This window comes from Bidens hawaiensis, unplaced genomic scaffold (assembly GCF_021521415.1).
Source record: "Bidens hawaiensis isolate Kalapana, Puna unplaced genomic scaffold, B.hawaiensis_p1.1 tig00002236_1, whole genome shotgun sequence".
NCBI lineage: Eukaryota > Viridiplantae > Streptophyta > Magnoliopsida > Asterales > Asteraceae > Bidens > Bidens hawaiensis.
The window spans coordinates 98,749-170,837 of NW_027491119.1; the positions used below are offsets into that span (position 1 = coordinate 98,749).

General features: G+C 39.0%; 3 protein-coding genes and 3 pseudogenes across 3 annotated transcripts; 2 read left to right on the forward strand and 4 right to left on the reverse strand.

Annotated features, from left to right (window-relative positions):
• Positions 1 to 2,411, forward strand: part of LOC143610643 (glycosyltransferase BC10-like) — a 7,679-nt pseudogene extending 5,268 nt beyond the window's left edge.
• Positions 2,412 to 2,901: 490 nt separating this feature from the next.
• On the reverse strand, positions 2,902 to 8,031 carry LOC143610654 (uncharacterized; annotated as a pseudogene).
• Positions 8,032 to 9,184: 1,153 nt separating this feature from the next.
• Positions 9,185 to 14,279, reverse strand: LOC143611479 (uncharacterized). The gene is made up of 4 exons (XM_077085678.1): positions 13,799 to 14,279; positions 13,561 to 13,710; positions 9,921 to 10,480; positions 9,185 to 9,832 (listed from the first exon to the last, which is right to left on the reverse strand). Exons 1-4 carry the CDS (start codon positions 14,277 to 14,279, stop codon positions 9,185 to 9,187), a joined length of 1,839 nt encoding a protein of 612 aa, XP_076941793.1.
• A 23,247-nt stretch (positions 14,280 to 37,526) lies between these two features.
• Positions 37,527 to 45,222, forward strand: LOC143610665 (glycosyltransferase BC10-like). Its single transcript, XM_077085078.1, has 9 exons — positions 37,527 to 37,649; positions 37,767 to 37,867; positions 37,992 to 38,063; positions 38,427 to 38,508; positions 38,585 to 38,665; positions 38,764 to 38,805; positions 44,682 to 44,741; positions 44,815 to 44,961; positions 45,040 to 45,222. Exons 1-9 carry the CDS (start codon positions 37,527 to 37,529, stop codon positions 45,208 to 45,210), a joined length of 879 nt encoding a protein of 292 aa, XP_076941193.1. The 3' UTR covers positions 45,211 to 45,222.
• Positions 45,223 to 45,700: 478 nt separating this feature from the next.
• On the reverse strand, positions 45,701 to 50,866 carry LOC143610674 (uncharacterized; annotated as a pseudogene).
• Positions 50,867 to 52,019: 1,153 nt separating this feature from the next.
• LOC143611482 (uncharacterized) lies at positions 52,020 to 57,145 on the reverse strand. The gene is made up of 4 exons (XM_077085691.1): positions 56,665 to 57,145; positions 56,427 to 56,576; positions 52,756 to 53,315; positions 52,020 to 52,667 (listed from the first exon to the last, which is right to left on the reverse strand). The coding sequence occupies exons 1-4, from the start codon at positions 57,143 to 57,145 to the stop codon at positions 52,020 to 52,022; spliced, it is 1,839 nt and encodes a 612-aa protein (XP_076941806.1).
• Between the last annotated feature and the right edge of the window lie 14,944 nt (positions 57,146 to 72,089).

Sequence of the window (72,089 nt, forward strand, 5' to 3'; positions counted from 1 at the left end):
GGATCGTGGCAGAACAATCGAAGACTATTCAAAGCCTAGTGGAAGCAAATCAACTACAGGCATCCCTCCTGGTTGAGCATGGGAAAATCATAGATGCCTTGAAGGAGTTCTTGGCATCTCAGGGGGAGATGAGTTGTAAGGGCGACGAGCTCAGAACGAAGAAGAGAAATGACCGAGACGATGATCCCAATGCATCGGAAGATGCAGGTGGTGAGCTGCCAAGAACTTCTGAAGCTCTTGGTACTTCCACAGCTGAGGGGGAGTCTACTGACGTGGCTGGTGGTTCTGGTGATGATGTGGTGTTAGTTGAGGATGACGTGATCGATGCGCTGAAAGAGCTTGATGATGACATGTTTAGTGATGAGGTACTGTTTGATGAAGATGTGCTGCCGAGTGATATGATTGAGAAGATCGGTGAGCAGATTGTGATTGAAGATGGGATAGAAGAGGGGGAGATAGTAGAAGAAAACGTTAAACACGAGATCCCTGATGTTGAGAAAGCCGACGTGGGTGTTGAGATGGATGAGACTGAGTGGGAGGAGCAGCCTAGGTGGAAGGAAGGCTGTGCTCATTGGTTCATTAAGACCAAGAAGCCTGCTGTTCCAGCCATGTTCAAGAAAAGTTATAACATCAAAGGCTATGCTGAGTCGAAGAAGGGAATTATCTGTTGGATTTATGATGAACAGATCAAGTTGTTTGTGGTGAAGCGTTATGATGGTAGTCAATACTTCAAACGAATGCTGAGATCTCTCAATACGTTGCCGGAATGCGAGGTGAAAGATTTCGCCAGGTTGGGCCTGATAAACAGAAGTGACAACAATATGGCGAGAATGATTGAGAAGATTGTGTGGAAAGAAAGCATAAAAGAAAAGAAGTTTGAACTATTAAAGCCACAAAAGGGAAAGCTCGTGGAGGATACAGAAAGGGGATTGAGAGCAGATGGCAAGCCATGGATGGTGATGAAGTACAAACCGATCCGATGCATCAAGGAGGTTCCAATGAAGACTATGCCTCTAGATGTGTTGAAGAATCTAAAATGGTGGTACGTTGATTGCCAGACTGCTGAAGCCGTGATGGAAGACGAAGATGAACAAGAAGTGCTGAGGGTGTATGACCCGATGCATCTTGTTAACTTATCGAAAGCTGATTTGCAAGCGTTGAACGAAAAGAAGATATTCTACATTCCTGCTTGGAAGGATGAAGCAAGGAAATATCAGCGAGTAGTCACGGTGTGTGTTAGAGAAGGAGTGCACGCATGAAGATACAAGATTACGAGACAAGAGCTGAAAGATCAAGATATGAAGCTGCTGCCAAGGGGGAGTCTGTTGGTGCATAGATGTCAGTAGTTCATATGTCAAATGTCTGTAATCGAGTCTGTAATGGTGTTTGTGTATTTGTTTGTAAAAGCGAAGTTGTTGACAAGTTCGCTTAGGCAAACTTGTTAACCAAGCGAAGTTGTTGACAAGTTCGCCTAGGCGAACTTGTTGAACGAGCGAAGTTATAGACAACTTCGCCTGAGGCGAAGTTGTCGTGTATTTATACTGTTTACGGGTTTACTGTTTAAGGTTAATCAGTGGTTAGAGTTTTGGTTGATCGATTTGGTTATTTTACGTGTAATTCATTGAGTCGAGTGACGTGAGGTCGAGAGGCTGTAAGTAACACAGTTCGAGTTATTAATATAACGTGGTTTTGTTCGTATTGTGTTCGTGTGTTCGTAAGCTTATATTCTACGTCCGTAACGATCTACACAGGGATTCCGCACCTGTGTATATCGGGATATCTCGTGAGATCCGTCCGGGGAACCTACATTATTACATTTTCTTGAAATCATTTTAAGGTCAGCCTAAAACTCAATTGTGATTTTTTTTTTCAAAATATGCAGAAACTTCAGAAGCAGCGTAATTGCATTCCTGATGAGCATTATGTGCAGACATTACTTGCAGTAAGAAACATTTTTAAATTTCTTATGAAATCTTATTTCCCTTTATAATAAGGTTTAAATTGTGTGTCCTAAGATGAATGATCTCGAGGGAGAGCTTGAAAGGCGAACTGTGACATACACTTCATGGATCCAGTCCGCCACAAACATGGAAACGAGAAGCTGGCATCCTGTAACCTATAACTATGCAAGTGCCAACCCTCAACAAATCCAAAGAATCAAGGTTATATATTGTATGTTTTTCTATCATTATTCATTTTGCTTAAAATGGCGAAACCACTTATATATATTGCAATTGCAGGATATAAACCATGTGTATTATGAGACTTAACACCGAACAGAATGGTGTAAGACTGATGGAATATTGGTCCCCTGTTTTCTGTTTGCTCGCAAGTTCTCTAGAGACGGGGCCATGCGGCTTCTGGCTGAAGGGAATTTTGATGCATCTGCTCTGCAACATACGACTCCATGACTGGTAGGAAATATCTAGATTGAATAGCACTTTGTCATCATAGATACAGTGTATACACAGTAACTGTCTAAAAATAGATGTCATTAAAATGACTTGTTCTCCCATCTTCAGGCATGTTTCTTTGAAAACGAACACGTTGTTGTAAAATGAATAATAAGTGACTAAGCCCAAAAAAACGGGCTGGTGTTGCCATTGTGCAAAACCAACCAAGTTTTGTAAGTGGATGGTATCTTATGAAGTGTTTGTATTATTTCTTTCTTTTTACTGGATTCGGTTGGTAATCACCTCATCCGTGCATAGCGTTAACTGTTATAATAATAATTCCTAGGCTCTCATTTGGAAAAAGAACATGTCGGCATCAAAATAATTAACGAATAGAACAAAAAAAATACTGCAATTTTATTCTAGTTTCTTCAATGATAGATTAAAAGCTTAAAGTACATACAACAATGCATTTATTCAAAAGCTTTTCATAAATTAATCAGATGAATTACAAGATTGAACTAGTACTTGTAAAATCTGCTTGAGGTGGTGCAACGTCAACACGAGGAAATAAGGCTTCCTTAGCCATCCAAACTTTTTCATAGAAGGCGTTAATGAGTCATTTGTAAAGATGCACGTAGGAGTACGCGTATACGGTAACCGGGAAGAATGATATTATGTATAAGAAAACATTTGTCCAGCTCTGGCCACTACTAATGGTTAGTATAAGAGTGGCTGCAAATGCTACCATCATCATTGACACCGAGAGTATCAACAAAGTGATGCCTAGCAGCAGTTTATTATGAAGAGAGTACCGAAAGTCATTTAAACGAAATGAAGATGCGAGGATGGAAAGGAACACGATAACCGATGTCAAAGAGAATGTGAGCGAAAGGGCGCCTGCAAGAGCAAAGACAATAAAAAAAGGTTTGCTCTTGAGAAGTGGATATCCTGTATTTTGATTCGGGCCTCCGGGCACAGTGTACGCTGCAGCAAAGGCAACCGTGGCTATAAGAACAGCAACAATGGAGCAATTCTCTGCTGTGTTCTTCATCCATTCTTTGGCATTAACGCGTAGTTGTGTTGTTTTCTCAAGAAGCATTTGTTCAGCAGTCTCCCCATTAGAATTCACCTGCAATCTAGTTAATGTTGTGCATTTGCTTTTCATTTTCTGCACACAGAAACTTACTATATTATGGATGCATGACATAAATTAAATAAATTGACATCAACTAAATGCATAGTACCTCAAACAAGATTAAATCGTCTCTCAGTAGTAAAGCTGGGTTTCTGACGTCTTCCTTGGCTTTAGTATCTTTAGCTGATATGCTAAACATGTGCAGTAGCGAGTGTCCTTCTTTGTCTATCTTTCCACTTAGCCTCCTGATAGAATGTGCCATATTGATTACAATATCGATAATATCCGCTCTTCGGTATTTAATAGCGACGTGCAGAATGTTGCGCCCATCCCCATCAATGTGTTCTATCGCTTGTAGGTAGACATTTAGTATTTCCTTAACAATCTCACTACAACCACTTTTTGTTGCTAGCAACAACGGATAGGTCCAAGGTCTTTTGGTAGACTAGCGTTCCCTGTGTATTTGTGGAACCTAGGCTTACTCAGATCAAGTCTGGACACCGTCTCCTTCCATGACTTGTCCATTTCAACCAATATCTTTACAAGTTTTTTTGCCGATTCACATTTGTGCTTTCTTATTCGAATTTCTTCGATCAGTGGAATCCTACTGCGTTTTTTTGTGTCTTTTGAAGTACAGTCAATGTCTGATCATCCACAAATTAATAAAAGTCAACAAATTATTGATTATACACACACACCCCATATATACATATACGAGAAGATATTTTAACCAATCAAATGATTTCCTTTTATTTTCTGGTTATTTAATTATAAGGGTATGTTAGTAAAATATAAGATGTTTTGTTTTGTAACTAATTCTCACTAATAGTTTAATTAATGATAGGTTATTAACTAATGATAAGTTACAAACTGTTATATTTTTTTTATTTCATCTAAAATTTAGACCATTAAAATCTATTTGATAAAAATCATTTGATCTAAAATGTTATTTGTTCTCAAATGTGAAGTATTTTTCTTTCTATGGTTTTCAATCAACTAATATAATGTAGACATAGCTACGTAATGTTGTGTAGACATACTTTAAGATATTTGTATAGTAATAACTGATATAGTATAGGTACACTTTCAAATGTTGTATAGTCATAAGACTATTGCCATTTACAAACTAATCCAACCCAATCTAACATTAAAAAATTAGTTTCTCTTTCTTCCATCTACACAACCCAACCAAATCTAATATTCCACTTTCATTCACAACCCAACCTAATTCAACCAAACTCATTATTAAATATTAAGTAAATATAGTTTATAATTATTTAAACAATATATATAAAAATAAAATTTAATGATAATAAGTTTGTGAACCAACAATTTTATATCGTAATTATATTATGAAAAATACCTATTTTATAAAGAACTCCGTGTTTCATAAAATTTGTATCGAGATGTTCGTAAAAAAATAACAAACAAGACTATATTTTTAGTTTCTTTAAAAAAATAAAATAACTTAACTTATTAAACAAAAATTAATATGCACGTTAAATTAATTGTTGGAATAAAGCAATAAATATAAACCAATGGCATAAAAAGTGATTGCAAACTAGTTCACTGTAGAGAATCGTTTGCCATAATATGTCAAACCAAATGTGATTTTTCAATTTTTTTATGTTACACCTGGCAAACCAACCCAAGCTAAGTTTGCTGATGGGAATGGCTAAATAACGTAGTGTAGGCAAAACTAGTTTACTGTATGCACAATTTCAAATGTTGTGCAAGCATAGCTAATGTAGTATAGGTAAAACTAATATAATGTAGGTACAACTAATGTAGTGTAGACACGCTTAAATATTGTGTAGTCATAACTAATAATGCATTTTTTGTAAAACTAATGTTGTGTATATTACGATAGCATAGAATCCACAAAAGTACTATTTTTTTTTTTCAAATCATGTTAAAGCACGTTAAAAAAAACAAATATTGTATCCATTTCCAAAATGAAAAAAATATTAAATGTAGCTAATTATAAATCGTTTATGTTTTGATAATTATAAATGTTTTCAGCTTAATTTTAAGAGTAAGAAATGGGGATTTCATTATTGAGATTATTAATAATTACCAGTTTGTCATTATCAATATGTACCATTGATTTCTCGCAATTGATTAATGCAATCAATTACCCAGATTGATTTCTCACTATAACTTGACTTATCGCATGAATCATCCCCCGGCTTAAGTTCATGCGAAAAGTCATCTTATCGCGAGGATTGCAAGAAATTATCCAACAAATCACAAATTTTCTTTTCCTTTTTCTTTTAATTAAATCAAAGGACATGTTGGTAAAAGTTGAATTATTTTATTTTGTTAACTATTAATTTGTTTGGTGGTTTTAATTAATATATGTATTTAATGTTTAAATTTAAAAAACGCTACAACAAATAGACAAATCGCTAAACATATTGACGATATGTGATCACACGCACCCCAAATATTTGAAACTAGATTATTCATATTTAAATTTAAAAACAAATTAATCGTTTAACATTAATATAACTTAATGAGATCCTTTTATTTGATTCCAAATATGTATTTTTTAGTTAAATTAAAAATTATAAGATCATGTTGACTTCAAAATGAATGATTGATAATATTAGCCAACCTTTTATTTTCTTTTAATTTCTTTATGTTTCAGTTAAGTTTAAAAACACAAAGTTTCCATGCTAATATCCATCTACACATACGACTAAAAAGTTGTTAGTTCCCTTTTATTTTAACCAACACGTAACTAATATTCACCTACATATAACTCATATTTGTCTACATATAAGTCATATTTTCCCTACACAATGAAATAATAATTACTCTCTAACATGTAATTCACTGAGTTGAAATATTCCTACACAATCCAATATTGGTATTAATATTACTTATAGTGAAATAATCTCTACACAAAAAACAAACACAAGATAATGCTTATAATATATCCTTACACAAAATGATTCTTTTTAAAATCTAAAATCCATTTCAAAAGTATATCCATTTCAAAAACCTTTGCCTTTCTCCATTAAATCGATTTAAACAATTTTTCTTGTTTTGAAAACCCAACTTGAAGATTGATTTTTTTTGGAGTGAGAGAATTAGCTAAAAAAATAGGAGACTATTTAATGAGATTTTAGAAATTGCATTTTAATTTTCAAAATGATTAATGTAAAAAACAAAGTCCACAATGCCCTTCCATAGTTTTTTTTTATATTTATTACAAGTTTGCCATGGCAATTATAGACCATTGATTAGACAAATCAACGACGTCACGCAATTATGTATGTATGTATGCATGATATTTTCATGTTTATAGGGGTAGAGTTAGATTCAAATGGGAACTTCAAAAAAAAAGTGGGGAATTGAAGAACTAAAATGTCTAGCTATAGCATCTCTCGATGGGGGTGGGGTGTTAGTCATTTTTAGTCGGGGGGTGGGGGTGGGTGAGTTTAGGTTTTGCAGGGTTCTTTTTTGGTTTGATAAGGTTATTCGAGATGTAGATAATCAAATAACACATAAGGTGCACCATAAGATTAGATGGATGGTCTAAGATAGAGTTCCCCAGTTCTCCAATAATCTCATCCCTGTAAAGGGTATATATGAAATTGTTAAAAGAAAAAAATTGTTTATTGGTGATCAATAGTTTTTTTTTTTCCTAAGGAAAAGAGATGTGGTTAAAGAGATGTTGTGGTTGAGTTAACCTTGTTTGTGCCAATCAAGAATTAAAACTGGATGCATTTTTGCATGCATGCATGCATATTAGATGGATCGATCCTTACATTCATATATTAGCTTCTTCAAATAGTTGTCTCCGACTCCATAATCGAACGCGGAAGGGTTCAATGATAGAAGTTGAAGAGCTGTCAACCCATCTCCATCTTCCTCCGAAATCAATTTTGGATATATTCCAGTTATAGAAATGGCCAGATCTGTCCGTCCGTCGATATATATGTCGTAAGAGTAATTAAGAGATCATCATCGATTGAATTTAACAACTTAAAACAAACAAACGTACCAAAGTTGTGGCTAAGGATGGCTTCATGTAGTATGGTCGATTTATCACTTCCCCGAAGAAACAGCTCCACGCCTTCTCCTCTCTCCCGCACTTGATCACTGAGGAAATGGAAAATGCGGGACTTGCCATAGCGCACTGCACGGCAAAGTAGGAGCCCTAAGCAGCATCTCCTTAGCGGCCTCCAGCGTCCGGTTGTTGGTGGCTGTCGAGTGAAGCATGGTGTTCCCCCTGCTGTTTACCCATGCCAGCTTCTCGAATTGGCTTTCATGTAAGGAACGGAGCAGGGCGACGACGAGGTTGTTACGCTTATTGAAACCCGCCATATGAAGAATGGTGTCGCCATGTATGGTTACTACATGAAGCGGCCCATTCGGCAGCCCCTTGCATATCTCAAATACTTTCTTATCTTCTCCATCTATCAGAGCCTTATATAGCTCCATGTTAGTCGTCTTGTCAACATCATCTTCCGATACAATATTCACATTCATTGAATTATTAAACATAGAGATCAGAAGGAGATGGAATTAATTAAGCTCACAACATATATAATGGGATTGGCCGGGTACGTTAATCAATTTATAGGTGCTTAAGAATTTAGAGAATAGGGAATCAAGCAAGGCACATATCCTTTAGTTTGCATACAGCTCCTCATATCACATAGCAGCAGAAATTATGCATTTCCCTTTGCGTGTAATTACTAGAAAGAGATCACCCATGAATATGATTATAACACGAAAAAGAAAAATGTATTACCGCATAAATAAATAAAATACAATATGTAAAATAAATATTATTCCTCTTGTTTGACTCAGAGACCGTGGGTTTGTTGTGGGTCAGGCTGAGTTGAAGGCCGAATCGGACAAAGTAGTTAAACACGAGAAAGCTTGTTTAGGGAATCAATATGTGCTTCTCTCATTTGCTTTTAACACATTCGGTTTTCTGGCCCCGGAGGCTGTGAATTTTCTGAGCATGGTTCAGCGTGTCGTGCATGGTACATTTTCCGCTCCTAAGTCCCAAAGTTTCGCTTTTAGTAGGATAGACTTTGCTATTTAAAAGGGGGTTGCGGTGCAACTTGTTCCCCGTTAGCCTATCACTTTATGTAATTGTTTTGAGTGTAATGAGATGAAAAGAATGAGTTATATAAAAAATTTTCATCATATATTAGAAAAAAGAATAATCTTCTTACTATTATATTAAAAAAGAAACATATGTGAACAAATGATACCATGATACCATTCTAGAGTGTTCACGTAACATAAAATCTTACCATTATGAAGGATATTTCAAATATATTTTCCAACTCAAGTTATTTTGGAAATAACATTAATTATATTATTTAATTGTAAAGTACTCATATAGGGAAAATCTGAGATAGCTAATTCTTTATCAGTATTCATATACTTACACTAATAATTACTATATTTTCTCTTACATAATAATGTATTTTATATCTTGAATGAAAATAAACATGTCAACAACAAAATAATTAACAAAAAGAACAAAACTAACAATCACGGTTGTATTCCAGTTTCTTCATTGATAGAGTAAAAGCTAAAGTACACACAACAATGTATTTATTCAGGAGCTTTCCATAAAATAATTAGTGGCACTGAATTACAAGATTGAACTAGTGCTGAGCAATCATGTAAAATCCGCTTGAGGTGGTTCAACGTTAACACAAGGAGGAAATAAGGCTTCCTTAAGCATCCACACTTTTTCGCAAAAGGCGTGAATGAGTAATTTGTAAAGATGCACATAGGAGAACGCGTATACTGTAACCGGGAAGAATGATATTATGTATAAGAAAACATTTGTCCAGCTCTGGCCACTGCTAATGGTTAGTATAAGGGTGGCTGCAAATGCTGCCATCATCATTGACACCGAGAGTATCAACAAAGTGATGCCTAGCAGCAGTTTATTATGAAGAGAGTACCGAAAGTCATTTAAACGAAATGAAGATGTGAGGATGGAAAGGAACACGATAACCGATGTCAAAGAGAATGTGAGCGAAAGGGCGTCTGCAAGAGCAAAGACAATAAAAAAAGGTTTGCTCTTGAGAAGTGGATATCCTGTATTTTGATTCGGGCCTCCGGGCACAGTGTATGCTGCAGCAAAGGCAACCGTGGCTATAAGAACAGCAACAATGGAGCAACTCTCTGCTGTGTCCTTCATCCATTCTTTGGCATTAACCCGTAGTTGTGTTGTTTTCTCAAGAAGCATTTGTTCAGCAGTCTCCCCGTTAAAATTCTGTTGCAGTGTGCTTAACAATGGGCATATGTTTCTCATTTTCTGCACGCGTCAACAAGAACAAGCAGAAACTTAATATATTATGTATGCAAGACATAAATTGACATTAACTAACTACGTACGTACGTACTTCAAACAAGATTAAATCATCTCTGAGAATTATAGCTGGATTTCTGTTGTCTTCCTCGGCTTTGCTATCTTTAGCCTCCACGCTAAACATGTGTAATAGCGAATATCCTTTTATGTCTATCTTTCCTCTTAGCCTTCTGACAGAATGTGCCATATTGATTACAATATCGATGATATCCGTTCTTCGGTATCTAATAGCGACGTGCAGAATGTTGCGCCCTTCCCCATCAATGTGTTCTACCGCCTGTGGGTAGACATCTAGTATTTCCTTGACAATCTCTGTACAACCACCTTTTGTTGCTAACAACAATGGAGTGTCGAGGATAGGGCCAAACTCTTTTTTTTCCGGTTGGCTAACGTTCCCTTCGTATTTGTGGAACCTGGGCCTACTCAGATCATGTCTGGACACCGTGTTCTTCCATGACTTGTCTTTTTTAACCAATATCTTTACAAGTTTTTTAGCCGATTCACATTTATGCTTTCTCTTTCGAATTTCTTCAATCAATGGTATCTTACTACGCTTTTTTGTGTATATTACTTTTTCTGGACTACAATCAATGTCTGATCATCCACAAATTAATAAAAGTTAGCAAATTAATGATTATACATAAACACATATATACTTACATACATACATAAATACATACATGTGTACATATATAAGGAAATACGGGAAAGAAAACCCATGTGAGTTTAGAAAAATATAGTAACCCACTATGTGGGAGGGATCCTAATTTTGTCTTTTGACTTGATCCCCTCACACATGATATCACCCTCTCTCCTATGTCATTCTTTTTATATCTATCTTCTCGAAAAAAAACTAGAGCTAAAAAATGCACCGCATCTCCTTCAACCAATGTTTTCAGACTCGGCCCGGACGTCGACCCGGACTCCTTACCGGGTCAAAGGTCTGACCGACCCGGGAGGACGGACCAGTGTTTGACTCGGATGACGTCATAAATAATTTAAATATATATTTACATATATATATAATTCATATACATATAAAAAATAATAATAACAAAAAATAATAATAATAACAAACTTTAATGTTTATTTATGTTTTATACATTGTTTTTTAAATATATGTGATTTATGTTTGATCAGTAGAGACATCAATGAAGCTTGGTTGATTGGCTTATGAGGTAATTATTAAAGCTTCTATCTCTGAAATGACTCAAGTTCGAATCCTGGCATGCACATTTCATTTTGGATTTTATAAAAAATGGGTTTTACCGGTCTACCCGCCGGGTCAACCGGTCCGGGCCGACCGCCACCCGTGAAACCCGGCCGGGTTTTTAGAAACGTCCAAAATACGTTAACCCGGCCCGGTATAGGGACCGGGTCCCGGTCCGATCGGCCGGGCCGGGCCGGGTTTCAAAACACTGCCTTCAACCAAATTGAAGAACCTTTCAGTGGTGTATGTGTGAGCTTTTAATTGTTGCTTATTTGATGTTTGAAAAACAAAAGCTATTTGACATAGCTCCTTCAAAGGCTAGCTTTAACATGGACCTTTTCAAAAAACAAATAAGCAAGGTTCAAAAGCTTATACAAACACCTTTTTCATCTCTGTTCACCATGTGGATCGTTCTGTCTCTGCTCCTTGCCACACTGAGGGTCGGACATTATGAGTAACGCTTCGGGCGGTACGAGCAATGAGTAAAAATGCACCAGCAACAAGCCGTGTTAGAGTTATCTGGTTTTTTTGCTAAGATTTATTGTATTTAATTTTGGGGTTTTTAATTGATTGTCAATTTTGGAGAAACTTTCCCCACAAACCACAAATGTGGCCAAAGCGTATCACCAACATATATCAAGGGCTATTCAATCTCAAATATATCATCAACTATTACCCACACATATAGCAAAATTTGTATGTTGTAAATTCCTCGATTTCTTGTAGCGAAAGGTTTAGGGTATGGCTATTTCCTTGAAGAACTTTAGGATTAATTTCATATATAGCTTTACAAACATCTAAAATATTATATATTCCTAATTTTTAACTATTTTTAAAAGGGCATATATGAGATTTTAAGTTTTTGCATGGTTGTATACACACACACACACACACACACACACACACACACATATATATATATATATATATATATATATATATATCTATATAGGTGGGTTAGGTTCAAATAAGAAGTTTGATTTTCCTAAGAAGGGTACGAAGAAGGGTTTTTTAGTCTAACACTTTAATCTCAAAACCCACTTACATTCATTTCAAAAACCTATTTACATAAAACCCACTTACATCTTTACTAATCTCCTACAACCACCACCACCTCACCGCTCACTGCCACCACAACCGTCACCCACCGCCGCCACCTTGCTGGAAAAGTCCGAAAAAACACAATGGAAAACACTATGAAAAACACAATGTAAAAAACACAATGGAAAAAAACACTATGAAAAAAAACATAATAATAAAAACACAATAAAAAACACAATTGTATGACACAATGTAAAAAATACAATGAAAAAAAACACAATGAAAAATTCTATTGTATAAGACAATTTTGTAAAACACAATTTGTAAAAAACCCACTAAATATTTTTTAATTTTTATATTACAATATGGTACTCATATAAAAGATAAAAAGACACTCGTTATTATGGTGAACTTGTTTTTCAATAAAAACGTCGTAAAAAAAGTCATGGACGTTTTAAAATGATGGAGGAATTTGGCATGTGCCTTATATGTGGAGAGAGAAAGTCAACAAATGTGTTATTCCTTTTATGTCATTTCCCTTATGTTCACACTTGATTTCCATACAAAACTAATCTCAACCCTTCATATTCAAAATCAATGGACAAGATTACTTCTCATCCTTCCTATAAAAACTATACTTCCTATTATAACATAACCCTATATATATATATATATATATAGGGGAATTTCTTTTGAGATTTGAGAATCACTTTGAGTTTTAAGAACTCGAAAGAACTCAACGTAACATAAAAAATTTTGAATTTTTTTTACATATATGTAGGTTACATGCACGTAAAAAAATTACATAATTTTTTACACACCGAGTCGACATTTTACATATGTGTAACGGACGTTTAAATTAGTGTAATTATCACTGTACATATTTATTCTTTCTTGTACTTTAATTTTTTAATCAAATTTAATCTCAGCCACATAATCTAATCTATTTACTCACTATGTCCCGGTCAAAGTTTCTTAGTTTGAAAAACACAAAGTTTAAGGTGGATTGAATGATTACTTATTTGCTAAACCAAATAACAATAATGCCCTTGGAAAATGGGTCCACCATATTGTTTATTAATGCTAGTTGTGTGTGCATAAGGGTAAAATTGGAAATTGGCTAATAAATTTTGAAATTGAACATTTGTAATGGGACAAATAAAAAATGAAATATGAACACTTTTAATGGGACGGAGGGATTAATTAAATATGCAGTTAAGAATGTAGTTCTTATGTTTTTAAAACAAAACAAGGTTCTCAAAATATCTCTCCCTTATATACATATATATATATGTGTGTGTGAAGTGTATATATGAAATTGCTGGTTTTTTCCAAAAAGAAAAGTGTTGTAGTTGGAGTGAAGTGCATGTGTTAATAAATTAAGAGTTGAAATTAAATGCATGCAAGTAGTATCGATCCTTACAATCGTATATTAGCTTCTTAAAGAAGTTGTCTCCAACTTCATTATCGAATGGGGAAGGGTTCAATGATAGAAGTTGAAGAGCCGTCAACCCATGTCCATCTTCCACCGCAATCAGTTTTGGATATGTTCTAGTTATGGAAATGGCCAGATCTGTCCGTCCAGATACATACATATATATATGTAAGAGATCATGATCATCGATCGACTTTAACAAATTAAAACGAACGTATGAACGTACCAAAGTTGTGGCTGAGGATGGCTTGATGTAGTATGGTAGACTTATCACTAGATCTCCGAAGAAACAGCTCCACATCTTCTCCTTTCTCCCGTACTTGATCATCGAGCAAGTGGAAAATGCGGGACTTGCCATAGCGGACTGCACGAAAGAGAGGGGTCTCTCCCCGCGAGTTGCGCTTGGAGAGCAAACAAGGGGCCCTAAGCAACATCTCCCTAGCGGCCTCCACCGTCCCGTTGTTGGTGGCTGTCTCGTGAAGTATGGTGTTCCCACTGCTATTCACCCATGTCAGCCTCTCGAATTGGCTTTCAGGCAAGGAACGGAGTAGGGCGACGACGAGGTTGTTGCGCTTATTGAAACTTGCAACATGAAGAATGGTGTCATCATGTATGGTTAGTATGTGAAACGGACCATTGGGCAACTCCTTGCACGTCTCGAATACCTTGATATCTTCTCCTAGTGATAGAGCGTTATATAGCTCCATGTTAGTCTGGTCAACATCATCTACTTTAGATACAATATTGATATTCATTGATGATGATGATGATGATGATGATGATGAATAATTAAGCATCATATATATATATAGTGAAGTGGGCAACATGTACACTGAGACTGACCCGGGTACGCTAATATATATGATCGAAAAGGGAATCCTCGCTCGCTCGACTGATAAGCAAGGCAGGTACTCTAATTTGCTTTTGCTTTTCCTATATTATATGCATACAACGACTACTCATGTCATAAAGCAGAAATTAAGCATTTCCCTTTGCGTGTAGCTATTATTAGAAAGACCATCCATGAATTGAAATTTACACTTCACAAAAGAAAAAAGAAAAAACGAAGAGATGGATGAATATCATTATACTTCAGTAAAAATATGACTAAAATTAAAAAGAAAAGCAAAGCTGTCGGTGGATGAAGCAACAAACACAACAATTTTAGCAAAACAAATAAGAGGTTTAACAAAATTATAGACATCTTTTTTTAGCATATATAAGGCATCCCTCGTTTCAGCCAAATCATATAGCTTCATTTGAGCTTACCGGCTATACAGGCTAAAAGCTTCATCGACGCCTTCATCTCTGATTTCCATGCGTGAAACACTAGAAGCTTGTGAAGCTACAGACTAATTTAGCCAGTAAATCCAACTCAGCTTGCATCGGCCGTTTCACCCAAGATACATGAATATCAGGTGCCTCAATAAGTTAATTTTTTCCTTCCCTGAAGGCTAACTTGGAGATAAAGGCCGATTTGGAGATAAAGCAGTAAAGCGTGCTGAATCATTATTTTGGTACATCGATGCTTACCCATTAGTTGTACTAAATCCTTTTCGTTTGCATCAACCCGTATTTTATTTTGGCCCAAAATGTTTCCTAAATTATTTTATTTACAGGCAATTAAGTTTCATTAATCAGATTTAATCATAAAATTAAGTTCTATATAATCAGAGAACTTACAAAGTTTTTCAGTTTGTAACATTCAATATTTTAGGTGGGTTTTATTTAGATATAAATAGGATGCATAAAACTATAGTTATTAGGGTTAGCTTATAATAGAAAGTATAGTTTTTGTAGAAATGATAGAAAGTAATCTTGTACATTAATTTTGAACATGGAGGGTTGAGATTAGTTTAGTGGGAAATCAAGTGTGAACATAAGAGGAAGGGTATAAAAGGAATAACACATTTGTTGACTTTCTCTCTCTACATGCAAGGCACATGCCAAATTCCCCATCATTTTTAAACGTCCATAACTTTTTTTAGGACGTTTTTTATTGAAAAACAAATTCACCAAAATAAGGAGTGTTTTTTTATCTTTTATATGAGTACCATATTGTTATATAAAAATTGAAAAAAAAAATAATGGGTTTTTTACAAATTGTGTTTTACCAAAATTGTGTTTTACAAAATTGTGTTATACAATAGTATTTTTCATTGTATTTTTTTTCATTGTGTTTTTTCCATTGTGTCATATAATTGTGTTTTTTATTGTGTTTTTAACATTGTGATTTTTACATTGTGTTTTTCGTAGTGTTTTCCATTGTGTTTTTTCGACGACCGTTTTCCGTTGACTTTTTTCGGCTACTTTTCGGTGAATTTTTCTGAGATTTTTCCGGCGAAATTTCTCGGGGATTGTTTTCCAGTGACTTTCCGACGACTTTTCCGGTGAAATTTTCCGGCAAAATTTCCATAGACTTTTCCGGCGAGGTGGTGGCGGTTGTGATGGCGGTGGAGTGGTGGTGGTTGTAGGAGATTAGTGAAGACGTAATTGGGTTTTATTTAAGTGGCTTTTTTAAATTAATGTAAGTGAGTTTTGAGATTAAAGTATGTGAGTTTTGATATTAAAGTGTTAGACTAAAATACCTTCATTCCTAGCCTTTTTAGAAAAATCAAACTTTTTCTTTGAACCTAATCCATAGTTATTAAATAAATATAATGATTGAACAAATTAACTAGCACTTTATAAATGTATAAGTCATAAATAAAAGTCTGGATTTCACGATTGTAGAATATAACTTTATTATCTATATATATATTTTTGTATTTGAAATCTCAAATTGCTCGATCGGTACTCATATTGTGTTTTATTTTTGAATCAGTTTAAATAACATGCAGTTTCACGCTATAACTAAACGTGGTCAATTGTTTAATTAAAAATTAAAACGGTGATCAAAATATATAATAGAAACTCAGTGCTCCTCTAACTATATATATTTCTAGGCAATTTGGAATTCTTGTGGCCGGTTGTCTATGTGAGAAAATTCTTTGGTCTAGTTATGGAATCCGTGTTTTCATTAAGAAAACAAAATCATTTAATTGCCACGTCATTTAAATATATTTTCCACAAAAGAGGGTTACACGATTTTAAATAAATAAAATTAAATGGGAGAAATTTCATATGAAAAATGATAAAGAAGTTTAGAATGTTGATATTTCTTTGTCTCCTAGCTAGTTTCTAATGCAAGGCATATATAACACAACTCATGTCATTGTCACACAAACACATATATAGTACGTAAGTAAAAAAAGGCGTTTATTCAATGCACAGGATCATATCATGCTCTACAAATATATGTTAGAAATTTTATACAGAAAGATCACATTTAAAAACGAAATTTATAACAATTATTTAATGGCCCAAAATATAGCTATACGTTAATGAAACTATTTAAAAGTTGACCAGATTAAACAATATTCGCATATATCAATATGAACTTGAAAACCAAAGATACGTGTGCCTCGAAAACCATCCAAGGCTGGTACGTGTGCCTCGAAAATGCATACACTGCCTTATTTTTTGTGTTGAATTAATGTACATAGTTGAAATTCACTGCGTAACTTGGCTTCACAAATAGTACCATTCTTATAACATCGATCAAACGAAGATTATGCTAAAGTAAATAGTAATTATCCTCCGTTGTATATATTAATGTCCCTTTTTGTTTAGTTGGCAATGGGATCCTATCAAATTTTCGATCTTACTGATTAATAATAAGAGTATGAATTAAACTTAATGAAATGCATGCATCCACTAAACAAAATATGCTTATTTTACTCCTACATTGAAAAGGGAAACTACCATCGAAAGTCAAAACTGACTATTGTAGTGGAGCATACAAAATACCATCCAAAAACCTAACTTTATTCAACCCTAGACTTCCATGGTCACAAATATCAAACTCAGTTACGATGTTTCCCCCTATAAGTACATGATTTCAAATATCAGACCTTTCTATATTAATTCCACAATACATCTCACTATCCTTTTCTTTCTAAAACATCATGACCACCAGCATAAAGAAAATCTTGATCACACTAATAATTCTAATGGCTTTGGCCGTTAATCTTTCCGCAACGCCTATTGAAGACGATGAGGAAGATATTTTTTCTACCTCTGGTTCCCTTAGAGGACGAGTCGGTTCCTTGCCCAACACTCAATTAGGGGATTGTTGAAATGCAATAAGAACCCAAGGTTGTGCCGGGCAAAAGGAAGCCCGGGGCCAGATTGTTGCAAAACAAAATGTGTAAATGTTAAGATTGATAAACAAAATTGTGGGCTTTGTGGGAAAAAATGCAAGCACCCAAGAGATTTGTTGCAAGGGAAAATGCGTTAACTTGATGGAAGACAAACATCATTGCGGAGGGTGCAACAATAGATGCAAGAGAGGGAATTCTTGCGTTTATGGAATGTGTAGTTATGCATAAGAGAGAAAACAAATGTGTGTTTTAATTGCAAATAGCAATTCATTTTATTTAATTTAATGTGACAGAGTCGATATGTAACTAATTAAGCTCGTTGATAGCTCAATTGGTTACATTATAAATTCATTAAAGTCATTTATCTTGAATAATACTTTATCTCAAGTAAGTTTAATCATATAGCGTTATTGTTTTAGTCACTAGAAATGTGTAACGGTATACAATTTTAAATTTACAATTATTTGACGTAGTGGTACATATTGACTAGAATATTATAAATCATTTCCAATACAAGGAGAATGTGATATTTAGAATGAATATTTAATAATATTATACGTTTACAACAAGGTTCACTATATTGAAGTGTTAGAACATATTAGATCACTGATCGATCCATCAGGCCTTGTAATAATATGATAAAATATAAATACAATGCCTAAGAAAGGTTCTAACGAATTCATAAACCTTTCATTCAGATTTAATTCTGAGGTAGCTCACCTAATTAACCAATTAAACCATCAATCCTTCTACCACCGGGGTAGGTAAATAGCCTTAATTTACAACACATAATCACTAACCTAAAGATGGTTCTATCAACGTGTTATTTACAAAACCACAAGGATTAAACATATAATAAGTTAAATATAGATAATCATACAAATCATAAGAGTAAAAAATAAGACTTTACTAAAATCAACAAAGGTTCACAATCAAGTCAAACAATATCAAAAATCATTTAAACCCAGATGATACGAACAAGTTTAGCTTCACATAATGTATGAAAAGAAAACAAACAGTAGAAAAGACATAAGCATCATAAAATCAAAAGGAATAAATTGTATATGGCAGCGAATCCGCTAATCTTCACTTCCAAACCAAATGCGTCATTCCTAGAACAAAGTTAAAATCGCTTTCAATAGTATATTAGAGGCTTAATTAGACATCGAACACATGAATAATGGACGTCATTTGTGTTTAAATACTTGATTTTTAGGGTTTCGCGAGCGCGGGATACACCTGTATGATATCACATGGCCCCTGCCGGGAGATTATATATCAGTTAAACATGTCGGCCACAAGATGTAGATTTTTTTTTGAACAAATGACTTTCGAATACGGCTCATGTGGCTCCAAAAAGTCTTGTTCTTTGCAAATTTTCACGTCATGTTCTGCACTTGCTCCGTTAGTTTTCTTCCAAAGTACTCTTCTTGAACACCATCCAATTCTATAAATTCACAATATGAACGATCAAGTACCATATTTGTAGAGAAAAAACTCATTAAATGATGAACAAATTTAATAATTGTTAAATTTAAGTAAAATTGCAAAAAATAATCAATAAATTGCTACTAAGTTTAAACCGATTTAACATTAATAAAATTTATATAGGATGAAACAAATAATAAAACTTGAATGCATTTGAGAAAAAGAAAAAATTGGAATCATATTTAGTACGTTACTAGCTTTTCTAGAATTTGTGTTTGTTTGACTCCCGAAAATAATGGTCAAAGTACGTAATAGAAACTAATTAAGTGCTTCTGTAACTATATATCTCTCTCGTCAATTTAGGATACAATTCTTTGGTCTTACGGAATCCGCGTTTTTCATGAAGAAACTGGCATATAGTTTAATTTTCAAGAGATGACACTTTAATATCATTCATATAAAAGTGGCATAAACAATTAAAGTTAAATGGGAGTAATATCCTTCATATTTGTCATATTTCAAAACTTACAAAGTTCATTTGAAAAGATAACTAATAAATAGATTCGAAATACATATATCTATCATAGAACCTGTATATATAAACAGTTGAGCAAAAAACACTTACGATGAGCGCGCGACTATATGGTTGTAAATTTATCTATATATACGTATATGGTTGTATATTATGTATTCCTTGTTGTATTCAAGATAGCTAGTTACCACAATGCCAATCAAAAACAAGCAATTGGCTTTTCTTTTTTTACATGCGGATTATCATCAAAACATTATCATTATCAGGTTGTAAGTTCGAAGTACCATCACTTAGAAGCAATCATCAATGTTTTAAAGCAATAAGTTTAAAATAATAGTCTTCGTTGGTATTTATGTATGCATGCATGGGATGTGTATAATGTAATCCATAAACAACGAGCTCGTATGATAATAATCTATGTGTGCCTTAAATCTAATATCTTTTTTGGATTGCAAATAAAATTATAAAAAAAGCGTTGAGAGTTTGTACTACGTACTAGAGTAGATTACCGAGCCTCAATTTGATCTTAAATCTTGTTGGAAAAGTTACGTGTTCGTGTGTGCGGAGCCTCGTTAGGATCTTACTAAGCAAAATATAACAAAGGAATGTTCCTCTTTAAAATTTGTTTCATTTTGAACACGTTTTGTGGTGATTACGTTATCGGCTATGTCGCTATGACTAGCCTTGTGCATCCAATAACACTTGAGAAAACCACTTATTACTAGCTAGCAAAACTATTGTGCTAAAGCCATTCTAGATTATAATAAAAATTAATGCCCCTTTCTGTTTAGTTGGCAAGCATCCTATCAAATTTCCAATCCTAAAAAAATGTTACTCCTATTTGGAAAACGGAAAATAACATCCAAGTCAAAATTGACTATTTTTAATGGAGCCTTAACTTGCTACAAAAATACCATCCAAAAACCTAACTAATTTATTCAACCCATGACAGCCTAACTCAATCGATCACTTCCAATTGAAGAAACACTAGATGAACCCTGGGCAGATTATAGATAATCTGGGGGTTAAGTAATGTTTCCCACGAGGATGAGGTCCAGCAGAGAAGGTTTGTTCTTCAGGGACCTGCAAAACAGACACCGTAAGCTCGTCACTGAGAAGGGGGGGTTCCTCCTTGTGACCACCCTCCGGTGTGAGAATCAGACTAGATTGCTCTGAATATAAGTGTATATTAAGAGATTGCTAGATAAGAGAGATATCAGATGATGTCCTTACCATTCCAAGGTGTTGCAGTATTTATAGCCGAAGGTAGGTTTCCTAGAAGGTACAGCCGGCTGAATAGTATTCCTGTTCCACCAACAGTGGACTACGCACAAGCCATGCTGGTTGGTGGATAGGCTACGGCCAACAGTAAAGGTCGGCTGTACACTGTTCCTTTACTGCCGGCTACGCACTGTTCCACCAACTGTAGGCTGCGCACGTCCCATCGTAAGGGTTGGTGAGTAGGCAGCGGCTAATAGTGACAAACAGTACTAGAGGGTGTTCCTCCTCGTATTGTTGTCGGTGAGCTGTCACCCTGTGATTGGTTCATGGGCTATTCTGGTCAAATTGTCTGTTCCGCCCATACCTTAGTAGGTATAGTACGAAAGATCTTTCAGAAGCATACGGACTGGCTCATTTAGGCGGGAGTATTCCTGCCTTGCTCATTCCTTTATGTGACTACTGAAGTAGCTAATGCCTTGTGCGTGTAGCCTTGCTGTTAGTGCGGGTAGCCTTCCCTGATGGCTTGTATCTGCAGCTGCGGGAACAGGCGGGGTACTTCACCATTGGGAGGCTTTCCCTGCGGGTACAGCTGGCGTACTGCGCGTAAGGTTCTCTGAGCATGGTGGGTCCTGCTGGAGCAGTTGGTCGTTGCGCAGACGTCCCTGTTCAAGGTGAGTCTTGCGGGTCCAACTGGGCTCTGCTAAGACCTACATCTTCAAGTCCCCCCTGTCCAATGTTCTTCTCATGAATTATTAATAAGTGAGGTGAACTTTTGGACTTAGCAAGGGGTTTTGAAGAGGGTTTAGTTTTTAGGTTTTCCGTGGTGATTCTCCCCGCGGTTTTCCTGATGTCACGCAGAAATTCCCGACTTTTCTGCTTGATCTTAGGGTATGAGGCGGGTAGGTTTGTAACCTTCTCGCAAGTCAGGAGCGTTGAGTTCCACTTGTGTGGATTCTCCATGGGGTTTTGATAGTTTACAACATAGTGATCAACTATGCTAAAACCACCAATTCCATCTTGGAGTTTCAAACAATATAGTTCTCGACGTTCCCGTCATGCGGGGATGTTATTCCCGTTTCCGCAAGCATGGCCCAGAAGATCCTTCTTGGTTTGAATTCCCTGCAGAGTGCTAAGTATGTGAAGGGTTTTGCCTTGACATTGTACCCGCACTCGTCTTACGGTTACTTTATTCCCAAGGTATTCCTGGTGTCAATTCCCTGCGGGTGCTAAGTATGTGAAGGGTTTTGCATTGACACTGTACCCGCACCCGTCTTATGGTTACTTGGTTACCAAGGTAAGGGGTATTTTCCCGCCTACTTTTGAATCTTTTTTAAATTTTTGAATTTTTTTTTTTTTTTTTTTGAAATTCGAAGAGTTGGTGAAAGGATAAGAACAGTCCAAACCACTGAAACGTCGTGCGACGGTTTCTTCTGACTGTGTCAGGACGTGCAGGAAGTTATGGTGATGTGACAGTACATGGTCATTCCAGATGCTTTTTCAGGCGCGTGGGCGCGATTTTTCGGGCGCGTGGCCGCGAAATTAATGGTACGCGTCCTTTCAACAGCTGTTGCCAGCTTGCTTTTTGCCACGTGTCATAGTTTCATTGCACCTTCGATTTCTCTCTCCTCCGCATTAAATTCATCGCATTAATTGCGATTAGTATATAAAGGGGGAGAGGGTTCTTTATAATTCACACTTTCACTTTTCTCTTCATCTTCAGAACGATTTCCGGTGAATACTCAACTTTTCAGTCGAGCCTTTTCTCGAAATCGTTTTCTTTTATCTGCAAGATGTCGTCTCGTGATCTCGAATCTACAGCCGACGACAAGAGTACTGCTGGCGAGTGCCAGTGTGCTTTGCCTGTCGATCTGTACCAGTACGTCATCAGGAAGTTCATGCTCGAGTCTCTCGAGCCTGAGTTTCCTGAACCCCATCAGACAGTGTACGATGCCCCCAGAGGCAAGATCGGGGTATATGCTGCATTCTTTGTTTATGGGAATCTTAGGTTCCCATTGACAAAGTTTGTGTACCGTGTCCTGGAGAGGCACGGTGTGCACCTGACCGAGGTGCATCCGATGGCTATTGCCAAGATCCGGCATTTCGAGTGGGTGTGCCGGATTCTGGGCATTGAGCCCTATGTTGACCGCCTGATGACCTTCTACTCCTGGAGGTGCATCCAGGGGTGGTATACGTTGATAACCTGGATTAAGGGTTTGAAGATTTGAGCAACCGAGCGCAGTCTTCGCTCGTGGAAGCGGGAGTTATTCTACATCTCCGCTCGCGCCATCCCCCTTGCCATGAAGTTCAAAAATGGGGAAGCACTTCCCAGCCTTCACGCCTCCAACTACGAGGAGGCGGAATGGTTTTCGAAGATATCCCGGGTCCAATCTCCGGCTTACCGGTTTGCGGAGTCCGGGATGGTAATGCTCGGGATGAGCCGGGTGTGGAAGGATGAGGATGCGCGAAAGATCCCGATCGTCCTCGAATACGGTTCGAACTCTGTTCCTTAAGGTATGCTTTGTTTCTGTTTGTTGATTTAGAATCTCTTCTAACTTTTTTCCTGTTTATTTCAGAGGGGAACGACTTGCAGTCGCTCCTGCATCCGCGGGAGGCTGACAGTCCCGCTCGGATGGGTACTCGCGCTCTAGACGAGAACGAGTTGCCCATCCTAGAACAAACGGCGGATCGGTTCGTGGAGGTCTACCCGCTAGGCCACTAGATCCTGAGCGCCAGGCGGCCAGGTAAGGCGCTATTCGACCCTCGACCCCTCAATGTTGAAACCTCAGCTGGAATTCTTCTAATCTTATGTTCTGATGAGGAATCCGCAGATGGTCCTCCGTTGGTGCGGAAGAAGAAGGCTGCCGGCGGGAAGGGGAAGGAGAAGGTGGCCTCCACTGCCGATCCGGTGCCTCGGTCTGACTCCGAGGCCGAGAGCGAAGAGGTGGCGGGGAACCCCGGTGGTGAGAAGACCACCGCTCCGGAGGCTGTGACGACTGTCACCTCCGGAGAGCCCTGGATGACGACGGTGAGCGGCGCAAAGAGGCCGGCTCCATCGGGTTCATCCCCGCCTGTCCGTACTTTCAGGCTCAAGAAAACCCGTGAGTACAAACTTCCTTTATCTTTAACTTCATAGTTTTTCCATCATTAACACTTATCTTCTTTGTGCAGGCGTGGATGTTGACGCATTCCAGGGTGGAGCGCAGAGTAGTACCTCCCCGCCAATGATGGTAGGCCCGGTCAGCCTACCTGAGGCGACGACCCAGGCGGCTGCGCCTGCGCCTGCTTCCACTGGTTCAGTTGCTCACTCCGTTGAGCCGACTGTTCCAGTTGTGATGACGTCACCGCCGGCTGTGAGTGCTATTTTTACAGCATCTTTCACTGAGCCGGCGGTTACTTTTGCTGCGGACTCCGCAACGGCGACCGCGGCGGCTGTTACCATGCCGCCTCCGTCATCGGCCACGACGGCCGATCCTTCAGGTATGTCCGGGGCTTATCGCCAACCTCTGCCTCCTTCCCATCTGCCTGACCTCTTGGATGGATTTCCGTTGGGTTCAGGTGATGGGTTTGGCGGCTATCGGCCTGTTATTGACCCTACAGGTGCGTAGGGTTCTTTTGGCCTATTTTATATATTTTTATCATCTTTTCCTAACTGCCTTATGTTTTTTGCAGTGTCGGATTCCAATGAAGTGTATGTTCCACGCTGGAACATCCGCCGAGGAACAACCCTTCGCACCCTTGTGGAGTGCGTGGAGTGGGCTCGTCACGCTGCTCCCAGTGGTGCGTTGGGGGAAGCCATGGCTAGCTACCAGGAGGGTAGGCTAACCAATGAGCTTCGGGTTCTCCTGGCCCGGATGCAGCCGCGCGTCGAGCTGCTTTGTCGTGAAAACGACAAGTTAAAAACAGCTCGCATTAAAGAAGTCGCTCAAGCGCGGGCTGTCCGGGAGGAGAACCAAAGGCTTACCGCAGTGGCTGCGGAAAAGGAGAAGGCCTTCAAGGCCCTTGAGGTTGAAGTTCAGGCCCGGTTCGAGGCCCGTTCCAAGGCTGCCCAAGCTGTTAATGAACAGCTTCGGCTGGCTAAGGAAACTGCAAGGAACGCAACCGAGAGGGCCACCAAGGCTGAAGCTGTTGCTGAGCCTCTACGCGTGGAGAATGAGCAGCTTAAGGCCAAATTAGAGGCTCTCCAGCAGGCTCATGATGACTTGGCGATGGAAGACGCCGAAAAGCTCTAGGAAATCTTGGACCAGAGGGGGGTGCTTGACCATACTGAGCGGAAGCTAAAGGGCGTCGAAGAGGCTGCTGCAAAGGAAGTGTTGCTTGCCAACCTTAATAAAAGTGAAGCCGAACGCGCCTGTACCCAAGCTCAAGCCGCCCTCCAAGAAGCTCTGGTTGCCAAGGAATGGCTTCTTCGAGAAGCGTTGTCTCAGGTAAGCTTTTCTTGTCTTTACGCTTTTCTTTGTAAATAGAAAAGGTTCTGATACTTGTATTTTTTCTTTGTAGGTTGTGCATCGGGTCTTCTCAGAGACGTATTATGACGATGCTATGAGCGCAGCCCTCAACGCTTCTCATGAGGATGGGGAAAAGGCCGGCTTCCTGCTTGGTCTAGGGTTCGTTGAGAAAGGCATCCCGCCTTCCAACTTCCCTTTGTATAATGTTGATACTGAAGCTGTTTACGACCAAGCAGTGAATCAGTATGCCGCCTTCCCGCATCCGGTGGTGGAGAAGGTGAATGAAGTCGCTGCTGCTGATGATGGGCTAGCTATCCTTAAAGCTTTCCTTGAACCACCAAGCTCTACTGATGGAGCGGGTCCAAGTGGAAGTGGTCCTGAAGCTTGATTCTGAAGATCCCTTTCCACCATTAGCGTAGATTTTTGCTTTTGTATAGCTATCTTTGTAATATTTGAATTTGATGGAATAAAGATTGTGTTAGTTCTTTGCCTTGTTTATTTTACGCCTGTTTTGATCTAACTTAGCAACTTCTTTAGTACTTAGATAAGTTAACTTTTTAACGTGGTAAATTATAAGTTTGTTTCGCTTCCTCTTTTATGATTGTGCGGGTATGACCGTCACTTACACTTAGTAGGATGGCTTAACTTTACTTATATCTGACCTGCGTGGAAGTTTTCCTCATCTTTTCCTTTGAAATTTTCTAAGTGTTCAGAATAAGTTAACCTTTGAACGTGGTAGATGATAGGTTGAAGTTTTGCTTCCTTGTTCGTGATTGTGCGGGTAAGACCGTCACTTGCACTTACAAGGATGCTTAAACTTTACTTACATCTGACCTGCGTGTAGGTTTTCCTTAAAACTTGAGATTTTTAGCGTTGTGTTTATGCGGGTTTTGCCGCCTTCCACACGTAACGACTTACTTCTTCCCCCATTTATGCGGTGAATACCGGCACATCAGTGTGGGAAGTTCATAAGTATAAAGGTAAGGCTATCAACACATTGTGAAAGGAGAATCATTTCCATTAGAAGTGGCTCTAGGCCTTTTCTTTACAAGTTTGGAATTGATCTACATATAACATTTGCGTAATTGAGCTCCATTCCATGTTCTTGGGATGGGAGTGCCATCGAGCCTTTCGAGCCGGTATGCGCCCTTTCCCAGGACTTCTTTGATAATGTATGGCCCTTCCCAGACCGGGGTCAGCTTGCCTGGGCGTTCTTGGTTCGAAGCCTCGTTGTTACGCAGTATGTAGTCTCCTACATTGAAGTTGCAGAGTTTTACCCGCGTGTTGTAGTACTTTTGCATTTGTCGCTTGTAGTTCTCTTCACGCACTGCGGCTAAGTCTCTGCGTTCCTCGGTTAGCATAAGGTCCAACCGTCTTTCCGCATCATTGTCTTCTGGCTGAATCAAGACCCTTGGTGAGGGTAAACCAATTTCGACCTGGACCATGGCTTCAGTGCCATAAGTGAGGCTGAACGGGGTTTCTCCCGTACTGGCCTTCTTCAGTGTTCTGTTTGCCCAAAGGACGTGCGGAAGCTCGTCCACCCAGCCGGATCTGTGTTCCAAGAGTCTTTTCTTTATGCCTTCGACGATGCTCTTATTTGCTCTTTCCACCTCACCATTACCTTGCGGGTGTGCCACTGATGTAAAGGTGTGGGTGATTTGAAGTTCTTTCAGCCACTGTTGTAGCTTCTTGTCAGCAAAGTTGGTGCCGTTATCGCTCACCAAATTCTGTGGAAGTCCAAAACGACAAATAATAAATTCCCAAATAAATTTTTTGATATGTTTCGCGGTTGTTTGGGCTAAGGGTTTTGCTTCTATCCCCTTGGTGAAGTAGTCGATGGCTACCACTAGGAACTGAACATTTCCTGCTGCTGTAGGAAATGGGCCTGTCACATCGATGGCCCACTTCTGAAATGGCCATGAAGAGGTGACTGGAACAAGTTCATTCTTCAGGCGGTGCGTGTTGGGTGCGTAGAGCTGGCAAGACCTACATTTTCTGATGTATGCCAGCGCATCCGTATGCATCCCCGGCCAAAAGTATCCCGCGTTGTTTAGCTTAGCTACAACAGCGCGGGGACCTGCGTATATTCCACAGATGCCTTCGTGTACTTCCCTTAGGAGGTAGTCAGCATCTTGGTTGTCCACGCATCTCAAGAGTGGGCCAAGAAAGTTACGTCTGTAAAGGATGTCATCGATGAGTTGATATTAAGTGCTTTACAGCGTAGTTTTCTTGCCTGTGCTTTTGACTCTAGTAGTGTACCTGCCGCAAGGTATTTTATTATTGGTGTCATCCACGTTTCCGTGCCGGTTTGGATGACACAAATTTCCTTGTGCGGGACCGAAGGTGTCTCGAGGAGTTCAATGCGGATATCCTTTCCTAAGTGGGTGAAGGCTAATGATGCAAGCTTGCTTAACGCATCCGCAGATTTGTTTTCACTTCGCTTGACGTGTATGACTTTGCAGTCGTTGAAAACGCGCATAAGGGATTTTGCTTGTGCGAGGTACAGGGCCATTGTGTCGTTCACGGCCGTGTACGTCCCGTTGATTTGATTGGCTACTAACATGGAATCCACGTGGGCTTCCAAGTTTTTCACTCCCATCTTATGCGCAATTCTCAGCCCAGCCAAGAATGCCTCATACTCGGCCTCGTTATTCGTACATCGAAAGTCCAGTCGAATAGCGTAAGTGTATTCTTGGCCTGCTGGGTTGGTTAGTTTCAGTCCTGGCTGCTCCATCAGTGTAGAGTCGCCAGACATCATTGATGTCTTGTGCTGGAGAGGGTTGAGCCTCTTCCTGGCACTCTTTTTCCCGCGATGCAGGCATTCTGCAATAAAGTCGGCCAAAACCTGACCTTTTATGGCTGGTCTTGGCTTATACTTTATCGCGTACTCCCCCAACTCAATTGCCCATTTGGCTAGGCGTCCCGATAACTCGGGTTTGCCTAGAACGTTTGCAAGTTTGAAGTTGGAGAGAATGGTGATTTGGTGACCCTGGAAATATCGTCTTAACCTGCGTGAAGCGTGTATAAGTGCTAAGACTAATTTTTCGAGGGTAGAGTACCGGGTTTCTACGTCTGTTAGGATACGACTGACATAATAGATTGGCATCTGGATGCCTTTTCGCTCTACTAGCAGGACTGCCCCGGTTGCTCTATCTGTTGCGGAAAGGTATAGGATTAACTCCTCTCCCGCTTTTGGTGCTGTGAGCGTTGGGAGTTCGATCAAGCGTGACCGAATCTCCTGAAAAGCTGCTTCCGCTTCTGGTGTCCAGCGGAAGTGCGTTTTCTTTAAACAGTTTCTCAACGTTGACACGAAGGGAAACGACTTATCCGCGTGGTTTGCCAAAAAGCGATTAAGCGCCACTAGTCGTCCATTCAGTGTCTGAGCCTGTTTGATGGTAGTAGGTGATTCCATTTTGATAATGGCTTCGACCTTTTCAGGGTTCGCTCTGAAGCCATCTTTAGTAACGATGACCCCCAAGAACTTCCCTTCTTCCATTCCAAAGGCACACTTGCTCGGGTTGAGCTTCATGTTTATCTTCCTGAGCGTGTTGAAAGTTTCTTCGATGTCTTTCAACATCGCTTCTGGGTCAGGGCTTTTGATGACCAAGTCATCCATGTAGACTTCCAAGTTCCTCTCAATTTGGGCATGAAACTGGTTGTCCATCAGGCGTTGGTATGTGGACCCGGCATTCTTAAGTCCGAATGGCATCATTTGATAACAAAATGTGCCATCGGGCGTCCGAAAAGCGGTTTTGTCCTGATCATCAACGACCATGTGGATTTGATGGTACCCCTTATACGCGTCCAGGAAGCATTTAAGGCGGAACGGTGCCAACGAATCCACCTTAAGATCAATTTCAGGTAACGGATAACAATCTTTGGGGCATGCTTTGTTCAAGTCCTTGAAATCTATGCACATGCGCCATTGTTTGTTATTCTTCGGTACCATAACGGGATTTGCAACCCAAGTTTGATATCTACTAACGCGTACGATGCCTGCGTAAAGGAGTTCCTTGACTTGGGTTCTACACGCGTTAGTTTGTTCTGGCCCCATTACTCTGCGCTTTTGTACGATCGGCGTAACAGCCGGATTGCATTTGAGCTTATGCTCTGCATTACTTCGGGGTACACCAGTCATGTCAGCTGGTGTCCACGCGAAGATGTCAGCGTTTTTCTGTAATAAGCGCTTGAGTGAGGTGCGTGTGGGATCAACAACTGTTGGGCCAATGGAAACGGCCTGGTCAGGGTACTTGCCGTTGAAGGCCCATCTTTCTGGCTCGGTGATGGTTGGTTTAGCCATCTTTGGTTTGGGTTTAGATGAGACAGATGCGATGCATACCTGGGGAATGCCGGTGATCATCGCTACACCCTCAGCTGTTGGCCATCCCATCATGCCGTGGACTGAGGATACCACGGCGTTGAATCTTGCCATCCCGTCTCTTCCGAACAGAATGTCGTATGTTTGGTGTGGCTTCCTCATTACGACAAAATCCACGTCTTCTGTGCGTGAGTGATTCCCATCCGTAAGAGTGACGGGGAAAGATAGGATGCCCAGGGGGGTGTTTGTGCTGCCATCGAACCCTTCCATCGAGGCGCAGATCGTTTCCAGGCGCTCTTTGTCTTCGTCATCTAGCTTGTCGAAGAACTGCCTGTACATCACCGTTGACGAGGCGCCGTTGTCAGCAAGAGTGCGAGAACTGATGTAGTGCCCCAGCTGGCTTTTGATGACGATAGGGCCTTCTTTGCTGGGTCCTCCTGGCACTCGCGGGAAGCGCACCTCAGCTTCCTTCCACGCACATGGTTCTGTCGTTCGCCTTTTTCTTCCTCTGATCTTGCCATGAACCATGTTGATGCTGATTTCAACGGGCTTTCGTCCGTTGCCTCGGTACCGGTTGTCGTTCCTTCCTCCCTTCTTGATTGATGCCACCAGGTGTGCCAGTCTTCCATCCTTGACGAATGCTTCAACAATATCCTTCAAGGATGTACACTCTTCTGTACTATGACCTTTTGTCCCGTGGAAGTCACAGGATTTGCTCTGATCCGCATTAGGTCGCTGCCGGATCATTGGAGCTTTTGGCCATGGTAGCTTTTGAGTGGCAAATATCTTCGTGACGCTTTTGGTGAGTGGCGTCCACCGGTGTTTTTGGCTTGAATGGTGTGTGTGATTTCTTCCGCCAACAAGAGGGTGAGAGCTGGATGAGGTGTCAAAGTTTACCCTTGACTGCCAGATACCTAGCTTCCTCTTTTTGTTCTGCCGGGCGATCCGAACATTGTTTTCTCTAGTCCTCTGCGTGTAGAGGTGTGTACTCTGAGGAAGATCCCTTCCCAGCTGCTTCTCCGTCTCGGCAAAGCGCTTGGCCGCCGTCATGATGGCATCCCATGTTGATGGCATGCCATCCTTACCCGTCAATGTGCGGATAAGCTCTGGGTATTCGGCGCCCTGGGTGAAAGCGGCGCGAACAAGATCTTCACTTATGTTGCCGAGACTTAGCTTTTTGGAGTTGAAGCGAGTGATGAAGTCTAGTAAAGATTCATCCTCCTCTCAAACGCAGTTGAGGATCGTCCACTGTTCTTCAGTATATTTCCTCTGCTGGCTGAAGTGCTGGCTGAACTTGTTCTGAAAGTCCGCCCAATCATAAATGTGGTGGACCGGTAAACTGTCGAACCATGCCCTGGCCGCTCCAACCAGAGTCATCTGGAACATATAACACCACGTGGGTTCCGTCCAGTTACTGACGGTTGCCCCCGCAATGAATCTGTTCAAGTGGTCGTCTGGGTCGGATAGACCATCATAAGTGCCAATGTTGGACATTTGTTTGGCACTTCTCGGGGCGATTGCTTCCGCAATGTCCCTTGCGAACTTTGACTTTCCTGCATTTGTAGCATTTGGTCTAAAGGTTTTGGAGAAGTCACGCGGGTTTCTCTCCGCATTCGTTGGTTTAAAGGCTTCCCCAAAATTCCTTTTTGGTTGGAAGTCCGTTTCCTTACGCTTCCCTTTCGCCTTATGGCGAGGGTTTGCGTCGGTATCGGATTCTTCCCTCTCATCGTCTGAGTACTCGCACTCACTGTTCATATTGAGATGGCGAGTACTGCCGAATTCGTCAGCCTGTTGAACTGAACGCAAGCGTTCATCCAATTCAGCTTGGAACTCTTTCTGACGTGCCTCGGCCCACGCCTTAACTTGATCTAGTGTTTGGCGAGGGACCCTCGTTCGTTTTTCCAACTGGGCATCAGTGAACCCCAGTGGAATATTTACTGCACTTGCCCCGGCTTGGGTAACCGGGGTAGTGTTCGTAAGATTTGTATAACCGCCGGTGTTCCCCCCAGTTGCTGGGGTTGTGGTTACCGGGGTTTCTTGGTCGATTACTGGCCTTTGGACCGGAGTAACGTTAACCATTTCTTCAGAAATTTTGAAAAAACTAAGAATTAGTTCTAGCTTTTACCCACGGATGGCGCCAATGAAGAAACACTAGATGAACCCTGGGCAGATTATAGATAATCTGGGGGTTAAGTAATGTTTCCCACGAGGATGAGGTCCAGCAGAGAAGGTTTATTCTTCAGGGGACCTGCAAAACAGACACCGTAAGCTCGTCACTGAGAAGAGGGGGGTTCCTCCTTGTGACCACCCTCCGGCGTGAGAATCAGACTAGATTGCTCTGAATATAAGTGTATATTAAGAGATTGCTAGATAAGAGAGATATCAGATGATGTCCTTACCATTCCAAGGTGTTGGAGTATTTATAGCCGAAGGTAGGTTTCCTAGAAGGTACAGCCGGCTGAATAGTATTCCTGTTCCACCAACAGTGGACTACGCACAAGCCATGCTGGTTGGTGGATAGGCTACGGCCAACAGTAAAGGTCGGCTGTACACTGTTCCTTTACTGCCGGCTACGCACTGTTCCACCAACTGTAGGCTGCGCACGTCCCATCGTAAGGGTTGGTGAGTAGGCAGCGGCTAATAGTGACAAACAGTACTAGAGGGTGTTCCTCCTCGTATTGTTGTCGGTGAGCTGTCACCCTGTGATTGGTTCATGGGCTGTTCTGGTCAAATTGTCTGTTCCGCCCATACCTTAGTAGGTATAGTACGAAAGATCTTCCAGAAGCATACGGACTGGCTCATTTAGGCGGGAGTATTCCTGCCTTGCTCATTCCTTCATGTGACTACTGAAGTAGCTAATGCCTTGTGCGTGTAGCCTTGCTGTTAGTGCGGGTAGCCTTCCCTGATGGCTTGTATCCGCAGCTGCGGGAACAGGCGGGGTACTTCACCATTGGGAGGCTTTCCCTGCGGGTACAGCTGGCGTACTGCGCGTAAGGTTCTCTGAGCATGGTGGGTCCTGCTGGAGCAGTTGGTCGTTGCGCAGACGTCCCTGTTCAAGGTGAGTCTTGCGGGTCCAACTGGGCTCTGCTGGGACCTACCTCTACACCAATGTTTCCCCCCTATAAGTACGTACATTTCGATTAGTCTGTCTCATCCATAACCCAAATCTTTCTCTATTCAACAATTCATCTCACTCACTTTTACTTATTATCTATCATGAATACTAGCATCAAGAAAATCTTGATAACCCTAATCATTCTAATGGCTTTAGCCATTAACATTTTTGCAACACCAATTGAAGACGATGGCGAGGTAGTTAGTTCTTCTTTTGGTTTACTTAGAGGGGCAAACCAGCTCCATGCCCAACACTTGAGGGGCCAGTTGAAATGCAACAAAAACCCAAGGCTATGTCGGGCAAAAGGAAGCCCTGGGCCAAATTGTTGCAAGACAAAATGCGTAAATGTCATGACTGATAAACAGAATTGTGGGCTTTGTGGGAAAAAATGCAAGCACCAAGAGATTTGTTGTAAGGGAAAATGCGTTAACTTGATGACAGACAAATGCCATTGTGGAGGGTGCAACAATAGATGCAAAAAAGGCCATGCATGCGTTTATGGAATGTGCAGTTACGCGTAAGAGAGAAAACAAATTTGTGTATTAAGCGGCAAATAGCAATTCAATTCATTTAAAATTTCTTGTGATGGAGTGGATATGTAACTAAGCTACCTTGATAGCTTGACCGAGCCTCTTAACGGTCATTTATTTGTTTTTCTCATAAATTCTAGCTATTTGTATTTTGTTTTGAATAAAAATTGTCCCAGATAAGTTTAATAATCATAGACCTTATTTCTTTTAGCCAGTTGAAATACGAAGTAGTACATAATACTGCATGTGATTTCCAAACCTATCTAAGCTTCATATAGACACAATTCTAGAATCATTTCATTGTAAATGAACTAGGTGTTATCCTGGCGCGTCGCGCCAATGTATCTTTGTTATAATTGTTTCTCCATTTAGTTAGGCGGGCGGTTGCGTCGGTGTACCTTTATTGTAGTTGTTGCTCCGTTTACCTAGGCAGTGGGTGTGATTTATTAATTGTTACAAAAGTTCATTCCATTTATGGTGCTATGTTTAGCTAGGCAAATTGGTGTACGTTTAACACAAACGCTTATCGTCTATATCCCACCTTGAAACAATCGCGCGTCGGTCACACGATTCAAACACATAAAACATAGTACGTTATAATAACTTATCACAACACCACATTTTCCATTAGTTAATTTAGTAAATTTTTATAAATACAAAAATCTATTTTTATTTAAAAAAAACCACAAAATTGAACCCAAAAAAAAAAACAGGTTATGAGCAACAAGGTTCGAACTCCGAACCCACCAATTGGTACAAGACTACACTACCATCACACCAACTTCCATTGTCTTTACTGTTGTTTCTTTCAAATATTAAATACCAAAACAGATTTCAAAATATTAAAAAAAAAAAACAGAAACTTAATGGCTGTTGACAGCCATTGATTAGACCTCAAAATCTTTTTAGCAGCAAGTTTTGCTTTAATATATATAGTACAATTTAAACACGTAAAATTTTGCGTTTCTACAAAATGACAAAGCAAACTGTTTTATCAGTTAAGATGTACGTATAGATAGGGAGGTTGTTTGGGAACCACAAAAATAAGAAACCTTGGAATCATAAGATTTATATGTAGAGGAGAAGTATACTTTGAAAACCCTCTTTAGTTGAGAAAACGCGTGAAAGCCCCATATAACATCGTTTTTTTTTGTTACATGTAATATATGTTGTTACATTTAATACAAAAATCGAAAACATAAAAAAAATGTTTTGTTATTTTTTTTTACATTTTTTTAGTAATTTTTATATATGTTTTCAGGAGAGAGAAAATATAAATAAACTTTTACATTTTTTATTAACTTTAATTGTGGATCACAAGATTAATTTTTAATTAAAAACATGTCGTTGACAATATGTTTCTAGAGTTTTCATAACTCAAATGGATTTTTATCTAACCTAACCCTGTATGTAGAAACTCATTTTTATATACAAAAATATTATTTTTACGTAATTTTCTTTAAAGTTTTATATATAAACACACTTAGAAGGTGTTACAATGATAAAAGAAAAGGAAAAAAACACAACTTTGTACTAACTTTTATGCAAATGTTTACATACGCACACGTGGGGCACAAACATATAAAGTATGTGTGTATATATAATGAAATAAGCAAAAATAAATTCCAATATTACCTTAGCTATTTAATTCTTAAATATTCTATTTAATTACCAATATGACATTGTTATTTTGATAATTGATTAAATGTTCTAGTGATTGATCTCTCTTCTCGCACTAAAAATTTTTTCTCGCGTAAAGTTAACTTGATCTATACCATTAATATAAAGCACGGACAAGATTGAAGATATATTTACATACTTTCAAGACTTTAACTAATTACAATTTTAAAACATATGGAAGGATATTTTAAAAATAAATCTTCATAGCACATTCAAGTTTGATGCAAGTTTAATTTTTCTTTTAACGTCAATAACTGTTTTGTATGTCATTTTTTTTTAAATTTACACCATAATATAAAGATTTTGTTCAATATGAGAACGATGTTTTCATATAAAAATTAGAAATAATTACGTTTTAACTGATTTTTAGTTAATTTACTAATGTCTTTTTTCTTTCAAATACAACATTATAAATCATCAACCTAATTAGTTGTGTTGCCCAACACATTGCGCTGGCACACATCTAATGTGCATTCCATCTAAAGGAATTAGTTGATTTAGGTATCAATTTATAGATTATGTTTTTGGGTAAATCAAGCATACAATTAATGAAAGTTGTGTTCTATAGTGTATTTGTGGACATATATTTTACCCATACTTTTAGTAATTTTTCAAAAGTGTCATTTCTTTGTTAGTGAACTTTTGACTGGTTTCTTACACTTATAACATCTGTATTAAACTTTTAAATTTGACGGGAAATCATTATTATACTTTTACACATTTGTAAGGTTTACTTCTTAGTATTAAGTTCATTTTCATTTGGAAATTTCATAAGCACTTTGCAAATTTATCGATCATTGGTTTTTAGTTTTTCTATTTACCATGCACCTAGAATAGTGCTTATGTAAATTGCAAAAGCTAACCAAATTTCATCAATCCTTTTTAGGGCTTGCAATTGACACGACATGAATCTACACGGGTTTTACGTGCAGGTATGACCTTAGCAGGTTTCGTGCACTAAGCAGGTACACACGAATCGACCTGTTAATATTTGTGTCTAAACAAGTAAAATACTCATTTACCTGTTAAGTATCCGTTAGTACCTCACTAGATCATTTTATAAATAAAAATATATAATACCATAATATGTTATATACCCTAAATAGTTAACCATAAATTTTTATACCAAACAATTGAGCACGACGTATATAATACCCATCCAACACCAAGTAGACGGCGCACAAACGCCTCCGCTTCCCCCTCTCCGTAGCTCGGGTAGTTCGGTGGTTTCCCTCCACATATCCGATAGTTTCAGCCCTTCAATTCTTCAGTCTACCTCTCCACGTCTCCGATTCTCCAGCAGTTCGGCCTTCTTTCATGTCACAGCCCCGACCCCTATACCCCGGGAGGGGAGCCGTGAACGTTCAGTGGTGGTATCGATGTTTATTAAAATAATTTGCAGCGGAATATTTCATCAGAACCGTAGTTAGGAAAATTAATCAGAGTTATAAAAACACAATAATTCTTATTTCATAAACTGGGATAAAAACCCATTTTTATACAAACATAAGTTTTATAGGGATAAACCCTAATTTACAAAACACGTTTCTTTATTCTGGTGGCAAGCCCCTTATTTAAGCTGGAAGCCCGCAGGCATCATTCCTTTGTCTCTAACAGGTCACATGAAACATGTTTAAAAATATTTGATCAGCAGGAAATACTGGTGAGTACATTCATTTATAAAAGACACATTTTACAGTTACAACATTAAGATGTTTTTACATCTGTCTGCTTACAAATTACCGAAAGGTACTTGTCACTCGACTGTATCTGTGACTGTGGTCATATTACTTATTGGCTAACACTTGTCCAATAAGTAACGTGTAATAGCCCAGTAGGCAAGCCTTGTATACAAAACCCCACAATACCAGTAGTAACTATCCCGTAAGTCTACAGAGACTTAATCACTGTAATGTATTTAAAATCATTTCTCTTAATATACACTTATATTCAAGAGCAATCTAGTCTGATTCTCACGCCGGAGGGTGGTCACAAGGAGGTACCCCCCCTTCTCAGTGACTAGCTCACGGTGTCTGTTTTGCAGGTCATCAGAAGAACAACCATCTTTGCCGGACATAACCCCTCGTGGGAAACATCTACTTAACCCCCAGATTATTCGTAATCTGCCCGGGGTCACTTAGTGTTTCTTCATGTTCTTAGTTCGTCGCGATCTGCCCCTTGATTTCCTCTGGCATACCTTCTTCTTACAGGTGGGTATCTTATCTTTTCATATTCGCTTTAGATTCAAAGCTTCATTAGATTAGATGGTTCAAACCAAACACACAAATTAGGAACTAACTGCTTGACTTGCCATTTTCTCCTAATGCTCAAATCTCATAATTATTATTTACTAGCGACTGTCTCTTCTCTTGGCATCGGCTGTTTATACAAATTATTAATCGGATTGGAATTTTTATATCAACTTTAGGTGTGATCATATTATTGTTCGGCTTTGTTGTTTTGTTCATCAATACATAACGTTAATGCAGAATGCTGATGCAGCCAATTACTCGATCTATATTCATTCGGAACCTGGTTTTGTATTCGACGAAACCACCACTAGGTCCGCCTTCTTTTATGGTCGGCAGTTAAGCAATAGCATTAAGGTGATCAAACATCCTCCTCTATAACATCTTTATTGATTATTATTTTTATAATTGTTGGAGATATAGCATTCGAGTTGTCTCTTATCTTGTCCAATGATTGTAGTGGTGATGTTACAGGTAGGTTGGGGCGAATCCACTATGATTGAAGCTGAAAGATTGCTGCTTCGAGCAGCTCTTCACAATCCTGCAAACCAGAGGTTTATTCTTTTATCAGACAGGTAAATAAATAATAATACTCTTGTCATCATCTTTGTTATACTTCTTTTAAGGCTGCAATTGCTGTCGTTGTGGATTGTGATGATTTGGGTTTTTGAATTTGATCACATTTTCCTTTTTGTGCAGTTGTGTTCCCCTCTACAACTTTAGCTATATTTACAATTATCTGATGGGATCTTCTAAAAGTTTCGTGGACAGGTGTGGTTATTACTTTCATTTGCTCTTTGCAAGTTGCAAATTATCTGATCTTAGTTATACGGGGTGTTTGGATGTGTGCTTTGATGATTATTATCAGATGTTGAGTAACCATTATGAAATAAGATATGGTGCAGAAAATATTGCTTTGCTGCCAAACAATGTATACATAAGGGTATATAAGTAACTTTATCTTACTTTGAATAGTTAGTTAGTTTATTTGACACCAGAAAATCATAAACAAACGTAGGTTGCCCAAATACTCGAAACTGATTATTGCAACTTGTAGTTGAAGTAATCAGATAATTACTTCCATTCAAACACCCTAGTATAAACTGTTGTTGATCTGGGCTTTATGTGTTTTAGCTTTCTTGATATGAAAGAAGGTCGCTACAATCCTAGGATGTCTTCTGTTATACCAATGGGGAAATGGCGAAAAGCCTCACAGGTTGAACCATATTTTTATCACATTTTGTCTTATGCAATTTTGCCTTAACTTGGCTCCTTTTAATTGAACTTTTCAGTGGATTGCTTTAATTAGAAGCCATGCAAAAGTTGTAGCATATGACGGCATCGTATTTCCAGTTTTTAAGAAGTTATGTAAGGTTTGTATTTCCATTTTTGTTATAACATCAGAAAAGGACAACATATGAACATATTGGTTTTTATTTATTACTAACATTATTTATTTAATGTTTTTCAGAGACGTCCACCCTTAGATTATAGTAAAGGAAAACAGAATTATGTAAGTTATTTGTTGGTGCATAGATGTCAGTAGTTCATATATCAAATGTCTGTAATCGAGTCTGTAATAGTGTTTGTGTATTTGTTTGTAAAAGCGAAGTTGTTGACAAGTTCGCTTAGGCGTTTGACAAGGTGGATACGCTTGATAATTTCGCTGATTTATACACTAAAGCGTTTGACAAATCCAGATTTCAAAACCTTATTGAACTGAATGGGATGATCAATCCCGAGTAACCATGCTTTTCTTGTGTTATTTAAAAAAAAAATAAATAAATAAAACGTCACTAATCGCTTAAAATATGTCGTTTACATCAGTTTGAAGGACTTGTCTTCGGATATGTTTTGGTCCTCATTTTCTGCTTGTAGATTTTGAGGATAGCCATTAACCAGATCACTGATAGTGACCGGGGCGGTTTATGATGAATTTTTCGTTCTTTCGCTTAAAATTAGTCGATAATACTTAGTTAGAAGGACACATACTAGTATGTGGTCGGTCCAGCTGATCCATTGGATCTTCGGGATAGCCGTTTACCTGAAGACTTTGTTTTGGTCGGGGCGATAAATGTTACATTTTTTTTAAGGGAAATGAAATTATTTTTCAAGTCTGTTACTTCGTAAGAAATTCGTTAGCTATGTTAAACGGAAAATTGATCCAACCTCGGAAAATGATAGATATACGAACTTTGTGTGCTTAAATAGTGAAGTTATTAGGCTTAAAAGGCTTTAGGACAGTCATTGTATGTCATGGTAACCTTTTATGGTGCGTAAAAGTAGATGTGATACAAACTAATTTTACTTGATTTTACGTGGAAACTCCTAAAGAGTTTTGCGTGTCTTCATATATATCTTTCCCAGTGATAGGCAGAAAAGCGATTACCCAGTCATACACGAGCCCATGTGTGTTCTGATTCCCGTGAAGATAGTGTCTCAAGATACTGCAGTGATCCAGATTCGGGACTTGCAGTTAATTTCTACTTTGAAGTCTATGTATATTTAAAAAAAAAAATATACATATATATATATATTTGAAGTTATTGACACATTTTAGAGATGACGAAATATCAAGACTTCTCAATCTTAGATTAAGAAGAAGAACGGGAACCAGAAGAAGAGTACTTACATGTTTAATCAGACACTATGGGTCGAAGTCAATTCGGGGTGACTTGGGGAAAGCCAAATACGCTTTGAGGATAGATAGGAGGCATCAATATTTCTGAGTTGTTGCCCACTTAAATTTTAAGGATTAATTGAACCTAACTCGTATCACAGAAACGATGAAAACCACTTTAAGTTATACCTGTCTACAACCTGTCTCTATATGTCATAATACAGCTAAACACGGATCTATGTGACAGTCACGTAGTTAGTATGATTCCTGTTCGGATCTTTTCTAAAACGTGGCAGTCCCTAGCGAGACTGAAATTTGATCCCTTATACTTTAAATTTTTTAAGTTTTTGTACTTAGATAGTTTTATGATTTTTTAACTGGTTACTTAGAACTGATCACGTCATTTAGTTCTTCAAGGAAAGTTTTATATCTTAATTTGAAAAATGTTAAACTTATAAGGTTAAATTTTGTAAATATATAGGCGATGTTGTTGAACAGGCGAAGTTGTGGATAACTTCGCCTAGGCGAAGTTATCTTTAACTTCGCCTGTATGACTCCGCCCATATAAAAGGATTTTCAACAGTCAATTTTTTCATTAATATCAGCGAACTTATCTCCACAGACAAACCATTCTCCGGTGAACTTGTTATTAACCTCGATTACGTGTTATTTATTCCGATTTTCTCACCGATCAAAGGTTCGAGATGATGTTTTCTCATATATTACAAGTTCTTTGATGCTAATCAAGGGTCGTTTCGACCCGGTTATTAACCTCGAACCATCGGTTTTGAAACCGATTTTCATAACCTATGTTTTTACGTGTTGAACACTATACTGATCGTCAACATGTCCTTAAAACTTGTGGTTAAGAGTTCTTAATCGTCTAAACTATCCAAATCATCAACTGCACGTTGTTCCATGAATCTCACTGTCGCCGATTCAGATTCAGGCGAAGTTAGGGTTTAGGCGAAGTTATCCGTAACTTCGCCTGGAGCTTAAGTTCGCCTGAGGCGAAGTTATCCGTAACTTCGCCCGAAGCTTAAGTTCGCCTGAGGCGAAGTTATCCGTAACTTCGCCTGAAACTTAAATTCGCTTGAGGCGATGTTGTGATGAGGCGAAGTTAACTTTAACTTCGCCTAGATCATTTTTACTTAATATTAATTAGACGAACTTAAAGCTGAAGCGAAGTTGTTCCCAACTTCGCCTCAACATTAACTTCGCCTATACAGAGTTTATCACAACTTCGCTCATGGTAACAAAGCGAACTTGTGCTATGTCTTTGTGTCGTTCTAACTTGGTTAGTTTGTTGCAGATATGGCTGCGATAGCTGGTGCTGGAGGTGCAGGAGGAGATGATGGTGACAATCAGAGACAATTTTTCCCGGGTCACAATATGTACATCACTCTTGACCCGGAGGCGAGCGGTGTGGACGACTATCGCGAGATTATCACTTTCCTCCTACGCTCGAGGATCTTTCATGCGATCACAAACACATTGCCGATATCTCTGCCGAATATCGAAGACTTCTGGCAGACGGTCGAATACGACTGCCGTGTTGAGCCCCCGGTGATGAGAGCTACGGTGAACAATCAACAGGTTCAGTTCAATTCTGAACAGATCCGGGTGGCATTAAGGTTTGGTGAGGAGACTCGAGACGATCCTACAGAGTTCGTAGCTCCTTTTCGTGATGGAGCGTTTCTTCGGATGGGCTACTCTGGTCCATTAGGAGATACCCAAAGGAGGAAGGGTTTCCTTCTTGATCAGTGGCGCTTCCTTATGCACGTCATGATCGTGTGCATGTCGGGGAGGAAGGCGGGCACTGATGGTATGGGTGCGACCATGCAGTCTGCCATGACTGCACTGACCTATAACAAGCGTTATAGCTTCAGTCAAATGGTCTTTTACGAGATAGACAGGCAAAGAAGGGCGATGTCTCGGGAGCGGTTCATAATGTACCCACGCTTTTTACAGATGATATTGAATCATGTGGCTCCGAGTCTACCTCAGAGACGTCCGATCAGATACGTCGAATCAGTGAGCAAACGTATCTTTGCTCAATGCCGCACGTCAAGTGCGAGGAGCAACCCTGAACGTCATCCCAGGCATACTCCTCTATTTGGGTTTTTAATTAACCCAGAGTATGTTCCTGTTGGTGGGGACGAGTTCAGAGATCCTCAACCGCAACAGGCAAGAGCAACTCAAGCTGTTCCTGCTCCTGCTGTGCCTGTTGTATCAACTGCTGAGGATATAGACCTTGACGCTGTTTTTGGAGGTCAAGGCTATTTTGACATGGATCAAGTTGAAGAGGTGCAAGTCTCGGCTGCACAAGGTTCAGGTGTGAGTATGACTAGAGCAGCTACGTCGATGGCTGACTCCGATTTGGATGAGATTATGAATGAGGGGAGACGGTTGATGGTGTCTAGAGAGAGAACGTTTGGGAAAAGAAAGAGAACGGAAGATGATGATGAGTCGGAAGAGGAAGAGGACATTCATAAGCTGATAAGAAGATCAAGACGGGAAAGGACAGGTGCTAGCTTGGGAGCTGGAGAGACTTCAAGGACTGTACGTTTTGCTCCGGCCGCACTGTCTGGTATGTCTATTGTTCCTTCTTCTATACAGGTGACAAGTACAAGCGCTACGGATGTTCCCGTGGTGGCTACATCAACGGCAGGCATGCCATCCACCACTACCATCCAGACGTCGACTCCGGAGATCGTGTCACTACCACCTCCAACGCTTACTCAATCGGTGGTAGCTGCACGATTTATAGAGTCAACGGTCGTTACTGCTGCAGGGTTATCAGGTATGGTACCACCTGCGGTTACGCCTGCTTCTGGAGTCTCGCCTTCGCCTATGTCAGATTCAGAAAGAATAGCTTCACTAGAGCGGATCGTGGCAGAACAATCGAAGACTATTCAAAGCCTAGTGGAAGCAAATCAACTACAGGCATCCCTCCTGGTTGAGCATGGGAAAATCATAGATGCCTTGAAGGAGTTCTTGGCATCTCAGGGGGAGATGAGTTGTAAGGGCGACGAGCTCAGAACGAAGAAGAGAAATGACCGAGACGATGATCCCAATGCATCAGAAGATGCAGGTGGTGAGCTGCCAAGAACTTCTGAAGCTCTTGGTACTTCCACAGCTGAGGGGGAGTCTACTGACGTGGCTGGTGGTTCTGGTGATGATGTGGTGTTAGTTGAGGATGACGTGATCGATGCGCTGAAAGAGCTTGATGATGACATGTTCAGTGATGAGGTACTGTTTGATGAAGATGTGCTGCCGTGTGATATGATTAAGAAGATCGGTGAGCAGATTGTGATTGAAGATGGGATAGAAGAGGGGGAGATAGTAGAAGAAAACGTTGAACACGAGATCCCTGATGTTGAGAAAGCCGACGTGGGTGTTGAGATGGATGAGACTGAGTGGGAGGAGCAGCCTAGGTGGAAGGAAGGCTGTGCTCATTGGTTCATTAAGACCAAGAAGCCTACTGTTCCAGCCATGTTCAAGAAAAGTTATAACATCAAAGGCTATGCTGAGTCGAAGAAGGGAATTATCTGTTGGATTTATGATGAACAGATCAAGTTGTTTGTGGTGAAGCGTTATGATGGTAGTCAATACTTCAAACGAATGCTGAGATCTCTCAATACGTTGCCGGAATGCGAGGTGAAAGATTTGGCCAGGTTGGGCCTGATAAACAGAAGTGACAACAATATGGCGAGAATGATTGAGAAGATTGTGTGGAAAGAAAGCATAAAAGAAAAGAAGTTTGAACTATTAAAGCCACAAAAGGGAAAGCTCGTGGAGGATACAGAAAGGGGATTGAGAGCAGATGGCAAGCCATGGATGGTGATGAAGTACAAACCGATCCGATGCATCAAGGAGGTTCCAATGAAGACTATGCCTCAAGATGTGTTGAAGAATCTAAAATGGTGGTACGTTGATTGCCAGACTGCTGAAGCCGTGATGGAAGACGAAGATGAACAAGAAGTGCTGAGGGTGTATGACCCGATGCATCTTGTTAACTTATCGAAAGCTGATTTGCAAGCGTTGAACGAAAAGAAGATATTCTACATTCCTGCTTGGAAGGATGAAGCAAGGAAATATCAGCGAGTAGTCACGGTGTGTGTTAGAGAAGGAGTGTACGCATGAAGATACAGGATTACGAGACAAGAGCTGAAAGATCAAGATATGAAGCTGCTGCCAAGGGGGAGTCTGTTGGTGCATAGATGTCAGTAGTTCATATGTCAAATGTCTGTAATCGAGTCTGTAATAGTGTTTGTGTATTTGTTTGTAAAAGCGAAGTTGTTGACAAGTTCGCTTAGGCGAACTTGTTAACCAAGCGAAGTTGTTGACAAGTTCGCCTAGGCGAACTTGTTGAACGAGCGAAGTTATAGACAACTTCGCCTGAGGCGAAGTTGTCGTGTATTTATACTGTTTACGGGTTTACTGTTTAAGGTTAATCAGTGGTTAGAGTTTTGGTTGATCGATTTGGTTATTTTACGTGTAATTCATTGAGTCGAGTGACGTGAGGTCGAGAGGCTGTAAGTAACACAGTTCGAGTTATTAATATAACATGGTTTTGTTCGTATTGTGTTCGTGTGTTCGTAAGCTTATATTCTACGTCCGTAACGATCTACACAGGGATTCCGCACCTGTGTATATCGGGATATCTCGTGAGATCCGTCCGGGGAACCTACATTATTACATTTTCTTGAAATCATTTTAAGGTCAGCCTAAAACTCAATTGTGATTTTTTTTTTCAAAATATGCAGAAACTTCAGAAGCAGCGTAATTGCATTCCTGATGAGCATTATGTGCAGACATTACTTGCAGTAAGAAACATTTTTAAATTTCTTATGAAATCTTATTTCCCTTTATAATAAGGTTTAAATTGTGTGTCCTAAGATGAATGATCTCGAGGGAGAGCTTGAAAGGCGAACTGTGACATACACTTCATGGATCCAGTCCGCCACAAACATGGAAACGAGAAGCTGGCATCCTGTAACCTATAACTATGCAAGTGCCAACCCTCAACAAATCCAAAGAATCAAGGTTATATATTGTATGTTTTTCTATCATTATTCATTTTGCTTAAAATGGCGAAACCACTTATATATATTGCAATTGCAGGATATAAACCATGTGTATTATGAGACTGAACACCGAACAGAATGGTGTAAGACTAATGGAATATTGGTCCCCTGTTTTCTGTTTGCTCGCAAGTTCTCTAGAGACGGGGCCATGCGGCTTCTGGCTGAAGGGAATTTTGATGCATCTGCTCTGCAACATACGACTCCATGACTGGTAGGAAATATCTAGATTGAATAGCACTTTGTCATCATAGATACAGTGTATACACAGTAACTGTCTAAAAATAGATGTCATTAAAATGACTTGTTCTCCCATCTTCAGGCATGTTTCTTTGAAAACGAACACGTTGTTGTAAAATGAATAATAAGTGACTAAGCCCAAAAAAACGGGCTGGTGTTGCCATTGTGCAAAACCAACTAAGTTTTGTAAGTGGATGGTATCTTATGAAGTGTTTGTATTATTTCTTTCTTTTTACTGGATTCGGTTGGTAATCACCTCATCCGTGCATAGCGTTAACTGTTATAATAATAATTCCTAGGCTCTCATTTGGAAAAAGAACATGTCGGCATCAAAATAATTAACGAATAGAACAAAAAAAATACTGCAATTTTATTCCAGTTTCTTCATTGATAGATTAAAAGCTTAAAGTACATACAACAATGCATTTATTCAAAAGCTTTTCATAAATTAATCAGATGAATTACAAGATTGAACTAGTACTTGTAAAATCTGCTTGAGGTGGTGCAACGTCAACACGAGGAAATAAGGCTTCCTTAGCCATCCAAACTTTTTCATAGAAGGCGTTAATGAGTCATTTGTAAAGATGCACGTAGGAGTACGCGTATACGGTAACCGGGAAGAATGATATTATGTATAAGAAAACATTTGTCCAGCTCTGGCCACTGCTAATGGTTAGTATAAGAGTGGCTGCAAATGCTACCATCATCATTGACACCGAGAGTATCAACAAAGTGATGCCTAGCAGCAGTTTATTATGAAGAGAGTACCGAAAGTCATTTAAACGAAATGAAGATGTGAGGATGGAAAGGAACACGATAACCGATGTCAAAGAGAATGTGAGCGAAAGGGCGCCTGCAAGAGCAAAGACAATAAAAAAAGGTTTGCTCTTGAGAAGTGGATATCCTGTATTTTGATTCGGGCCTCCGGGCACAGTGTACGCTGCAGCAAAGGCAACCGTGGCTATAAGAACAGCAACAATGGAGCAATTCTCTGCTGTGTTCTTCATCCATTCTTTGGCATTAACCCGTAGTTGTGTTGTTTTCTCAAGAAGCATTTGTTCAGCAGTCTCCCCATTAGAATTCACCTGCAGTCTAGTTAATGTTGTGCATTTGCTTTTCATTTTCTGCACACAGAAACTTACTATATTATGGATGCATGACATAAATTAAATAAATTGACATCAACTAAATGCATAGTACCTCAAACAAGATTAAATCGTCTCTCAGTAGTAAAGCTGGGTTTCTGACGTCTTCCTTGGCTTTAGTATCTTTAGCTGATATGCTAAACATGTGCAGTAGCGAGTGTCCTTCTTTGTCTATCTTTCCACTTAGCCTCCTGATAGAATGTGCCATATTGATTACAATATCGATAATATCCGCTCTTCGGTATTTAATAGCGACGTGCAGAATGTTGCGCCCATCCCCATCAATGTGTTCTATCGCTTGTGGGTAGACATTTAGTATTTCCTTAACAATCTCAGTACAACCACTTTTTGTTGCTAGCAACAACGGATAGGTCCAAGGTCTTTTGGTAGACTAGCGTTCCCTGTGTATTTGTGGAACCTAGGCTTACTCAGATCAAGTCTGGACACCGTCTCCTTCCATGACTTGTCCATTTCAACCAATATCTTTACAAGTTTTTTTGCCGATTCACATTTGTGCTTTCTTATTCGAATTTCTTCGATCAATGGAATCCTACTGCGTTTTTTTGTGTCTTTTGAAGTACAGTCAATGTCTGATCATCCACAAATTAATAAAAGTCAACAAATTATTGATTATACACACACACCCCATATATACATATACGAGAAGATATTTTAACCAATCAAATGATTTCCTTTTATTTTCTGGTTATTTTATTATAAGGGTATGTTAGTAAAATATAAGATGTTTTGTTTTGTAACTAATACTCACTAATAGTTTAATTAATGATAGGTTATTAACTAATGATAAGTTACAAACTGTTATATTTTTTTTATTTCATCTAAAATTTAGACCATTAAAATCTATTTGATAAAAATCATTTGATCTAAAATGTTATTTGTTCTCAAATGTGAAGTATTTTTCTTTCTATGGTTTTCAATCAACTAATATAATGTAGACATAGCTACGTAATGTTGTGTAGACATACTTTAAGATATTTGTATAGTAATAACTGATATAGTATAGATACACTTTCAAATGTTGTATAGTCATAAGACTATTGCCATTTACAAACTAATCCAACCCAATCTAACATTAAAAAATTAGTTTCTCTTTCTTCCATCTACACAACCCATCCAAATCTAATATTCCACTCTCATTCACAACCCAACCTAATTCAACCAAACTCATTATTAAATATTAAGTAAATATAGTTTATAATTATTTAAACAATATATATAAAAATAAAATTTAATGATAATAAGTTTGTGAACCAACAATTTTATATCGTAATTATATTATGAAAAATACCTATTTTATAAAGAACTCCGTGTTTCATAAAATTTGTATCGAGATGTTCGTAAAAAAATAACAAACAAGACTATGTTTTTAGTTTCTTTAAAAAAATAAAATAACTTAACTTATTAAACAAAAATTAATATGCACGTTAAATTAATTGTTGGAATAAAGCAATAAATATAAACCAATGGCATAAAAAGTGATTGCAAACTAGTTCACTGTAGAGAATCGTTTGCCATAATATGTCAAACCAAATGTGATTTTTCAATTTTTTTATGTTACACCTGGCAAACCAACCCAAGCTAAGTTTGCTGATGGGAATGGCTAAATAACGTAGTGTAGGCAAAACTAGTTTACTGTATGCACAATTTCAAATGTTGTGCAAGCATAGCTAATGTAGTATAGGTAAAACTAATATAATGTAGGTACAACTAATGTAGTGTAGACACGCTTAAATATTGTGTAGTCATAACTAATAATGCATTTTTTGTAAAACTAATGTTGTGTATATTACGATAGCATAGAATCCACAAAAGTACTATTTTTTTTTTTCAAATCATGTTAAAGCACGTTAAAAAAAACAAATATTGTATCCATTTCCAAAATGAAAAAATATTAAATGTAGCTAATTATAAATCGTTTATGTTTTGATAATTATAAATGTTTTCAGCTTAATTTTAAGAGTAAGAAATGGGGATTTCATTATTGAGATTATTAATAATTACCAGTTTGTCATTATCAATATGTACCATTGATTTCTCGCAATTGATTAATGCAATCAATTACCCAGATTGATTTCTCACCATAACTTGACTTCTCGCATGAATCATCCCCCGGCTTAAGTTCATGCGAAAAGTCATCTTATCGCGAGGATTGCAAGAAATTATCCAACAAATCACAAATTTTCTTTTCTTTTTTCTTTTAATTAAATCAAAGGACATGTTGGTAAAAGTTGAATTATTTTATTTTGTTAACTATTAATTTGTTTGGTGGTTTTAATTAATATATGTATTTAATGTTTAAATTTAAAAAACGCTACAACAAATAGACAAATCGCTAAACATATTGACGATATGTGATCACACGCACCCCAAATATTTGAAACTAGATTATTCATATTTAAATTTAAAAACAAATTAATCGTTTAACATTAATATAACTTAATGAGATCCTTTTATTTGATTCCAAATATGTATTTTTTAGTTAAATTAAAAATTATAAGATCATGTTGACTTCAAAATGAATGATTGATAATATTAGCCAACCTTTTATTTTCTTTTAATTTCTTTATGTCTCAGTTAAGTTTAAAAACACAAAGTTTCCATGCTAATATCCATCTACACATACGACTAAAAAGTTGTTAGTTCCCTTTTATTTTAACCAACACGTAACTAATATTCACCTACATATAACTCATATTTGTCTACATATAAGTCATATTTTCCCTACACAATGAAATAATAATTACTCTCTAACATGTAATTCACTGAGTTGAAATATTCCTACACAATCCAATATTGGTATTAATATTACTTATAGTGAAATAATCTCTACACAAAAAACAAACACAAGATAATGCTTATAATATATCCTTACACAAAATGATTCTTTTTAAAATCTAAAATCCATTTCAAAAGTATATCCATTTCAAAAACCTTTGCCTTTCTCCATTAAATCGATTTAAACAATTTTTCTTGTTTTGAAAACCCAACTTGAAGATTAATTTTTTTTGGAGTGAGAGAATTAGCTAAAAAAATAGGAGACTATTTAATGAGATTTTAGAAATTGCATTTTAATTTTCAAAATGATTAATGTAAAAAACAAAGTCCACAATGCCCTTCCATAGTTTTTTTTTATATTTATTACAAGTTTGCCATGGCAATTATAGACCATTGATTAGACAAATCAACGACGTCTCGCAATTATGTATGTATGTATGCATGATATTTTCATGTTTATAGGGGTAGAGTTAGATTCAAATGGGAACTTCAAAAAAAAAGTGGGGAATTGAAGAACTAAAATGTCTAGCTATAGCATCTCTCGATGGGGGTGGGGTGTTAGTCATTTTTAGTCGGGGGGTGGGGGTGGGTGAGTTTAGGTTTTGCAGGGTTCTTTTTTGGTTTGATAAGGTTATTCGAGATGTAGATAATCAAATAACACATAAGGTGCACCATAAGATTAGATGGATGGTCTAAGATAGAGTTCCCCAGTTCTCCAATAATCTCATCCCTGTAAAGGGTATATATGAAATTGTTAAAAGAAAAAAATTGTTTATTGGTGATCAATAGTTTTTTTTTTCCTAAGGAAAAGAGATGTGGTTAAAGAGATGTTGTGGTTGAGTTAACCTTGTTTGTGCCAATCAAGAATTAAAACTGGATGCATTTTTGCATGTATGCATGCATATTAGATGGATCGATCCTTACATTCATATATTAGCTTCTTCAAATAGTTGTCTCCGACTCCATAATCGAACGCGGAAGGGTTCAATGATAGAAGTTGAAGAGCTGTCAACCCATCTCCATCTTCCTCCGAAATCAATTTTGGATATATTCCAGTTATAGAAATGGCCAGATCTGTCCGTCCGTCGATATATATGTCGTAAGAGTAATTAAGAGATCATCATCGATTGAATTTAACAACTTAAAACAAACAAACGTACCAAAGTTGTGGCTAAGGATGGCTTCATGTAGTATGGTCGATTTATCACTTCTCCGAAGAAACAGCTCCACGCCTTCTCCTCTCTCCCGCACTTGATCACTGAGGAAATGGAAAATGCGGGACTTGCCATAGCGCACTGCACGAAAGAGAGCCGTCTCTCCCAGCTTGTTGGGCTTCCACAGCAAAGTAGGAGCCCTAAGCAGCATCTCCTTAGCGGCCTCCAGCGTCCGGTTGTTGGTGGCTGTCGAGTGAAGCATGGTGTTCCCCCTGCTGTTTACCCATGCCAGCTTCTCGAATTGGCTTTCATGTAAGGAACGGAGCAGGGCGACGACGAGGTTGTTACGCTTATTGAAACCCGCCATATGAAGAATGGTGTCGCCATGTATGGTTACTACATGAAGCGGCCCATTCGGCAGCCCCTTGCATATCTCAAATACTTTCTTATCTTCTCCATCTATCAGAGCCTTATATAGCTCCATGTTAGTCGTCTTGTCAACATCATCTTCCGATACAATATTCACATTCATTGAATTATTAAACATAGAGATCAGAAGGAGATGGAATTAATTAAGCTCACAACATATATAATGGGATTGGCCGGGTACGTTAATCAATTTATAGGTGCTTACGAATTTAGAGAATAGGGAATCAAGCAAGGCACATATCCTTTAGTTTGCATACAGCTCCTCATATCACATAGCAGCAGAAATTATGCATTTCCCTTTGCGTGTAATTACTAGAAAGAGATCACCCATGAATATGATTATAACACGAAAAAGAAAAATGTATTACCGCATAAATAAATAAAATACAATATGTAAAATAAATATTATTCCTCTTGTTTGACTCAGAGACCGTGGGTTTGTTGTGGGTCAGGCTGAGTTGAAGGCCGAATCGGACAAAGTAGTTAAACACGAGAAAGCTTGTTTAGGGAATCAATATGTGCTTCTCTCATTTGCTTTTAACACATTCGGTTTTCTGGCCCCGGAGGCTGTGAATTTTCTGAGCATGGTTCAGCGTGTCGTGCATGGTACATTTTCCGCTCCTAAGTCCCAAAGTTTCGCTTTTAGTAGGATAGACTTTGCTATTTAAAAGGGGGTTGCGGTGCAACTTGTTCCCCGTTAGCCTGTCACTTTATGTAATTGTTTTGAGTGTAATGAGATGAAAAGAATGAGTTATATAAAAAATTTTCATCATATATTAGAAAAAAGAATAATCTTCTTACTATTATATTAAAAAAGGAACATATGTGAACAAATGATACCATGATACCATTCTAGAGTGTTCACGTAACATAAAATCTTACCATTATGAAGGATATTTCAAATATATTTTCCAACTCAAGTTATTTTGGAAATAACATTAATTATATTATTTAATTGTAAAGTACTCATATAGGGAAAATCTGAGATAGCTAATTCTTTATCAGTATTCATATACTTAAACTAATAATTACTATATTTTCTCTTACATAATAATGTATTTTATATCTTGAATGAAAATAAACATGTCAACAACAAAATAATTAACAAAAAGAACAAAACTAACAATCACGGTTGTATTCCAGTTTCTTCATTGATAGAGTAAAAGCTAAAGTACACACAACAATGTATTTATTCAGGAGCTTTCCATAAAATAATTAGTGGCACTGAATTACAAGATTGAACTAGTGCTGAGCAATCATGTAAAATCCGCTTGAGGTGGTTCAACGTTAACACAAGGAGGAAATAAGGCTTCCTTAAGCATCCACACTTTTTCGCAAAAGGCGTGAATGAGTAATTTGTAAAGATGCACATAGGAGAACGCGTATACTGTAACCGGGAAGAATGATATTATGTATAAGAAAACATTTGTCCAGCTCTGGCCACTACTAATGGTTAGTATAAGGGTGGCTGCAAATGCTGCCATCATCATTGACACCGAGAGTATCAACAAAGTGATGCCTAGCAGCAGTTTATTATGAAGAGAGTACCGAAAGTCATTTAAACGAAATGAAGATGTGAGGATGGAAAGGAACACGATAACCGATGTCAAAGAGAATGTGAGCGAAAGGGCGTCTGCAAGAGCAAAGACAATAAAAAAAGGTTTGCTCTTGAGAAGTGGATATCCTGTATTTTGATTCGGGCCTCCGGGCACAGTGTATGCTGCAGCAAAGGCAACCGTGGCTATAAGAACAGCAACAATGGAGCAACTCTCTGCTGTGTCCTTCATCCATTCTTTGGCATTAACCCGTAGTTGTGTTGTTTTCTCAAGAAGCATTTGTTCAGCAGTCTCCCCGTTAAAATTCTGTTGCAGTGTGCTTAACAATGGGCATATGTTTCTCATTTTCTGCACGCGTCAACAAGAACAAGCAGAAACTTAATATATTATGTATGCAAGACATAAATTGACATTAACTAACTACGTACGTACGTACTTCAAACAAGATTAAATCATCTCTGAGAATTATAGCAGGATTTCTGTTGTCTTCCTCGGCTTTGCTATCTTTAGCCTCCACGCTAAACATGTGTAATAGCGAATATCCTTTTATGTCTATCTTTCCTCTTAGCCTTCTGACAGAATGTGCCATATTGATTACAATATCGATGATATCTGTTCTTCGGTATCTAATAGCGACGTGCAGAATGTTGCGCCCTTCCCCATCAATGTGTTCTACCGCCTGTGGGTAGACATCTAGTATTTCCTTGACAATCTCTGTACAACCACCTTTTGTTGCTAACAACAATGGAGTGTCGAGGATAGGGCCAAACTCTTTTTTTTCCGGTTGGCTAACGTTCCCTTCGTATTTGTGGAACCTGGGTCTACTCAGATCATGTCTGGACACCGTGTTCTTCCATGACTTGTCTTTTTTAACCAATATCTTTACAAGTTTTTTAGCCGATTCACATTTATGCTTTCTCTTTCGAATTTCTTCAATCAATGGTATCTTACTACGCTTTTTTGTGTATATTACTTTTTCTGGACTACAATCAATGTCTGATCATCCACAAATTAATAAAAGTTAGCAAATTAATGATTATACATAAACACATATATACTTACATACATACATAAATACATACATGTGTACATATATAGGGAAATACGGGAAAGAAAACCCATGTGAGTTTAGAAAAATATAGTAACCCACTATGTGGGAGGGATCCTAATTTTGTCTTTTGACTTGATCCCCTCACACATGATATCACCCTCTCTCCTATGTCATTCTTTTTATATCTATCTTCTCGAAAAAAAACTAGAGCTAAAAAATGCACCGCATCTCCTTCAACCAATGTTTTCAGACTTGGCCCGGACGTCGACCCGGACTCCTTACCGGGTCAAAGGTCTGACCGACCCGGGAGGACGGACCAGTGTTTGACTCGGATGACGTCATAAATAATTTAAATATATATTTACATATATATATAATTCATATACATATAAAAAATAATAATAACAAAAAATAATAATAATAACAAACTTTAATGTTTATTTATGTTTTATACATTGTTTTTTAAATATATGTGATTTATGTTTGATCAGTAGAGACATCAATGAAGCTTGGTTGATTGGCTTATGAGGTAATTATTAAAGCTTCTATCTCTGAAATGACCCAAGTTCGTATCCTGGCATGCACATTTCATTTTGGATTTTATAAAAAATGGGTTTTACCGGTCCACCCGCCGGGTCAACCGGTCCGGGCCGACCGCCACCCGTGAAACCCGGCCGGGTTTTTAGAAACGTCCAAAATACGTTAACCCGGCCCGGTATAGGGACCGGGTCCAGGTCCGATCGGCCGGGCCGGGCCGGGTTTCAAAACACTGCCTTCAACCAAATTGAAGAACCTTTTCAGTGGTGTATGTGAGAGCTTTTAATTGTTGCTTATTTGATGTTTGAAAAACAAAAGCTATTTGACATAGCTCCTTCAAAGGCTAGCTTTAACATGGACCTTTTCAAAAAACAAATAAGCAAGGTTCAAAAGCTTATACAAACACCTTTTTCGTCTCTGTTCACCATGTGGATCGTTCTGTCTCTGCTCCTTGCCACACTGAGGGTCAGACATTATGAGTAACGCTTCGAGCGGTACGAGCAATGAGTAAAAATGCACGAGCAACAAGCCGTGTTAGAGTTATCTGGTTTTTTTGCTAAGATTTATTGTATTTAATTTGGGGGTTTTTAATTGATTGTCAATTTTGGAGAAACTTTCCCCACAAACCACAAATGTGGCCAAAGCGTATCACCAACATATATCAAGGGCTATTCAATCTCAAATATATCATCAACTATTACCCACACATATAGCAAAATTTGTATGTTGTAAATTCCTCGATTTCTTGTACCGATAGGTTTAGGGTATGGCTATTTCCTTGAAGAACTTTAGGATTAATTTCATATATAGCTTTACAAACATCTAAAATATTATATATTCCCAATTTTTAACTATTTTTAAAAGGGCATATATGAGATTTTAAGTTTTTGCATGGTTGTATATACACACACACACACACACACACACATATATATATATATATATATATATATATATATATATATATATATATATATATATATATATATATATATATAGGTGGGTTAGGTTCAAATAAGAAGTTTGATTTTCCTAAGAAGGGTACGAAGAAGGGTTTTTTAGTCTAACACTTTAATCTCAAAACCCACTTACATTCATTTCAAAAACCTATTTACATAAAACCCACTTACATCTTCACTAATCTCCTATAACCACCACCACCCCACCGCTCACTGCCACCACAACCGTCACCCACCGCCGCCACCTTGCTGGAAAAGTCCAAAAAAACACAATGGAAAACACTATGAAAAACACAATGTATAAAACACAATGGAAAAAAACACTATGAAAAAAAACATAATAATAAAAACACAATAAAAAACACAATTGTATGACACAATGTAAAAAATACAATGAAAAAAACACAATGAAAAATTCTATTGTATAAGACAATTTTGTAAAACACAATTTGTAAAAAACCCACTAAATATTTTTTAATTTTTATATTACAATATGGTACTCATATAAAAGATAAAAAGACACTCGTTATTATGGTGAACTTGTTTTTCAATAAAAACGTCGTAAAAAAAGTCATGGACGTTTTAAAATGATGGAGGAATTTGGCATGTGCCTTATATGTGGAGAGAGAAAGTCAACAAATGTGTTATTCCTTTTATGTCATTTCCCTTATGTTCACACTTGATTTCCATACAAAACTAATCTCAACCCTTCATATTCAAAATCAATGGACAAGATTACTTCTCATCCTTCCTATAAAAACTATACTTCCTATTATAACATAACCCTATATATATATATATATATATATATAGGGGAATTTCTTTGGAGATTTGAGAATCACTTTGAGTTTTAAGAACTCGAAAGAACTCAACGTAACAAAAAAATTTTGAATTTTTTTTTTACATATATGTAGGTTACATGCACGTAAAAAAATTACATAATTTTTTACACACCGAGTCGACATTTTACATATGTGTAACGGACGTTTAAATTAGTGTAATTATCACTGTACATATTTATTCTTTCTTATACTTTAATTTTTTAATCAAATTTAATCTCAGCCACATAATCTAATCTATTTACTCACTATGTCCCGATCAAAGTTTCTTAGTTTGAAAAACACAAAGTTTAAGGTGGATTGAATGATTACTTTTTTTGCTAACCAAATAACAATAATGCCCTTGGAAAATGGGTCCACCATATTGTTTATTAATGCTAGTTGTGTGTGCATAAGGGTAAAATTAGAAATTGGCTAATAAATTTTGAAATTGAACATTTGTAATGGGACAAATAAAAAATGAAATATGAACACTTTTAATGGGACGGAGGGATTAATTAAATATGCAGTTAAGTATGTAGTTCTTATGTTTTTAAAACTCAACAAGGTTCTCAAAATATCTCTCCCTTATATACATATATATATATATATGTGTGTGTGAAGTGTATATATGAAATTGCTGGTTTTTTCCAAAAAGAAAAGTGTTGTAGTTGGAGTGAAGTGCATGTGTTAATAAATTAAGAGTTGAAATTAAATGCATGCAAGTAGTATCGATCCTTACAATCGTATATTAGCTTCTTAAAGAAGTTGTCTCCAACTTCATTATCGAATGGGGAAGGGTTCAATGATAGAAGTTGAAGAGCCGTCAACCCATGTCCATCTTCCTCCGCAATCAGTTTTGGATATGTTCTAGTTATGGAAATGGCCAGATCTGTCCGTCCAGATACATACATATATATATGTAAGAGATCATGATCATCGATCGACTTTAACAAATTAAAACGAACGTATGAACGTACCAAAGTTGTGGCTGAGGATGGCTTGATGTAGTATGGTAGACTTATCACTAGATCTCCGAAGAAACAGCTCCGCATCTTCTCCTTTCTCCCGTACTTGATCAACGAGCAAGTGGAAAATGCGGGACTTGCCATAGCGGACTGCACGAAAGAGAGGGGTCTCTCCCCGCGAGTTGCGCTTGGAGAGCAAACAAGGGGCCCTAAGCAACATCTCCCTAGCGGCCTCCACCGTCCCGTTGTTGGTGGCTGTCTCGTGAAGTATGGTGTTCCCACTGCTATTCACCCATGTCAGCCTCTCGAATTGGCTTTCAGGCAAGGAACGGAGTAGGGCGACGACGAGGTTGTTGCGCTTATTGAAACTTGCAACATGAAGAATGGTGTCATCATGTATGGTTAGTATGTGAAACGGACCATTGGGCAACTCCTTGCACGTCTCGAATACCTTGATATCTTCTCCTAGTGATAGAGCGTTATATAGCTCCATGTTAGTCTGGTCAACATCATCTACTTTAGATACAATATTGATATTCATTGATGATGATGATGAATAATTAAGCATCATATATATATATAGTGAAGTGGGCAACATGTACACTGAGACTGACCCGGGTACGCTAATATATATGACCGAAAAGGGAATCCTCGCTCGCTCGACTGATAAGCAAGGCAGGTACTCTAATTTGCTTTTGCTTTTCCTATATTATATGCATACAACGACTACTCATGTCATAAAGCAGAAATTAAGCATTTCCCTTTGCGTGTAGCTATTATTAGAAAGACCATCCATGAATTGAAATTTACACTTCACAAAAGAAAAAAGAAAAAACGAAGAGATGGATGAATATCATTATACTTCAGTAAAAATATGACTAAAATTAAAAAGAAAAGCAAAGCTGTCGGTGGATGAAGCAACAAACACAACAATTTTAGCAAAACAAATAAGAGGTTTAACAAAATTATAGACATCTTTTTTTAGCATATATAAGGCATCCCTCGTTTCAGCCAAATCATATAGCTTCATTTGAGCTTACCGGCTATACAGGCTAAAAGCTTCATCGACGCCTTCATCTCTGATTTCCATGCGTGAAACACTAGAAGCTTGTGAAGCTACAGACTAATTTAGCCAGTAAATCCAACTCAGCTTGCATCGGCCGTTTCACCCAAGATACATGAATATCAGGTGCCTCAATAAGTTAATTTTTTCCTTCCCTGAAGGCTAACTTGGAGATAAAGGCCGATTTGGAGATAAAGCAGTAAAGCGTGCTGAATCATTATTTTGGTACATCGATGCTTACCCATCAGTTGTACTAAATCCTTTTCGTTTGCATCAACCCGTATTTTATTTTGGCCCAAAATGTTTCCTAAATTATTTTATTTACAGGCAATTAAGTTTCATTAATCAGATTTAATCATAAAATTAAGTTCTATATAATCAGAGAACTTACAAAGTTTTTCAGTTTGTAACATTCAATATTTTAGGTGGGTTTTATTTAGATATAAATAGGATGCATAAAACTATAGTTATTAGGGTTAGCTTATAATAGAAAGTATAGTTTTTGTAGAAATGATAGAAAGTAATCTTGTACATTAATTTTGAACATGGAGGGTTGAGATTAGTTTAGTGGGAAATCAAGTGTGAACATAAGAGGAAGGGTATAAAAGGAATAACACATTTGTTGACTTTCTCTCTCTACATGCAAGGCACATGCCAAATTCCCCATCATTTTTAAACGTCCATAACTTTTTTTAGGACGTTTTTTATTGAAAAACAAATTCACCATAATAAGGAGTGTTTTTTTATCTTTTATATGAGTACCATATTGTTATATAAAAATTGAAAAAAAAAATAATGGGTTTTTTACAAATTGTGTTTTACCAAAATTGTGTTTTACAAAATTGTGTTATACAATAGTATTTTTCATTGTATTTTTTTTCATTGTGTTTTTTCCATTGTGTCATATAATTGTGTTTTTTATTGTGTTTTTAACATTGTGATTTTTAAATTGTGTTTTTCGTAGTGTTTTCCATTGTGTTTTTTCGACGACCGTTTTCCGTTGACTTTTTTTCGGCTACTTTTCGGTGAATTTTTCGGAGATTTTTCCGGCGAAATTTCTCGGGGATTGTTTTCCAGTGACTTTCCGACGACTTTTCCGGTGAAATTTTCCGGCAAAATTTCCATAGACTTTTCCGGCGAGGTGGTGGCGGTTGTGATGGCGGTGGAGTGGTGGTGGTTGTAGGAGATTAGTGAAGACGTAATTGGGTTTTATTTAAGTGGCTTTTTTAAATTAATATAAGTGAGTTTTGAGATTAAAGTATGTGAGTTTTGATATTAAAGTGTTAGACTAAAATACCTTCATTCCTAGCCTTTTTAGAAAAATCAAACTTTTTCTTTGAACCTAATCCATAGTTATTAAATAAATATAATGATTGAACAAATTAACTAGCACTTTATAAATGTATAAGTCATAAATAAAAGTCTGGATTTCACGATTATAGAATATAACTTTATTATCTATATATATATTTTTGTATTTGAAATCTCAAATTGCTCGATCGGTACTCATATTGTGTTTTATTTTTGAATCAGTTTAAATAACATGCAGTTTCACGCTATAACTAAACGTGGTCAATTGTTTAATTAAAAATTAAAACGGTGATCAAAATATATAATAGAAACTCAGTGCTCCTCTAACTATATATATTTCTAGGCAATTTGGAATTCTTGTGGCCGGTTGTCTATGTGAGAAAATTCTTTGGTCTAGTTATGGAATCCGTGTTTTCATTAAGAAAACAAAATCATTTAATTGCCACATTATTTAAATATCTTTTCCACAAAAGAGGGTTACACGATTTTAAATAAATAAAATTAAATGGGAGAAATTTCATATGAAAAATGATAAAGAAGTTTAGAATGTTGATATTTCTTTGTCTCCTAGCTAGTTTCTAATGCAAGGCATATATAACACAACTCATGTCATTGTCACACAAACACATATATAGTACGTAAGTAAAAAGGCGTTTATTCAATGCACAGGATCATATCATGCTCTACAAATATATGTTAGAAATTTTATACAGAAAGATCACATTTAAAAACGAAATTTATAACAATTATTTAATGGCCCAAAATATAGCTATACGTTAATGAAACTATTTAAAAGTTGACCAGTTTAAACAATATTCGCATATATCAATATGAACTTGAAAACCAAAGATACGTGTGCCTCGAAAACCATCCAAGGCTGGTACGTGTGCCTCGAAAATGCATACACTGCCTTATTTTTTGTGTTGAATTAATGTACATAGTTGAAATTCACTGCGTAACTTGGCTTCACAAATAGTACTATTCTTATAACATCGATCAAACGAAGATTATGCTAAAGTAAATAGTAATTATCCTCCGTTGTATATATTAATGTCCCTTTTTGTTTAGTTGGCAATGGGATCCTATCAAATTTTCGATCTTACTGATTAATAATAAGAGTATGAATTAAACTTAATGAAATGCATGCATCCACTAGACAAAATATGCTTATTTTACTCCTGCATTGAAAAGGGAAACTACCATCGAAAGTCAAAACTGACTATTGTAGTGGAGCATACAAAATACCATCCAAAAACCTAACTTTATTCAACCCTAGACTTCCATGGTCACAAATATCAAACTCAGTTACGATGTTTCCCCCTATAAGTACATGATTTCAAATATCAGACCTTTCTATATTAATTCCACAATACATCTCACTATCCTTTTCTTTCTAAAACATCATGACCACCAGCATAAAGAAAATCTTGATCACACTAATAATTCTAATGGCTTTGGCCGTTAATCTTTCCGCAACGCCTATTGAAGACGATGAGGAAGATATTTTTTCTACCTCTGGTTCCCTTAGAGGACGAGTCGGTTCCTTGCCCAACACTCAATTAGGGGATTGTTGAAATGCAATAAGAACCCAAGGTTGTGCCGGGCAAAAGGAAGCCCGGGGCCAGATTGTTGCAAAACAAAATGTGTAAATGTTAAGATTGATAAACAAAATTGTGGGCTTTGTGGGAAAAAATGCAAGCACCCAAGAGATTTGTTGCAAGGGAAAATGCGTTAACTTGATGGAAGACAAACATCATTGCGGAGGGTGCAACAATAGATGCAAGAGAGGGAATTCTTGCGTTTATGGAATGTGTAGTTATGCATAAGAGAGAAAACAAATGTGTGTTTTAATTGCAAATAGCAATTCATTTTATTTAATTTAATGTGACAGAGTCGATATGTAACTAATTAAGCTCGTTGATAGCTCAATTGGTTACATTATAAATTCATTAAAGTCATTTATCTTGAATAATACTTTATCTCAAGTAAGTTTAATCATATAGCGTTATTGTTTTAGTCACTAGAAATGTGTAACGGTATACAATTTTAAATTTACAATTATTTGACGTAGTGGTACATATTGACTAGAATATTATAAATCATTTCCAATACAAGGAGAATGTGATATTTAGAATGAATATTTAATAATATTATACGTTTACAACAAGGTTCACTATATTGAAGTGTTAGAACATATTAGATCACTGATCGATCCATCAGGCCTTGTAATAATATGATAACATATAAATACAATGCCTAAGAAAGGTTCTAACGAATTCATAAACCTTTCATTCAGATTTAATTCTGAGGTAGCTCACCTAATTAACCAATTAAACCATCAATCCTTCTACCACCGGGGTAGGTAAATAGCCTTAATTTACAACACATAATCACTAACCTAAAGATGGTTCTATCAACGTGTTATTTACAAAACCACAAGGATTAAACATATAATAAGTTAAATATAGATAATCATACAAATCATAAGAGTAAAAAATAAGACTTTACTAAAATCAACAAAGGTTCACAATCAAGTCAAACAATATCAAAAATCATTTAAACCCAGATGATACGAACAAGTTTAGCTTCACATAATGTATGAAAAGAAAACAAACAGTAGAAAAGACATAAGCATCATAAAATCAAAAGGAATAAATTGTATATGGCAGCGAATCCGCTAATCTTCACTTCCAAACCAAATGCGTCATTCCTAGAACAAAGTTAAAATCGCTTTCAATAGTATATTAGAGGCTTAATTAGACATCGAACACATGAATAATGGACGTCATTTGTGTTTAAATACTTGATTTTTAGGGTTTCGCGAGCGCGGGATACACCTGTATGATATCACATGGCCCCTGCCGGGAGATTATATATCAGTTAAACATGTCGGCCACAAGATGTAGATTTTTTTTTTGAACAAATGACTTTCGAATACGGCTCATGTGGCTCCAAAAAGTCTTGTTCTTTGCAAATTTTCACGTCATGTTCTGCACTTGCTCCGTTAGTTTTCTTCCAAAGTACTCTTCTTGAACACCATCCAATTCTATAAATTCACAATATGAACGATCAAGTACCATATTTGTAGAGAAAAAACTCATTAAATGATGAACAAATTTAATAATTGTTAAATTTAAGTTAAATTGCAAAAAATAATCAATAAATTGCTACTAAGTTTAAACCGATTTAACATTAATAAAATTTATATAGGATGAAACAAATAATAAAACTTGAATGCATTTGAGAAAAAGAAAAAATTGGAATCATATTTAGTACGTTACTAGCTTTTCTAGAATTTGTGTTTGTTTGACTTCCGAAAATAATGGTCACAGTACGTAATAGAAACTAATTAAGTGCTTCTGTAACTATATATCTCTCTCCTCAATTTAGGATACAATTCTTTGGTCTTACGGAATCCGCGTTTTTCATGAAGAAACTGGCATATAGTTTAATTTTCTAGAGATGACACTTTAATATCATTCATATAAAAGTGGCTTAAACAATTAAAGTTAAATGGGAGTAATATCCTTCATATTTGTCATATTTCAAAACTTACAAAGTTCATTTGAAAAGATAACTAATAAATAGATTCGAAATACATATATCTATCATAGAACCTGTATATATAAACAGTTGAGCAAAAAACACTTACGATGAGCGCGCGACTATATGGTTGTAAATTTATCTATATATACGTATATGGTTGTATATTATGTATTCCTTGTTGTATTCAAGATAGCTAGTTACCACAATGCCAATCAAAAACAAGCAATTGGCTTTTCTTTTTTTACATGCGGATTATCATCAAAACATTATCATTATCAGGTTGTAAGTTCGAAGTACCATCACTTAGAAGCAATCATCAATGTTTTAAAGCAATAAGTTTAAAATAATAGTATTCGTTGGTATTTATGTATGCATGCATGGGATGTGTATAATGTAATCCATAAACAACGAGCTCGTATGATAATAATCTATGTGTGCCTTAAATCTAATATCTTTTTTGGATTGCAAATAAAATTATAAAAAAAGCGTTGAGAGTTTGTACTACGTACTAGAGTAGATTACCGAGCCTCAATTTGATCTTAAATCTTGTTGGAAAAGTTACGTGTTCGTGTGTGCGGAGCCTCGTTAGGATCTTACTAAGCAAAATATAACAAAGGAATGTTCCTCTTTAAAATTTGTTTCATTTTGAACACGTTTTGTGGTGATTACGTTATCGGCTATGTCGCTATGACTAGCCTTGTGCATCCAATAACACTTGAGAAAACCACTTATTACTAGCTAGCAAAACTACTGTGCTAAAGCCATTCTAGATTATAATAAAAATTAATGCCCCTTTCTGTTTAGTTGGCAAGCATCCTATCAAATTTCCAATCCTAAAAAAATGTTACTCCTATTTGGAAAACGGAAAATAACATCCAAGTCAAAATTGACTATTTTTAGTGGAGCCTTAACTTGCTACAAAAATACCATCCAAAAACCTAACTAATTTATTCAACCCATGACAGCCTAACTCAATCGATCACTTCCAATTGAAGAAACACTAGATGAACCCTGGGCAGATTATAGATAATCTGGGGGTTAAGTAATGTTTCCCACGAGGATGAGGTCCAGCAGAGAAGGTTTGTTCTTCAGGGGACCTGCAAAACAGACACCGTAAGCTCGTCACTGAGAAGGGGGGGTTCCTCCTTGTGACCACCCTCCGGCGTGAGAATCAGACTAGATTGCTCTGAATATAAGTGTATATTAAGAGATTGCTAGATAAGAGAGATATCAGATGATGTCCTTACCATTCCAAGGTGTTGGAGTATTTATAGCCGAAGGTAGGTTTCCTAGAAGGTACAGCCGGCTGAATAGTATTCATGTTCCACCAACAGTGGATTACGCACAAGCCATGCTGGTTGGTGGATAGGCTACGGCCAACAGTAAAGGTCGGCTGTACACTGTTCCTTTACTGCAGGCTACGCACTGTTCCACCAACTGTAGGCTGCGCACGTCCCATCGTAAGGGTTGGTGAGTAGGCAGCGGCTAATAGTGACAAACAGTACTAGAGGGTGTTCCTCCTCGTATTGTTGTCGGTGAGCTGTCACCCTGTGATTGGTTCATGGGCTGTTCTGGTTAAATTGTCTGTTCCGCCCATACCTTAGTAGGTATAGTACGAAAGATCTTCCAGAAGCATACGGACTGGCTCATTTAGGCGGGAGTATTCCTGCCTTGCTCATTCCTTCATGTGACTACTGAAGTAGCTAATGCCTTTTGCGTGTAGCCTTGCTGTTAGTGCGGGTAGCCTTCCCTGATGGCTTGTATCCGCAGCTGCGGGAACAGGCGGGGTACTTCACCATTGGGAGGCTTTCCCTGCGGGTACAGTTGGCGTACTGCGCGTAAGGTTCTCTGAGCATGGTGGGTCCTGCTGGAGCAGTTGGTCGTTGCGCAGACGTCCCTGTTCAAGGTGAGTCTTGCGGGTCCAACTGGGCTCTGCTGGGACCTACCTCTTCAAGTCCCCCCAGTCCAATGTTCTTCTCATGAATTATTAATAAGTGAGGTGAACTTTTGGACTTAGCAAGGGGTTTTGAAGAGGGTTTAGTTTTTAGGTTTTCCGTGGTGATTCTCCCCACGGTTTTCCTGATGTCACGCAGAAATTCCCGACTTTTCTGCTTGATCTTAGGGTATGAGGCGGGTAGGTTTGTAACCTTCTCGCAAGTCAGGAGCGTTGAGTTCCACTTGTGTGGATTCTCCATGGGGTTTTGATAGTTTACAACATAGTGATCAATTATGCTAAAACCACCAATTCCATCTTGGAGTTTCAAACAATATAGTTCTCGACGTTCCCGTCATGCGGGGATGTTATTCCCGTTTCCGCAAGCATGGCCCAGAAGATCCTTCTTGGTTTGAATTCCCTGCAGAGTGCTAAGTATGTGAAGGGTTTTGCCTTGACACTGTACCCGCACTCGTCTTACGGTTACTTTATTCCCAAGGTATACCTGGTGTCAATTCCCTGCGGGTGCTAAGTATGTGAAGGGTTTTGCCTTGACACTGTATCCGCACCCGTCTTATGGTTACTTGGTTACCAAGGTAAGGGGTATTTTCCCGCCTACTTTTGAATCTTTTTTGAATTTTTGAATATTTTTTTTTTTTTTTTTTTGAAATTCGAAGAGTTGGTGAAAGGATAAGAACAGTCCAAACCTCTGAAACGTCGTGCGACGGTTTCTTCTGACTGTGTCAGGACGTGCAGGAAGTTATGGTGACGTGACAGTACATGGTCATTCCAGACGCTTTTTCAGGCGCGTGGGCGCGATTTTTCGGGCGCGTGGCCGCGAAATTAATGGTACGCGTCCTTTCAACAGCTGTTGCCAGCTTGCTTTTTGCCATGTGTCATAGTTTCATTGCACCTTCGATTTCTCTCTCCTCCGCATTAAATTCATCGCATTAATTGCGATTAGTATATAAAGGGGGAGAGGGTTCTTTATAATTCACACTTTCACTTTTCTCTTCATCTTCAGAACGATTTCCGGAGCCTTTTCTCGAAATCGTTTTCTTTTATCTGCAAGATGTCGTCTCGTGATCTCGAATCTACAGCCGACGACAAGAGTACTGCTGGCGAGTGCCAGTGTGCTTTGCCTGTCGATCTGTACCAGTACGTCGTCAGGAAGTTCATGCTCGAGTCTCTCGAGCCTGAGTTTCCTGAACCCCATCAGACAGTGTACGATGCCCCCAGAGGCAAGATCGGGGTATATGCTGCTTTCTTTGTTTATGGGAATCTTAGGTTCCCATTGACAAAGTTTGTGTACCGTGTCCTGGAGAGGCACGGTGTGCACCTGACCGAGGTGCATCCGATGGCGATTGCCAAGATCCGGCACTTCGAGTGGGTGTGCCGGATTCTGGGCATTGAGCCCTATGTTGACCGCCTGATGACCTTCTACTCCTGGAGGTGCATCCAGGGGTGGTATACGTTGATAACCCGGATTAAGGGTTTGAAGATTTGCGCAACCGAGCGCAGTCTTCGCTCGTGGAAGCGGGAGTTCTTCTAAATCTCCGCTCGCGCCATCCCCCTTGCCATGAAGTTCAAAAATGGGCAAGCACTTCCCAGCCTTCACGCCTCCAACTACGAGGAGGCGGAATGGTTTTCGAAGATATCCCGGGTCCAATCTCCGGTTTACCGGTTTGCGGAGTCCGGGATGGTAATGCTCGGGATGAGCCGGGTGTGGAAGGATGCGGATGCGCGAAAGATCCCGATCGTCCTCGAATACGGTTCGAACTCTGTTCCTTACGGTATGCTTTGTTTCTTTTTGTTGATTTAGAATCTCTTCTAACTTTTTTCCTGTTTATTTCAGAGGGGAACGACTTGCAGTCGCTCCTGCATCCGCGGGAGGCTGACAGTCCCGCTCGGATGGGTACTCGCGCTCTACACGAGAACGAGTTGCCCATCCTAGAACAAACGGCGAATCGGTTCGTGGAGGTCTACCCGCTAGGCCACGAGATCCTGAGCGCCAGGCGGCCAGGTAAGGCGCTATTCGACCCTCGACCCCTCAATGTTGAAACCTCTGCTGGAATTCCTCTAATCTTATGTTCTGATGAGGAATCCGCAGATGGTCCTCCGTTGGTGCGGAAGAAGAAGGCTGTCGGCGGGAAGGGGAAGGAGAAGGTGGCCTCCACTGCCGATCCGGTGCCTCGGTCTGACTCCGAGGCCGAGAGCGAAGAGGTGGCGGGGAACCCCGGTGGTGAGAAGACCACCGCTCCGGAGGCTGTGACGACTGTCACCTCCGGAGAGCCCCGGATGATGACGGTGAGCGGCGCAAAGAGGCCGGCTCCATCGGGTTAATCCCCGCCTGTCCGTACTTTCAGGCTGAAGAAAACCCGTGAGTACAAACTTCCTTTATCTTTAACTTCATAGTTTTTCCATCATTAATACTTATCTTCTTTGTGCAGGCGTGGATGTTGACGCATTCCAGGGTGGAGCGCAGAGTAGTACCTCCCCGCCAATGACGGTAGGCCCGGTCAGCCTACTTGAGGCGACGACCCAGGCGGCTGCGCCTGCGCCTGCTTCCACTGGTTCAGTTGCTCACTCCGTTGAGCCGACTGTTCCAGTTGTGATGACGTCACCGCCGGCTGTGAGTGCTATTTTTACAGCATCTTTCACTGAGCCGGCGGTTACTTTTGCTGCGGACTCCGCAACGGCGACCGCGGCGGCTGTTACCATGCCGCCTCCGTCATCGGCCACGACGGCCAATCCTTCAGGTATGCCCGGGGCTTATCGCCAACCTCTGCCTCCTTCCCATCTGCCTGACCTCTTGGATGGATTTCCGTTGGGTTCAGGTGATGGGTTTGGCGGCTATCGGCCTGTTATTGACCCTACAGGTGCGTAGGTTTCTTTTGGCCTATTTTATATATTTTTATCATCTTTTCCTAACTGCCTTATGTTTTTTGCAGTGTCGGATTCCAATGAAGTGTATGTTCCACGCTGGAACATCCGCCGAGGAACAACCCTTCGCACCCCTGTGGAGTGCGTGGAGTGGGCTCGTCACGCTGCTCCCAGTGGTGCGTTGGGGGAAGCCATGGCTAGCTACCAGGAAGGTAGGCTAACCAATGAGCTTCGGGTTCTCCTGGCCCGGATGCAGCCGCGCGTCGAGCTGCTTTGTCGTGAAAACGACAAGTTAAAAGCAGCTCGCATTAAAGAAGTCGCTCAAGCGCGGGCTGTCCGGGAGGAGAACCAAAGGCTTACCGCAGTGGCTGCGGAAAAGGAGAAGGCCTTCAAGGCCCTCGAGGTTGAAGTTCAGGCCCGGCTCGAGGCCCGTTCCAAGGCTGCCCAAGCTGTTAATGAACAGCTTCGGCTGGCTAAGGAAACTGCAAGGAACACAACCGAGAGGGCCACCAAGGCTGAAGCTGTTGGTGAGCCTCTACGCGTGGAGAATGAGGAGCTTAAGGCCAAATTAGAGGCTCTCCAGCAGGCTCATGATGCCTTGGCGATGGAAGACGCCAAAAAGCTCCAGGAAATCTTGGACCAGAGGGGGGTGCTTGACCATACTGAGCGGAAGCTAAAGGGCGTCGAAGAGGCTGCTGCAAAGGAAGTGTTGCTTGCCAACCTTAATAAAAGTGAAGCCGAACGCGCCTGTACCCAAGCTCAAGCCGCCCTCCAAGAAGCTCTGGTTGCCAAGGAATGGCTTCTTCGAGAAGCGTTGTCTCAGGTAAGCTTTTCATGTCTTTACGCTTTTCTTTGTAAATAGAAAAGGTTCTGATACTTGTATTTTTTCTTTGTAGGTTGTGCATCGGGTCTTCTCAGAGACGTCTTATGACGATGCTATGAGCGCAGCCCTCAACGCTTCTCATGAGGATGGGGAAAAGGCCGGCTTCCTGCTTGGTCTAGGGTTCGTTGAGAAAGGCATCCCGCCTTCCAACTTCCCTTTGTATAATGTTGATACTGAAGCTGTTTACGACCAAGCAGTGAATCAGTATGCCGCCTTCCCGCATCCGGTGGTGGAGAAGGTGAATGAAGTCGCTGCTGCTGATGATGGGCTAGCTATCCTTAAAGCTTTCCTTGAACCACCACGCTCTACTGATGGAGCGGGTCCAAGTGGTAGTGGTCCTGAAGCTTGATTCTGAAGATCCCTTTCCACCATTAGCGTAGATTTTTGCTTTTGTATAGCTATCTTTGTAATATTTGAATTTGATGGAATAAAGATTGTGTTAGTTCTTTGCCTTGTTTATTTTACGCCTGTTTTGATCTAACTTAGCAACTTCTTTAGTACTTAGATAAGTTAACTTTTTAACGTGGTTAATTATAAGTTTGTTTCGCTTCCTCTTTTATGATTGTGCGGGTATGACCGTCACTTACACTTAGTAGGATGGCTTAACTTTACTTATATCTGACCTGCGTGGAAGTTTTCCTCATCTTTTCCTTTGAAATTTTCTAAGTGTTCAGAATAAGTTAACCTTTGAACGTGGTAGATGATAGGTTGAAGTTTTGCTTCCTTGTTCGTGATTGTGCGGGTAAGACCGTCACTTGCACTTACAAGGATGGCTAAACTTTACTTACATCTGACCTGCGTGTAGGTTTTCCTTAAAACTTGAGATTTTTAGCGTTGTGTTTATGCGGGTTTTGCCTCCTTCCACACGTAACGACTTACTTCTTCCCCCATTTATGCGGTGAATACCGGCACATCAGTGTGGGAAGTTCATAAGTATAAAGGTAAGGCTATCAACACATTGTGAAAGGAGAATCATTTCCATTAGAAGTGGCTCTAGACCTTTTCTTTACAAGTTTGGAATTGATCTACATATAACATTTGCGTAATTGAGCTCCATTCCATGTTCTTGGGATGGGAGTGCCATCGAGCCTTTCGAGCCGGTATGCGCCCTTTCCCAGGACTTCTTTGATAATGTATGGCCCTTCCCAGACCGGGGCCAGCTTGCCTGGGCGTTCTTGGTTCGAAGCCTCGTTGTTACGCAGTATGTAGTCTCCTACATTGAAGTTGCAGAGTTTTACCCACGTGTTGTAGTACTTTTGCATTTGTCGCTTGTAGTTCTCTTCACGCACTGCGGCTAAGTCTCTGCGTTCCTCGGTTAGCATAAGGTCCAACCGTCTTTCCGCATCATTGTCTTCTGGCTGAATCAAGACCCTTGGTGAGGGTAAACCAATTTCGACCGGGACCATGGCTTCAGTGCCATAAGTGAGGCTGAACGGGGTTTCTCCCGTACTGGCCTTCTTCAGTGTTCTGTTTGCCCAAAGGACGTGCGGAAGCTCGTCCACCCAGCCGGATCTGTGTTCCAAGAGTCTTTTCTTTATGCCTTCGACGATGCTCTTATTTTCTCTTTCCACCTCACCATTACCTTGCGGGTGTGCCACTGATGTAAAGGTGTGGGTGATTTGAAGTTCTTTCAGCCACTGTTGTAGCTTCTTGTCAGCAAAGTTGGTGCCGTTATCGCTCACCAAATTCTGTGGAAGTCCAAAACGACAAATAATAAATTCCCAAATAAATTTTTTGATATGTTTCGCGGTTGTTTGGGCTAAGGGTTTTGCTTCTATCCCATTGGTGAAGTAGTCGATGGCTACCACTAGGAACTGAACATTTCCTGCTGCTGTAGGAAATGGGCCTGTCACATCGATGGCCCACTTCTGAAATGGCCATGAAGAGGTGACTGGAACAAGTTCATTCTTCGGGCGGTGCGTGTTGGGTGCGTAGAGCTGGCAAGACCTACATTTTCTGATGTATGCCAGCGCATCCGTATGCATCCCCGGCCAAAAGTATCCCGCGTTGTTTAGCTTAGCTACAACAGCGCGGGGACCTGCGTATATTCCACAGATGCCTTCGTGTACTTCCCTTAGGAGGTAGTCAGCATCTTGGTTGTCCACGCATCTCAAGAGTGGGCCAAGAAAGTTACGTCTGTAAAGGATGTCATCGATGAGTTGATAATTCAGTGCTTTACAGCGTAGTTTTCTTGCCTGTGCTTTTGACTCTGGTAGTGTACCTGCCGCAAGGTATTTTATTATTGGTGTCATCCACGTTTCCGTGCCGGTTTGGATGACACAAATTTCCTTGTGCGGGACCGAAGGTGTCTCGAGGAGTTCAATGCAGATATCCTTTCCTAAGTGGGTGAAGGCTAATGATACAAGCTTGCTTAACGCATCCGCAGATTTGTTTTCACTTCGCTTGACGTGTATGACTTTGCAGTCGTTGAAATCGCGCATAAGGGATTTTGCTTGTGCGAGGTACAGGGCCATTGTGTCTTTCACGGCCGTGTACGTCCCGTTGATTTGATTGGCTACTAACATGGAATCCACGTGGGCTTCCAAGTTTTTCACTCCCATCTTACGCGCAATTCTCAGCCCAGCCAAGAATGCCTCATACTCGGCCTCGTTATTCGTACTTGGAAAGTCCAGTCGAATAGCGTAAGTGTATTCTTGGCCTACTGGGTTGGTTAGTTTCAGTCCTGCGCCTGAACCCTCGTTACTGGCTGCTCCATCAGTGTAGAGTCGCCAGACATCATTGATGTCTTGTGCTGGAGAGGGTTGAGCCTCTTCCTGGCACTCTTTTTCCCGCGATGCAGGCACTTCTGCAATAAAGTCGGCCAAAACCTGGTATTTTATGGCTGGTCTTGGCTTATACTTTATCGCGTACTCCCCCAACTCAATTGCCCATTTGGCTAGGCATCCCGATAATTCGGGTTTTCCTAGAACGTTTGCAAGTTTGAAGTTGGAGAGAATGGTGATTTGGTGACCCTGGAAATATCGTCTTAACCTGCGTGAAGCGTGTATAAGTGCTAAGACTAATTTTTCGAGGGTAGAGTACCGGGTTTCTACGTCTGTTAGGATACGACTGACATAATAGATTGGCATCTGGATGCCTTTTCGCTCTACTAGCAGGACTGCCCCGGTTGCTCTATCTGTTGCGGAAAGGTATAGGATTAACTCCTCTCCCGCTTTTGGTGCTGTGAGCGTTGGGAGTTCGATCAAGCGTGACCGAATCTCCTGAAAAGCTGCTTCCGCTTCTGGTGTCCAGCGGAAGTGCGTTTTCTTTAAACAGTTTCTCAACGTTGACACGAAGGGAAACGACTTATCCGCGTGGTTTGCCAAAAAGCGATTAAGCGCCACTAGTCGTCCATTCAGTGTCTGAGCCTGTTTGATGGTAGTAGGTGATTCCATTTTGATAATGGCTTTGACCTTTTCAGGGTTCGCTCTGAAGCCATCTTTAGTAACGATGACCCCCAAGAACTTCCCTTCTTCCATTCCAAAGGCACACTTGCTCGGGTTGAGCTTCATGTTTATCTTCCTGAGCGTGTTGAAAGTTTCTTCGATGTCTTTCAACATCGCTTCTGGGTCAGGGCTTTTGATGACCAAGTCATCCATGTAGACTTCCAAGTTCCTCCCAATTTGGGTATGAAACTGGTTGTCCATCAGGCGTTGGTATGTGGACCCGGCATTCTTAAGTCCGAATGGCATCATTTGATAACAAAATGTGCCATCGGGCGTCCGAAAAGCGGTTTTGTCCTGATCATCAACGGCCATGTGGATTTGATGGTACCCCTTATACGCGTCCAGGAAGCATTTAAGGCGGAACGGTGCCAA

What these genes read in the sequence shown, in the direction of transcription:
- LOC143610665 (XM_077085078.1), top strand. Translation starts at nt 37,527, where the DNA reads ATGCAGAATGCTGATGCAGCCAATTACTCGATCTATATTCATTCGGAA. An exon ending in AGTTAAGCAATAGCATTAAG is followed by an intron (nt 37,650 to 37,766) that starts GTGATCAAACAT and finishes GTGATGTTACAG; the next exon opens with GTAGGTTGGGGCGAATCCAC. An exon ending in TTTTTAAGAAGTTATGTAAG is followed by an intron (nt 38,666 to 38,763) that starts GTTTGTATTTCC and finishes AATGTTTTTCAG; the next exon opens with AGACGTCCACCCTTAGATTA.
- LOC143611479 (XM_077085678.1), bottom strand. Translation starts at nt 14,279, where the DNA reads ATGGAGCTATATAACGCTCTATCACTAGGAGAAGATATCAAGGTATTC. An exon ending in TAAGAAGCTAATATACGATT is followed by an intron (nt 10,481 to 13,560) that starts GTAAGGATCGAT and finishes GTGGATGATCAG; the next exon opens with ACATTGATTGTAGTCCAGAA. An exon ending in ATGATTTAATCTTGTTTGAA is followed by an intron (nt 9,833 to 9,920) that starts GTACGTACGTAC and finishes TGACGCGTGCAG; the next exon opens with AAAATGAGAAACATATGCCC.
- LOC143611482 (XM_077085691.1), bottom strand. Translation starts at nt 57,145, where the DNA reads ATGGAGCTATATAACGCTCTATCACTAGGAGAAGATATCAAGGTATTC. An exon ending in CATCCTCAGCCACAACTTTG is followed by an intron (nt 56,577 to 56,664) that starts GTACGTTCATAC and finishes CTGGACGGACAG; the next exon opens with ATCTGGCCATTTCCATAACT. An exon ending in ATGATTTAATCTTGTTTGAA is followed by an intron (nt 52,668 to 52,755) that starts GTACGTACGTAC and finishes TGACGCGTGCAG; the next exon opens with AAAATGAGAAACATATGCCC.